Below are 69,371 nucleotides of genomic sequence, written 5' to 3'. Positions count from 1 at the left end.
ACTCTCGTATTTTCCATTACATACGATAGATGTATGTTTATGCTTCGCTGCTGCTCCATTGGGACTAACTATGATTCAAACTCGACATTATGTACATGTCCAGTGAATGCAAGTTAGGTACGAGACATACATACAAGCATAATACAATATTAACAATACTAAATGCGAATACATCTTGAACCAATGAACATCATATGTTATAGATCATGGCATGAAATCATCTAGGTTGTCATCCCAGTTGACAGATGGTGGTGCTGCAGGTGGTGTAGTATGGCTCGACGAACCTCTTGTCTTTCCCTTTCTCTCTTTTCTGGATCTACGTTCATGTACAGGGGGAGGAACATCATGTGTTGGAGGCCATGGTTTGGGGGGCATAAAGTCATCCATCGTCATCCCAGTTAACACAAGTTGGTGCTTGAGGTGCTGCAGCATGACTTGACGAACCTCTTCCCTTTCCCTTTCTCTCTTTTCTGGATCTAGGTTCATGTACAGGGGAAGGAACATCATGTGTTGGAGGCCATGGTTTGGGGGGCATAAAATCATCCATGTCGTCATCCAAGTTAACACAACTTGGTGCTTGAGGTGCTGCAGCATGACTTGACGAACCTCCAGTCATCTGTTCTTGTGGAGGCCAAGTACTATCACCCGAAGATCTTCTCCACCTCCTTCGCCTAGTTTGCGGCATAAGTCCACCGAAGATATATACCAATTTACGGAAATTTGGTATCGATTTGTTAATCAACTCCGTGTCCTCGGGGTAATCCTAGCATATAATTAAACAACAATGTTACTGTTTCAAACATATGGATTCCAAATGACGGACGGGATTAGAACTGAATGAGAGTTACCTTAATGTGCATCTCATACACCTCTGGCCGCATCCATATCTTACAAGAACTTTGTAAGAATCCAATGATATTATGATGATTCGCTAATTCACATACTCTCATGTATATCTTCCGATGTTCTAGCAGGTGTCCCTTTACATCTTGCGTTGTAATACCTCGAAATAATGTGAAATCTTTAAACTCTACTACTTTGGAGAACACCATTTCTATCGTACCATCCGCTAACGGATCCAACATCTTACTGATAACAAGATGGGTCATGATATCAAGTACTCCCTCCGTATTGGTAAAAGAAGTCGTTTTAGATATATTTTGGGTCAAACATTGGGAATATAAATCATCAATAACTTTTAAATTGTTGAGTTTGCAAATATGAAAAATATATGAATAGATTTGTCTTGAAAAATACTTTCATAAAAGTATACATATCTCACTTTTCTATAAATATTTTTATAATAACAAGGGGTCAAAGTTATGTTTTGGGGACCGTGTCGTTGTCCTAAACGACTTCTTTTACCAGCACGGAGGGAGTATTATACTAGATTTTTCTTCGGTCCATGAAAATCCTCCACAATTGGAGGCAGTTATTGTCTTATGCTGCAATATCAATAAGGTACTGTCATAATTCTATTCTAATTCATAATTAATTTAAAAACAAGTCTGTAATAGTACTGAAATTGTAATACTAAACGAGTGTTCTAAAGCACCAAATCTAATTTAGCTAATCTGCTAATTAAATTAAATTGTTATACAATATCAACGGATTCATACGGAAGTTACCGGTAGATCACAAGTGTGCAATTCGGCAGAGCTTCGCCGCTTTTCTTCTCCTCACCCCTCTCTTTTTTTCTGAATTTTTGGTGCAATTTTTTGACTCAAATGAGAAGGGAATGGAGGTCATGGCTTATATATGGTGGGAGACCCCCTGTCGCCCCCTGGGGGGCCCTGTCGCCCCCTGGGGGGGGCCTGTCGTCCGGGGGGCGACAGGCCCCCCACCCCCGGCCAGGGATCTCTTTGCAAATTCAAAAAAAAATTACATTGAGGTCCTGTCGCCCGTTGCTTGGGCGACAGAACCCCTGGGCCGGGCGATCGGGATATATTTTTGAAATTTTTTGAAACGGACATATATTTTTGAATTTTTTTAAAAAATATATATAAAAGAAAAAGGCGCTTAACTGACAGGCTAAATCGGGCTGGACTTGGGCTCGGGCTAGGCTGTCCATTAATTTTCAATGAGAAAATAAATATTTCAATTATTTTCGATCCGGCATAATTCTTTTTGGGCCAACAAAATTTAGCGCAACTCCAGATCTAAATGACCGTTGTGCTCGAACCGGGTTAGCTCTTTTATGCTCAGGTTAGCCACTACTATTAGGGTTGAAATCGGTCTTCTCGTGCTGTTTACTTCCCAAAAAATTTCAAGATTCTCCGTCACATCAAATTTTTGGACACATACATGAAGCATTAAATGTAGTTTAAAAAATAACTAATTGCACAGTTTAGCTGGAAATGATGAGATGAATCTTTTGAGCCTAATTAGTACATAATTAAACACTAATTATCAAATAAAAACGAAAATACTACAATTGCCAAACTCAAAAAATTTCGCGAAAAACACGCCTCTGCCTCGTTTGCGAAACGAATCCCCCACCCCAACTCACACGCACAACCAGTGCGTGCTCCTGCCATCCCATCCCAATGTGCTTCTTGTTCATGGGAAGTGTACACATTTTGGTGCTTTAGTGTAGTGCTATAAATAAAGTTAAAAAAAAACTCATTCTACCGCCCTAAATATTTTTCTTTGTCCATTTAGTCTCTGCGTAAAAGTTTGGTTCAATTAACTTTCTGAAACCGTGTGAATTACCTGGAGGATCTTCAATCACAAAAGAGCAGTTTTTGGTACTAGAGAGGAACAATTAATCTGCCGAAGATGTCTTATAGCCGGTTTATGTCATTTGTACCAATGTGAATAAGAACAACAGTTGAAAAAAAAGGAAAGGAGCTCTCATAAAACACTCAGCCCCTACACATGCTTCCAAGCAAATAGAGTAGTGCTCTTTTGCATAGCTTCTTCAACGCTTATGCTGAAATCTTACCAAGTAAATGGTGAAAACGAAAAACGCATCACACAAGAAGCGCCCAAAAAGCATATGTTTTTAACTAGAGCTCTTTTATGGAAAGGACCAGTGGGTACTTTCAGGTAATTTTACCTTGATTTTTTTTCTAGCCGTTGAGCTATGGAAAATATTTATAAAAATTAAATTAAATCAGTATTCTGTTCCACTTTTTGGCACTTGGTCTCATATTTTGGAAGTACCAGGTACTTTACCCTAGGTACTTCTGGGTACTTCCTACCTCACCACCGTATGATTTTATCAGATGGACAGCTCCTATTTTTTCAATTATTGTAAAATTTCTCTTTTAACTATACTGGAGGAGCTCGAAAAAATAGCTTCATCGGCTTCTCCTCCCTCCTCATGCATTCATTTCACCAAGAGTTACCCATATATTGCCGGTCAAATATTTGTTCAAAGAGCTTAATGTTTACTTAGAAAGCTGCTCTACTAGAAAAGTAGAGCAGATCCATTTTGGTACGAGGCAAAGCCTGACGAAACAGGCGTGCAGAGAAAAAAAGGAACAGAGGACCTGGTTAACATAATAGCCAACCGATTATACGAGTGATTGTTAATGATGGCTCTAAATTAAATAACAATAGTATATAATCAGCAACTGGTTCTATTAGTCATGCTCTAAACAATTACAAAGTGCCCACGATGTCATTTGGAAGAGGTAAAGTTGAGCTTGAATAGGCGTTTCAAGTGATTGAGTACTTTATAGTACGTTTGACGAACAGGTTCATGATACGGTGTACTTGCACCAGCACCAGTCCACTTGCCCGTATAAATTACGGCAACTTGCCCGGCAACACTACTCAACTTGCTCACGAGTTCGAAGCAGAAACACTGCACTGCGTATCTGCACCCCTTGATCCTCTATGACAAGTTGCTCTTTAAGTAATCGACCGACACCAGCTCGAATTCGTTGAGATGCACAACCTGCTCCGGATCAAGAGAGAGTTCATGGACATGACGCCAATGAATCTGCAAGCCTGCAGCCTTTCACCGTAGTTTTCGCTCTGTCGGGTGTCGGCCCGCGCTGCCTCTGCATGCAAAGCTGAGCCAAGTCGTAGTTTTGCTCTCTTTTTTTAATTTACAAGTGGCACACAGTTCAATCATCGTTCATCAAGAACTTAAGAGAACTTAAAACGAGTAAGAAAAACCTGGAAGGACCCCGACTCGGCCCCGCGTTGTCTCCTCTCTAGGGTGACCCCAGCGGTGACCCATCCTCTGCCGTCGACACCCCTCTCTCTCAGCCTCCTCTCCACCTCGTTGCCACCAGAACAGGGCACCGGAAGCCCGTATGCTTGCTAGGAAGGCAGCGGCGGGACTTCTCCCATCGGCCGACGGCAGCGGCGGTTCGGGGTAGCAGATCTGGCATCCTAGGGACTGGATCCGGCACCCCAAGGCCGGATTTTCGCAGAGCGGCTGCCTGCGGCACACGCGTGGTAGGGCTATAGCCAGGGGCCGCGGTGGTGCAGAGTGACGACCGACGAGGCGGCCTGGCTGCTGCGGGCATGGCACGACGAGCCTGCGCCGGCGCGGCAAGCGGAGTGAAGGCGTCGGCTACTGTGGGCATGGCGACCTGGCAGTGAGGGTGGGGTGGTGGACTATGGCGCCATTGGTCCACCGTGCGGAGCTTGTGGTGCGGCATTTTCGAGGTCGACAGGACATCGGGGAGGCGAACAGTGGCAGCGAATGAGGAACAATGGCAGCACGGTGTGAGGAGCCTCGGCGGTGGCACTATCCCCGTGGGCCTCGCACACTACTACAAAAAACGAATTAGCAGTGACCTTTAAAAAAAGGCTATGAGGCGGGCAAGCCGGCGGTCGGGCCGCCAGCCGTACAACTGCCTCGATTAATAGATTAACTGAGACGGTCACCATAAGGAAACCGGCTCAATTAAACATGTATTAACTGAGGCGGTTTTGTTAAGATGACTGCCTCAGTTAAACAATTAATCGAGGCGGCACACGTAATGCAACCGCCTCGGATAATGACTATTAACTGAGCCGGTTTTCTTAAGTCTGCCCGCCTAGGATAATGGCCTTGTCGGTGGTTCAAGGTGTGCTGGGCTATGTGCTGTGCAGCGTCTAAGGATAGGATGCTTCGGGCAAAGGCCTTTGCCGACGATCTTGCTAGTGGTGATGACGGAGGCGTCCTAGGGCATCATTCTTCCTATTGGGGCATCATGTTGAAGCTCTATCTTAGTTGTACGGGGTTCTCTGGGTGAAAATCCTATCCAGTTCTCTGGATGAGCGTTGGCGGCGCCATTGGCGTCATCCCCTCCTTGGAGGCATCATCTCTAGAGACCCAACTCAGCTTGTGGCACTGCTGGTGACGACATTGATCATGGGAGGTTGCGGCCAGTGACGCTTTAAGGCGGACTACGGCGGGTGGTTCAGCATTGCTGGGCTACTCCGGCATGGTACAACGTCCGAATACGGCGCACATGACTTCTTTGGCTACTGCTTCAGTGGCGAAAGCTATTTGCGTGGGTGGAGCAACGAGGCGAAGTTGGCCGGCAGTGGGGTTGGGTGTTCGCTGGGGACCTTAGGATGCGGGGAAGCATTGCCATCCTTTCTGATGGCGACAATAGAAACGGATCCGTGACTTGAAGTACTGTGGCAGACGTGGCGAGCCCCCCTCCCACGTGCTGGTTTTTTCTTCGAGGTGACGAGAGCGAGGTGGAGTTCAATGGCAGGCATGGCGAGGCCCGGCCCCCACGCATTCGTGCTATTGTGGTGGTGACTACGAGCAGGATGCGAGAGGTCCGGATCCGGTGGTTTCACTCTATCAGGTGGAGTGTGGTGTTGCAGCGGCGAGACGGCGAAGGTTCCTACTTGGTGGTGGCCTTCTTGGTGCGGTGCGGCCTGGATTCCCTCGGGTCCCTGTCGGCATGGGGTCACATCGGGAGGTTTCCGCAACTACATGAGAGTGAAAATGTGGGTGAGCACGCGATAGGTCTTTCAATCATGATGCCGGGTTGAGTGGAATTGTTTTACCTGCATTGATGTCCTAATCCACTGGATGAGTTTAAGCTGTTTTTTAAATTTCTTTTCTTTTTCTACTTTTGGTCTTGTATTTTTCCTGCTAAATCAATAGAAACTCGTACTATTTTGTGATGTTCGTTTGTTCACCAAGTCGTGCTCTCCTGACTAAGCTTGTAAACCTACCCCGTTATTCCAAGTACAACTTTTTTTTTTGGCCTAAGTGACTCTTATTTCTCAAAATTCATGTATTGCTTTTCAGTTCTTGGATGATATTTTGTGGGTTCTTTTGGAGATAATATAATTGTGCCCCCACCATCGACATTATGCTTATGAGAAGACCCTTTAGCAAATCATTTTAGGCTATATTATCATTTGTTAGAAAGCCTATCTAAAGGAAAACGTATGGGCAAATGATGCCGAGCCACAAGATCGGTGATAGTCTACATCTACATCTATATCTATTTGTCAGTATCTCTGGACTAGGGTACCCCCTCTTGCTGTGTCAAGACTCGTGTAGTTATCCGTAACTACGCCCTAAACCGGACCCCTGGAGTCTGGCTCCATCTCACCAGACCAACGGTCCCGGACCCGCTACCCGCTTGGGATGGGTCCGGTGTCACCACGTGTCCTAGAGGTGTTGCTGTGTCTAGGCGAAAAGCCTCGTAGTTATCCTTGACTACGCGCTGACGGCCTGAGCAGCCAGGCCCTCGCGGCCCGAAGCCCTTCTCACCCGGTCATCGGCCCCGGACCCGTCCCTTGCTAGAGAAGGGTCCGGTGACACCACGTGTCCCGGAGAAGGGAGCGCTCAGCCAAGACAGCCGAGGGCCCCGGACCCCCCACGGGGTCCCGGACCCCCATATACTATCTGGACCCCTCAGCGTGGAGGGAACAGACACCCCGCCTGGGGGGGTCCGGAGCCGCCACGTATCCGCAGGCACAGGCACACGCACGGCTGTGAGGCTTCCTTGGGAACACTCGCCCACCTACCGCATTCAATGCGGGAGGCGTTAAGTGCGCTCTGCCACAGCAGAGCCCGAGGTGACTTTTGCCAGGCTGTACTGTTGATCGCGTGTTACCAAGGCGCACAGTGCAGCCGCTGGCGCCACCCACGCCATGCGCGTCAGTCTGCAACGCCAGTTAGACACGACAGCTCGGCGACGGAGTATCATAACACCTACGCGGTAGACCCAACAGTCTACGCCGCAACCTACACCGCCTCAACGGGCACCTTGCTGATGGGACAAGTGAAAATCCCCCTCGATCAGAGAGTCTACAGGGCGGTGAAGCATATCCGAGAAGAGATTCTCAGCCATTGTAGCACCATTAATGACTTTTTCGTGGTATACTATACATCCTCGTTGGGCCCACCTGTCGGGGACCAACGCCTGTGTACGCGTCTCCCCTGCACTATAAAAGGGAGACGCCCGTTAGAGAAGGTCAAGTCCAAAAAAGAGGATTGGGAGGTAGAGGATAGACTCATCCACAGACACGAGCAATACAACTCTCAGTGGACGTAGGGTATTACGCTCCGACGGCCCGAACCACTCTAAAATCTCCGAGTGTTCATGTGTTCTTGCTTGATGAGTAGATCTGACAAATTGCTCGCGTATCCCCGAGTAACCACCCTCTGGGATTAGGCGGGTGCATTCCGCCACCCGACTGTGGCCCTCCTCCTAGAGCCATGACACTATTACTAAAGCGAGTAAGGTTCCCACCTAAATTTTTGGTTTGGTTCGTCATGTGTTATTGACATGTGGGCCTTAGTCCATCCCATATGCGAGTTGGACTAGCCTTTCGTCAATTGGAATCCTAATTGGAACCTGGACAAATCAGAATCACAATCGAAACCCGGATAAATCAATCGGAATCCTAATCGGATTCCAGACAATCAATGTCTCGCATGTTCACAACATGGCCTGTGCACACGAAGAACGAGCACAAAGTTGGTGATATTATTTTATTCGTAATATTATGTAGATTTATTATAATACTCGTAGCAACGCACAAGCACTATGCTAGTTTATTTCTACGCAGGTAAGGTTTCCACCTAAATTTTTGGTTTGGTCCGTTTATATCATTGATAGTTGGGTCTTAGTCTATCCTGTATGCAAGTCGGATCAGCTCTCTGTCCACAACTCAATCATATAGATCCCTATAAATTAACATACGAGCAACTATACATATCGATACTTATACCAACTTTATCCGTACCAACCCACATGTATAATTACCTAAAATTAAAGCAAACATTTTTCAAGCATTGAGACTCTATCATTGATCGCGGCATTGGATCGCCTCGTTGGGAAATGTTAGCCACCAGATCAAAATGTTAGAAGGACGACCGCCTTGTAACTTGCTTCAATAACTTCCTCCTGGGTAAATTCAGTTGAACTATGCCTGCTACCCTTTCCGGCTTTCCTCGATCAAATTAACTACGAGAGGCCTAGGCACTTCCAGTTCCCCCAATTTCTTTAGCAGAAACGAGATGGCAGCATTAGGCCAATAATTGCATTGTTTTCTCCTACTGTCACGTGAGGTCTCTTGTGCAGATTTGTGTCCGGGTGCGCTGCTGCTAACCTACGTGACAAATTGTTAACGGTGCATTATTGGCGATTGTTTAACCGAGGCACCGCTCCCAAAGACATTCCCCGGCCCATCGACCACCTCTTTCAACAAAGTGATCAGTCTTTAATAATTTGTTAATCAGAGGTGTTAGGGCAAAAGGCTTGGCACAGGTGCATCTGACTAAAGTTCAGAGCTCTTTTGGCCACCTGCATGTTTGGTTGCCTGGCTTCTTCAGAGTTTTTACAGAATACTGGGGCTGCATTTTTTTCTACCTTTATTTGCACCTACTGGATATTGGGGCTAAACAATGCAAGTTGATATGCTTTGAAATTTCAGCATGGTTAGAGTATTGTGCCATTGGGAAACTTTTGGTGCTTTAGAAATAGCTAGCAGTAAAGTTTGACCAGTGAATAAGTACTGATGGTGCAGGACTGCAGGTCGGCAGCGGGTTTGATAAATGATACAGCTGTATTAGTTTACAGAGAGCTCCTAAGCAGGTCCTTTGAACATCAATTTGAAGCACTAATAAGTAACTTGAATGTATAAACTTGCATTGCCCCCTTAATTCTAGTTACTTATCCTCACTTGCGCAACCTGTAGCTAGGAGTGGTAAAGGGTCTTAATTTTAGCTTAGATAATCTAAGGGCCGGATTCTAAAAGAGCCGGCCTCTAATCTTAAATAAATTTGAGCTAAAAAATTTAGGGTTAAGTTGAATTGTGAAGAAAGCAATAGGGCCATGGCCCATTACCACCCTTGTAGGTGTGTTTCTTTCCCCCCACTGCCTGGATCCCTATTCCCTCATATTTGAGCATTGATGTTAAGGCTTTGTTTTACTCCTTAATATATGGATGGCTCTCATTTGACGCAAAAAAAGAAACAAAATCAGTCATGCAATGGATAGGTTTGGTGGAAAGGTAAAAATTAGAATTAGTGATTTACAATAACAGACTGGATCCACAAAATTAGATTTAGCAATTTAAGTTATAGTTGCTTAAAACTAAGGTGGTTAGAATTATTCATAAAAGAATTTAGATAACGATCAAATTCATAAAATGGGGCCTAAATGGTTGAAGAAGTCATGATCAACATCGTTGGGATCTCAGGGCTTGAGTGATCAAAGTGAAAAGGTTTGATCGCTTATATTGAAACAATAGTGCCATTTATATAGAGTGAAAACCACGATTTTATAGCTATATATTGTAGCGATACATTGGTGCTGCATCCGAGACCGTCTTACTACTATCATCTGAGGTGAACTTTTGCGAAGCATTTGAACTGCACACCAAGCGTAAAGAACACACACCATGCTTGCATGTTGTTTTCTGCATTTACTATCCAATCACACGAGAAATCATCTAGCAATCTCTATTTGTAGTTATTCGAATACATCATTCAATTTTTATTGTAGACGTGGAGCTATTTTAAATATGCAAAATTACAAACAAAAAAAAACTCGGCAACATAAGTATTTCATAAGGTTTTCAGTAAAGGGGGAACAACGTAACAATACATGCAAAACTAGCAAGCTAGTTTGCCTAACAAGCTGATAGATCGTACAAAGCCTTCTGGCATTATTTGTTGCAATGATCTCTCAGGATAAACCTACAATACTTGCCTATGGAAGGTCTCTAGATGAATGAACTTAATCTGATCCCTGCTGGTTTGGCAAAGGGAGGCAGCAAGCTTGAGGCAGCAACTGCATAACTTGCGGTAAAACACTACTAGAAAACGGGCCATCGGTCCAGGCCAAAGGTACCAGCTGCTGTTACAGCCGGTACCGATGGTCCATCGGTACCGGCTGCAACAGCAGCTGGTACCTTTGGTCTTGGACCAACCTAGTGGAGGACTATTGGCACCGGGTGGTGGTTCCAACCGGTTCCAATGCGTCAGCATAGGCACCGGTTTGAACCACCACCCTGTATTAAATGAAGGCGGCGCTATAGGCACCGGTTGATGTTAATAACCGGTTCCTAATGGTGATGAAACGTGGCAGCTGCCAGGAGCTCGGGCCTAAGGCACCGGTTGGTGCCTTGACCCGGTGCTATTGAAGAAAATTTAGCACCGGGTCATTGAAACCAACCGGTGCCTTTGGCCCGAGCCTATAAATACCACAGCCCCTCCCTCCCTCAAGCTGCCGTGAACTCACTGTTCATGTCAGGTGAGTGAGGTGAGGGGAGGGGAATTTTTGCTTTTTTTGAAAAAAAGGTTAGTTATTTTTCTTTATAACTTAGCAATTAATTTTTAGAAACAGTTATTACTTGATTTAATTTATACATGTGATAATTATTTTTATATGTAGCATCTTATTGTAGTTATATGCGTTATCAATTTATTTGATATTTGAATACTATCAAATTATTGTAGTTATATGCGTTATCAATTTATTTGATATTTGAATACTATCAAATTATTGTATTTATATGTTTTATTAATTTATTTGATAAGTGAATAGTATCTATTTATTATAGTTATATGCATTATCAATTATATAAATGTATTGTTATAAATTGGTAGTATGAATGAACTATTTGTATAGTACAATGATGTATATAAATGTATTGTGGACCTAGATGAGTCGGCAATGGATGTACATGGCCGACCGGCGTTCAAAGGAGTTCATGGATGGCGTGCATGAATTCATAGAAGCGGCCGAGAAACACAAGTATGGCGGTTTCATTCGTTGTGCATGCAAATTCTGTAAGAATGAGAAGGATTACTCATCATCAAGAACCATCCATAGTCACTTGTTCAATAGTGGTTTCATGCCGAACTACTATGTTTGGACCAAGCATGGCGAAAGAGGAATTGTGCTGGATAATAATGTAGAAGAAGACAGGATTCCTGACTTTGCAGCCAATTATAATTCCTTTTTCAATGACACTACAATGGGTGAGCCTGAAGAAGATACTGAAGGATATGTTGTAGAAGATGATCTTGGTCAGATGCTGCGCGAAGCTGAGGAAGGTTGCGAAACAGAAAAGGAATCGAGAGATCTGAAGCGTATGTTGGAGGACTACAGAACATTGTTGTACCCTGATTGCAAACAAGACCAAAAGAAGTTGGGTACCATATTGGAATTATTGCAATGGAATGCATCAAATGGTTTGTCTGACAAGGAATTCGAGGAGTTGCTGAAACTTATAAAAAACTTACTCCCTGAGGGTAACACCTTGCCGGAGACAACATACGAGGCAAAAAAAAGTTGTTTGTCCTTTAGGATTGGAGGCACAGAAGATACATGCTTGTCCTAATGACTGCATCCTATATCGAGGTGAGTATGAAAATTTGGATTCATGCTCTGTATGCAACGCATGCCGGTATAAGATCCCTCGAGATGATCCAGGCGACGTTGAGGGGCTGCGTGTCAAGAAGAGGGTGCCTGCCAAGGTGATGTGGTATTTTCCTCTAATACCACGTCTAAAACGTTTGTTCATGAACAAAACGAATGCTAAATTGATGCGATGGCACAAAGAAGAACGTAAGCAAGACAATATGTTGAGACACCCCGCTGATGGGTCGCAGTGGAGAAAAGTGGACAGAACATTCCCAATATTTGCAAATGATGCGAGGAATATAAGATTCGGCTTAAGTACGGACGGCATGAATCCTTTCGGTGAGCAGAGCAGTGGCCATAGAACCTGGCCTGTGACACTCTGTATATACAACATTCCTCCCTGGTTGTGTATGAAGCGGAAATTCATTATGATGCCGGTGCTTATCCCCGGCCCGAAGCAACCCGGTAACGATATAGATGTGTATCTGAAACCACTGATTGAGGATCTTCTATTGTTATGGAAAGAGGAGGGTGCTCGTATGTGGGATGCGCATGCAGAGGATCATTTTAACCTTCGAGCATTGCTTTTCGTAACCACCAACGATTGGCCAGCACTAAGTAACCTCTCTAGACAATCCAATAAGGGTTATAGGGCATGCACCCATTGTTTAGAACAAACCGACAGCATGTACCTCAAGCACTGTAGGAAGATCGTGTATATGGGTCATCATCGATTTCTTCCGATCAAGCACCCATTAAGGAGGAGGCATGCTCACTATGATGGAAAGGCAGATCATCGTACCAAGCCTAGGCACCGTTGTGGGAAAATGGTGTTTGAAATGGTCAAAGATATAAAAGTAGTATTCGGAAAAGGACCCAGCAGCAAATCAGTGCAGAGTAATGACGGACGTGCACCTATGTGGAAGAAGAAGAGTATTTTTTGGGAGTTACCTTATTGGGAAGTTTTAGATGTCCGCCACACAATTGATGTGATGCACCTAACAAAAAAATCTTTGTGTGAACCTTCTAGGTTTCCTTGGTGTCTACGGTAAGGCAAAGGATACATTGGAAGCGCGGCAAGATCTTCAACGTATGAAACAACGGGCCGCCCTACATCCAGAAAAAAGGGATAAAGGACGTCATTATCTAGGTCCTGCGTGCTACACTCTTAGTAAGGAAGAGAAGCAAAGTATATTTGACTGTTTGAACAGTATCAAGGTCCCATCAGGCTACTCTTCGAATATAAAGAGGCTACTGAACTTGAAAGAGAAAAAATTCGCACACGTAAAGTCCCATGACTGTCACGTGTTGATGACGCAATTGATTCCAGTTGCACTTAGAGGTATTCTACCAACTAATGTTCGAGCAACAATCATAAAGCTATGCGCCTTTCTCAACACAATTTCTCAGAAGGCAATCGATCCATCGAGTTTAAGCAGGCTACAAGAGGATGTTGTCCAAAGTTTAGTCAGTCTTGAAATGATATTTCCTCCATCATTCTTCAATATTATGACACATCTTCTAGTTCACCTTGTCAAAAAGATTGGTATTCTCGGTCCTGTTTTTCTTCAAAATATGTTCCCTTTTGAACGATACTTTGCAGTCCTAAAGAAATACGTTCGTCATCGGGCTCGTCCAGAAGGAAGCATTGCGAAGGGTTACGTCACAGAGGAGGTCATTAAGTTTTGTGTTGACTATGTGGAAGAACTCTGCCCAATTGGGATTCCAGTATCACGTCATGAGGGGCGGCTGATTGGAAAGGGCACACTTGGAAGAAAATCAGTAAATGCCACGTTGAGCAAAGCACATCTCACAGTTCTGCAACAATCAGCCTTGGTGGCTCCATACATGGAGGAGCACATGCAAATTGTGCGAAGCATATACCCTTTGAAGTCTGAGACACGGATTACAAAATATCATAACGATACATTCGCCACCTGGTTGCAGAAGGAAGTCATGGCTAACGATCAAATTCATGAGCAGCTAGATTGGCTGGCCAGGGGTCCAGCAAATTCAATCTTAATGTACCAAGGATATGAAATTAATGGTTACATATTTTATACAAGAACCCAAGATAACAAGAGCACCAATCAAAATAGTGGTGTCCGTATAGATACCACCGACTCTAGTGGCCAAATGAACTCATATTTTGGTTACATTGAAGAGATCTGGGAACTCGACTATGGGCCGTTGAAAATACCTCTATTTCGTTGTCAATGGGTTAAACTCACAGGAAAAGGTGTTGATATCGACAAGTACGGGATGACAACGGTAGACCTGAAAGAGCTTGGCTATCGAGACGAACCATTCGTCCTAGCTAAAGATGTCACTCAAGTTTTCTATGTGCAGGACATGTCTAGGAAACCGTGAAAGGACAAATCCAGGAATAAATCAAGTTTTGTAGGTGCCGGAGATGAGCCAAAGTGCCATATTGTTCTGGCAGGAAAAAGGAAAATTGTGGGAGTCGACGACGTCACAGATGAAGAAGAATACAATAAGGTTGAAGATATGACTCCGTTCGCAGTGGAGGTTGACACAAGTATTCTTTTAGTCGAAGAGGAGGCTCCGTACGCACGTCATGATCATAATGAAGGGACGATTGTAAAGCGAACCATCGTTAATATTCCCTTAGTTAAATGATTATGTCTTGTAATATTTTCTCTGAACATTATTAGATTTCTTATGCAATGAATTGATTTATTGGACAATTAAATGATTTATTATGCAATTATTTGATTTATTATGCAATTAAAATAATTAGTTATGCACCTAAATGATTTATTATGTAGCAATTAAAATTATGGTGCATTTAAATGATTTATTATACAATTATTTGATTTATTATGATTTATTATGCAATAGAGCTCCGGTCTACCTCCACCCGAATAGAGCTCGTGGGGAGCTTCCCCACGCCCTCCTCATCCTCTCCGACCCCTTTCCCCTCTCTTTCCGGCGCCGCATTGCCGGGGCGCAGCTGCACCGCCGCGGTTGGCGTCCCACCGTGCCGCACGCACATCGCGGGCTGCCCCTATGCGGGGCTGCACGCCGCCGCCGCGTGCCCCGAAGCCACCTTGCCTCCCTGGCCGCGGGCGCGCGCCGCCCGGCCCTGCGCTGGCCGGAACGCCGCCGCCGCCGTGCCATGGCGTGCGCGAGCTGGGGCTGGGCTGGGCCTCTCACTGACCGGTGGGGCCCAGCTGTCAGCCCCTGTTTAGGGTTTAGGGTTTTCCAAAATTGTTTAATTCGGCTGAGATTTTGTAAAATGCATAACAAATCACAGAAAAATGGTAAAAATACAAAATCAACTTTGTTAGTTTAGTTGCATCTAGATCTTCGAAGGAAAAATACTCGTGCATGTTAGATGTCAGTGCTATATGTGTTAATTTAGTTGTAGATATAGTGTTGTCATTATTATATATTGACTAGAATTTAATTATAGAGATATTTTTATAATTTAATTATAGATAGTATATAAATAGATGTAAGTGACCCACATGTAATCTTGTTTTAGCCATATCTATAATTTAATTATAGATAGTATATAAATAGATGTAAGTGACCCACATATAATTTAATTATAGATAGTATATAAATAGATATAGTGTTGCCATTATTATATATTGACTAGAATTTAATTATAGAGATATTTTAATTACTATGGTATATTTAATTGTTTAGATTTAATCTTGAATCTACAATTTTCCTTATTAAATTCATAACTGCTATTTTATACTAAGTTCTAAAATTGTTCTCCTTATGAGCTTTGAGACATGAGCTCTATAAAGTGTAGTTAGCTTTAGATAATTTTTTTCTAAACCCATTAATGGACTTTACCTCATGCTTTTAAAATATTAAAGAGAGAATTTAGTTACAAGTGTACAATTTAGTTATTAGAGAGAATTTCTATTATTAGTCTTATGTATAGTGTACAATGTTTTCATTATTTATAGTGTATAATTTAGTTATTAGAGAGACTTTATTTAATCATGTATTTAAATAGAGAGTGAATAATGCTTGTATTTATGTATTTATCATGTATTTCTGTAACTCATGTATTTATCATGTAACTCGTGTATTTCTGTAACTCATGTATTTATGTATTATGAATTCTTCATACTTAATTATGAAATCAAACACGATGCTCTCTCCTTCTTAACGACTTCTTAACGGCGATCGGTCTCTCGCTAACTCTCGTTGTCTCATTGTCCCCGACGCTCTCTCGCTGTCTCCCCACCGACGCTCTCTCGCTGTCTCCTCACCGACGCTCGGTCTCTCGCTCACACACACACACACCACCGAGCATGCGCTTTTGCTAAAGAGACCCTGAGTTTCTTCAAAATTAACCCGCAGTCCTTCTAGTTCAAAAGAAATTTCAGAGATGCCCTTTCTAGATTTTTCTTGCAAATAAGTCCCTAGAATCTTGTTTTAGCCATATATTTCACATTTTGACTCCGATTTTAGCGATTCTTGCGCTCACGCGATCCTTGCATCGTGCATCTGTTAGATCCGAGCCGAACCAGAGCCGCCCCGGCGTTTTTGCTAAAGAGACCCTGAGTTTCTTCAAAATTAACCCGCAGTCCTTCCTAGTTCAAAAGAAATTTCAGAGATGCCCTTTCTAGATTTTTCTTGCAAATAAGTCCCTAGAATCTTGTTTTAGCCATATATTTCACATTTTGACTCCGATTTTAGCGATTCTTGCGCTCACGTGATCCTTGCATCGTGCATCTGTTAGATCCGAGCCGAACCAGAGCCGCCCCGGCACTTTTGCTAAAGAGACCCTGAGTTTCTTCAAAATTAACCCGCAATCCTTCCTAGTTCAAAAGAAATTCCAGAGAGGCCCTTTCTAGATTTCTCTTGCAAATAAGTCCCTAGAATCTTGTTTTAGCCATATCTTTCACATTTTGACTCCGATTTTAGCGATTCTTGCGCTCACGCGATCCTTGCATCGTGCATCGTGCATGTAACTCATGTATTTATCATGTAACTCGTGTATTTCTGTAACTCATGGACACATACTCTAACACATTTTTACGGTTTCAGCTAAGGATGGACCCCTTCCGTGATGACGAGGTCGCCAAGCAATACATGTTGGACGCAATAAACGAAAATACGAGGGCCAACACCACCCAGCCAATCGCTGAAGAAGATGCTCGGATAGCTGATTCGTTCCTGAATATGTCTGGAGATGCCGATGAAGAAGATGATGACTTTGCGCCGCCGCCCAATCAACAACAGCATGTTCCAGTACGAATCTTAAAACTATATGCATGGTGACTTCAGTAGATTAGTTTTGTGATTAACATATTTTTTCTGTAATTTAGTCGACCTCCGCATCTAGTTCGTTGAGCCAGTCAAAAGGGAGACGTCGGCCAACCAAGAAAATGGAGGGAAGACAGGTCATCACAGAAGTGGACGCAGTGGGCTGTCCAAGTGCTCCAGAGGCTGCAAGCACAAAATTTGTCAACCAATGTGAGGTTATTGTTCGGGCAAGAATTCCAATCACCACAAGACTATGGAAAACGAGCATATCCGAAGAACAGCAACACGCCGTGCCTGCACATCAGAAGGAAATGCTATGGGCAGAACTCAAGGATATGTTCACTCTTCCTGGAGGAGTTGACCAAGAACTTGTGAAGAAATGTGCCTTGAAAAAGATGGCCCTTGCCTTTGCAACTTTCAAGAAGAAGTTGTACATCAATTACATCAAGAAGGATAAGGAGCCGAACTGGGACGATCTTCCTCAGGTTAAACCATACTAGGAGGAGTTCAAACAATACAAACTATCAAAGGAAGCCCAAGAAAAATCCGAACAGGCCAAGGTGAATGCAGCAAATAAGAAGTACAGCCACCACCTTGGGGCGCCGGGTACAAGAAGTCAATATAAAAATGGCAGAAGATGGAGCAGGACCTTTTGGATAGAGGCATCAGGCCGACGACTTGGGATTGGCCGGATAGATCCAAGTGGTGGTTATTTGCTAATGGCGTGACACTAAACCAGTTGGATGGAAATTTGGTCGTGCCCGAGCATATGCAAGAAGTGTCCCGCGATCTAGTCGCTGCAATAGATGAGACCCAACAAGGAACATTCCATCCTCAAAGGGAGAATGATGAGCTGACAAGGGCATTAAAAAATCCGGAACACCCTGGACGAGCCCGCGGCATCGGCGTGGTCCCATGGAAAGTTGCTTTGGCCGGATATTCCTCTTACAAGCCTCACCGAAAGAGCAAAGCCGAACAGGAAGAGAAACTTCGTGCCATGCAAGAAGAGATGACAAGGAATGTTGCGTCCTTGGAATCTCATATGGACGCCAGGGTCAATAAGGCAGTGCAGCTAGCTCTGAGCCAAAGGGGCACTGCTGGGTCGCACCCGGATGTTGTGATAAGCCCGGTCTCTCAGCAACGCAGCAGCTGTGCATCCACAGCGGCGCCCGACGTACAAGCGGAACAGCAACCCCAGATTGAGCCAACGTCGGTAGATGACCAGAGGTATCCAGTGGACAATGTCACCATGCCGACACCGTGCGAGCTTCATGTGCGAGCAAGAAATATATCCATTCATGTCGCATACGGGTCAGCCCTGCCCCTGAATCCTTCTACTACAATTCATGGAAGGCCGATACCCCCTGGCTACACCTCCGTCACAGTCGAGCAGATAGTTGGAAACAATGAGGATCTTGAGCTCGACTTCGTTGGAGGGGATGGACAGAAGACATTGGGAGCCGCACTGCATGGGGTCGTTCTATGGCGCAAGGCCGACATCAAACTTACTGCAAGCACAACGGCTCCCGTGCAGACCGATCGCCCGTCTCCAAGGTCTCCCTCACCGCCGTCCCCACAACCACCTCCTTCCCCACCGTCTCCGCCGGCGCAAAGGGCCACGAGTACTCCAACTCCTCCTGACCCAGAAAAAGGAAAGAAAAAGACAGCATCCGACCTCCCAGCGGCTGGACCCTCAAAGAAGAAGCAGAAAACGGTCGAAAGAAAATTAACCTATGAGAAAACTGCTGAGGAGTTGGAAGAGGAGACTGCTCAATATATAAAAGAACAATTGAAGCCTAAAGTCCCCCCGCCGAGGGAAAAGGTACCTCTAGAACTAGGGAAAAAGCTTCTCGCAAACCTAGACAACCCACCAAAACCAAAAAGCTTACCCTCGGACTATGATCGTACTCTGACAAAAGCACACAAGGTGAGAAATCTGAAGAAAAAATGTGGCAAGACCATTCCTCAGCTTGGCACACAACAAAAAGGACTCGAGCCCCTCCGGGTGCCAGGGTTGCCACTCCTACACCCGACGGACGTACAACTCCAGGCGGACCTACAGGTCGCGATATTTCTTTCTGAAACTGGATAAACGCTAGAGGAGGCAACGAGGCAAGTGGAGGCGGAAATCCCTGTCGCTCCCGTTCTTACTCCATTCCAGCATGGAAAACCTTTTGTCATTGAGGAAGATGAGAAAAGTCTAGACACGCATATGTTCAATTTGCATAGATGGTACCTGCGAATGTCGAAGGACCATGGGAAAATGTTTGGAGTCAAGTATCGTGACCATGATTTCTTCCGCGGGGGGGAGGACTTCTGGGTGTACTTCGAAAATTTATATCACATTTACCATCGACAAGCCCTCGACGCCTCTATCATCACCATTTGGGTTTTGTAAGTATCACTTATCTCTACATTAATATTTTTTTGTTAACAAGAACATAATTATATGTGTGCATTATAAAATTTCTATTGTATCGTTTAGACAGGAGACCCAAAGAAGCCGAAAACATGGATGGCACCATCAGATCGGCTTCATGTCTCCTTTGCTAGTCAACTAGAAAGTGCTCAACGAAAATTACAAGAAAACGTGCCAAAACATGTACGATTCGTTGACTAGGAAAAATTACAAATCCTATATATTCATACTATACAACTTTGGGTAAGCCTTGGTTGACTCAATCCTCTATTATATTACTAAATAAATACTAAGTCGTCTAATGCATGTATGTATATATCCTATCTATATCTGCAGTTATCATTGAATTTTACTCATACTTTCCGTAGAGACCGGCAATCTTATAGTCTTTGACTTAATGAGAAATCTAAAGTCCGAAATCCAACATATCATAGACCCCTTGAACAGGTAAGTTCAGTTTGCACAATCAAATCTTTTTTCTGTTAATAACAATTTCTGAATATCAAACTTAACTTTGAACGCAGGGTTTGGAAAAAAATTGTGAAAAATAACAAAGGACGTGGTCAATGGAGGCCCAAACTGAACGTTAACATGGATTATCTGGTATGTTAATTCATAAAAATTTGTCTAGTTAAGTATATAATCCCAAATTGTTCTAAATTGAGTAATTTATTTGTTTCTCCTTAAGTGTGCGAGACAACAACAAGAAACTGATTGGTGCGGGTACTACGTATGCAACTACTTGCACATCATGACTCTATGCGGGAAAGTTACTGATGAAGACACGAGAGTACGTCCAAACCGTTCACTAGTATATTTTCATAATTGTACTAACGCACATGATGTTAATCATTTTTTTCTAAATGATAGATGTCTCAAATGGGGATGAATGTTACTCTACTGATCGGATCAACGCCGTGTGCGAGCAGCTCGCTGGATTCATTTTGAACGAGATCTTGGATCCTAGAGGCGAGTTCTACCACGACGGTCACATCAATAGAGGACTTCTATCTACCTCCTGAGGGCCGGGGACCAGTAGTTGGACTACAAACATGACTTGTACATTTGTAAATATTTTTAAATATTATGTCTTGATGTTTGTAAATTTATAAATATATTAGTTCATCTAATTAGCTTAATTATATGCTCGCATTTCACTTTTAGTTAGTTTCAAATATTCTCTGAAAACGAACACGAACGACCAATTAACGTATAGTACTGTAGAACTTGAGTGCGTTTAGCAATTATAAAAGAATAAACAGTAATAAATATAACAAATAAAACTAGATTTGAGGAAAAAAAAGGAAAAGGTCATTGGTACCGGTTGGAAAGACCAACCGGTACCAAAGGGGCTGCCACCTTGCGTCAGCGTGACAGCCTCTTTGGTACCGGTTGGACTTTCCAACCGGTACCAATGGGTCTCTAAGGCACCGGGTTAAATACCCGGTGTCCTAAGGCGAGGCCATTGGTCTCGGTTGGCGGGAACCGGTTGGAAAACCGGTGCCTAAGGCCATTTCCAACCGGTTCCTATGGCTCGTTTTCTAGTAGTGAAATCATCAGCACAACTATGGTCCAACCTGCAGCAAATAAATCATGGTGGTCAAGAAAATGCACTCTCTCGGGTATACATTAAGAACAGCATGCAAGTCCCGATAAATGTTCTCAGGCATGACCGCATGACTACATAGTCATATAGACTCCTTGCATGATTTCAACTAACCCATGGGAGTCCATGAGCATATATGTTTCTCAGAGGAAGAAGCATAGATTAGATGGTTATCGTTACCTATAGTTAGTTGCTTCAATATGAAATAACAATTAAGTATATACTTTGGAGCAAGTAAGATGAGTACTTTATAGTGCATGGATGCTGAACTCAGATACTGCATAAATCTTTACCAATACATCATGTATCAGAGAAGCTCCACATTAACGTAAGGTCATTATAACAGTGTCCCTCTAGTGCATATCATATCATATAGGAATTCATCCTATCACATCTTTTATGCATCATACGAGGTATGTAGGAGTGGTCAGTGATAACATGTCGAGGTCTCACAACCATTGCCATCACACATTATTCTGGGAACAACATTTATGGCTATTTTTCAGCAGCATATTGTTTAGTATGTATAGCTTACTTAATCAAAACTTAGTAATGCACTTCAGTAATTCCTCAAAGATATCATATAGAGCAAATGCCGATGCTCAAGAATTTTGAAAACTTAAGTAACAAAATGGCTTAGAAAGAGGCACTGCAATCATGGACAGCAAGGTGTTGTCAAAATGATGTCTTACTTAAAAAACCTCCCTGCGAATGACAGTTTTGTTTCCCTGTGAAACATTCCCTAGTTTTGACTTTTGACAGTACAGAGTTTCCAAGGTGAACAGGCCAAGAATAGATGATAAACTACGTGCCAAATCACTCCAAAAAGTTTTCATGACAATTGGATGTTTTATTTGTTTATAGGTTTTCAAGAAATCTTACAAGTTTATCGCAAGTTATGCAGTTGCCGCCTCTAGTTTGCTGCCCCCAGATGCAAAACCTACAAATAACAGATAGAGATTAGTTTGATGATATATCAACTATTGCTCAGAAGAAATAATAACTACTTTCTATGTTATCACTACCGTGAAGTGTTCATATTTTAGTGGCAGCTTATAATTAACCTTATGTAGGGATTTCAACAGATCCAGAGTCCATATATCTGAGATGCACCAAAGGCAGAAGCAATAAGATGAAGGGGCATTTGTTTTCTTACCCCTACTTGACGTGTAATTGTGATTTTTCCTTCATTTTTTTTAACTTAGTGATTTTGCCCTTTCTATTCACAATTCAATCAGGGGCAACTGCGCAAAGACTAAGGGCAAAATCTCAATGACTTGTGAAAAATAAAGGGCAAAATCACAAAGTTATAAAAATGAAGAAAAAAAATAAGGGCAAAACGACAATAGCACTTCAAAGCAGGGGTAAGAACACCAAAAAACCTAAGATAAAAGATGTGTAGATGATTCATCAAACTATAATAACAGATCAAGCATGATGCGATCAAGCCATAACAATATCTATGCTGACTCCTGTATACATGTTCTACAAGGATCAAAAGTTCAAAACATTGAAGTCCAACAGAGAAAGAATGAGATCTAGATGAACACAAAGGTGTTTTATGTATACAGTCCCTTATTGTACCATGATATCAAGGAAACCAGCATAATCTTCAGAAAGCAAAGCTGAAATATTCACAGGCAAGCCTGACCAGATCATAGTGCTAACTATATATGCGACGCATGACAAAATTAGAAAAAGATTCAATATTTATCTTACACAATTGGTTTAGTTAGTTACCTGGCTGTATAGATCAGATCTTGAATTTCATGCCATAGCATGGAGCTGACTTCTGCACAGCACAGCTTGAAGAAGGGGAAACAGGAACACAGCAGTGCTGGTCCAAAGAGGGGAGTGAGGCCGAGTCTACTTTTATAGCCGAAGGGCAGGGATAAGGCCACAAGAAGAGTCAGTGGTGCAAGGGAGGCCAAACAAGTCAGAAAGATAATTAAGCCGTGATTGTAAATTGGATTGATGGCAACCTGGCAAACAATATCACTTCACATTTGGGGACAAGGAGAAACTCCCACTTGCGTGGAACAGCTTCATGTTGCTTGGACGCCTCCCTGTTTAAAATGAGTATATAATATATTTTAATTCACATTGGACTTGGATGCAAAAAAATCTGTAATTGCCTTAAAAAAATCATCACAAACAGGTGCTGACAGACAGATGAGCAGCTCTTTCTCAATCTATTTTTGTGCATGAAGCTTCTAAAGTATGGTCTGGTTCATGGTCTTGCATGTGCACATAATTACAAAAAAATCCAGTGAGACTTAATACCTTCTTGTTTTTGGTTTTGTTGATGGACCTCTATTTGAGTGCATGGTAGAATGCAGATTGCAGTTATCTCAAGACATCCATTAGCCACCCATCCTGTGTTTTTTTTTTTTGAAGGGCCAACGGAGGGGGAGTGGATCCCCAACCTGATTCATTTTCATTAATTTAGTGGCCCTTGAACGGCCAGATAGTCAAGGTTTACATTTTTGTATCAGTTTACATTACCAAAGACAGCAAGGAACACCAAAGATCTCCAAGATGCCGTTCAGCACGCAGCAGACGGCAGCTCCACATTTTCGCATCGAGGTCTTCTAAGGAAATATAGCGACATTGTTTCTATCTGAGTATAGCGTCATCTCCAAGTTCTATTTGATTTCCTTATACTCAGATAATCAGATCTTTGTTCCTATTATTTGCTTAGAAGACTAAAACATATATTAATATACCTGGCAGAACATCTTAGGATTGTACGAGATAACAAAAACAGAGATGAACTGGCAAATATTTCCTATGAATTTTCAGTTACTAACCTTCAGAAAGTTGAATCATGCATAATTTTGTTCTTCATCAAGTTGTGGTCTAATTCAATGCATCGAGCAATGGCCAGTGTTCTGAGTACTTCTTTACTTTGGCAGAAAGGCAGGTAGATATATCACTGATAATCAGCCGAGCAAACTGAGATGGCAACAGCAACAAGCTATTATAATTTTCTCCATCCACGTCACTCTCCTGATGCAAATGTACAAGGCATCTGTGTTGATAGGGGGAGGCTAAATTGATTGTTTGAATTTTTTATGGTGCATTATTGGTGATGTGAGAGAGTGTTTGGCACTCCCAAGACATTCCCTGTCCTCACCTTTATTTAACAAAGGAGGGGAGCTTTTTGACAATTTGTTAATCAAAGGCTTAACTTTAGGGTAATGCAGAGTACTAGCAAGTGGGTGATTACTACACATAGTTGAAAGTTTCTCCTAATTTGGAAATGAGATGAGCTTGCTAAGCTTCTTCAGAATTTTCCGAGCAATGCATCACCTTTATTTCTACAGACACCACCTAACTGGGCTAAGCTAGTAAACTACACATTTTAGGACGGTCTTTTCAGAGCAGACTTTCGGGATGAATTAACAGAACCAACCAGGTTTTGCTGGATAAATTAAATCACTAGAAACCCACCCTCACATCCCTTTATTTCTGGTAAGATGTGGTGGTGGTGTATAGTAATATCTGCACCTCTAGACCAGTGAAGTAGGGAACTGCAGGGGAGGTTACAACTGGGGCAGGTTGCGAGAAAAGCAACAGCTAATGCACCAACAATGCTGTCCTTATACTCAACTGGTGGTCAGCACCTAAACGATAATTCCTTATCGTCCCTGTGCCATCATTCAACGTGCAAAATAGAGATAAAGTTAAGGGGAGCATCTTCATGTGCTCAGTTCCTGCAGCCGGCCTCAGCACTGTATCAGCTGTGCCTTTTCTTGTCGGCAATGCATCTCACGAGATGGGCAGAAATACAGATCAAATGGGAACCAAAAATGGAGAGATTAAAGTAGACAAAATGTCAGAGGGTTACGAACCCTACATTGATCTGTCGGCACCGAGACACACAGCAGGGCTGCATGCCCTACAGGTGCAGCTGCCTCCAGGACGGATCGGCAAGCACCTCGCGGCGGGCGCCGGCTGACTGACTCCGTGCCCTTGTCGGCTGGTCCAACCCACCAGTCGTCCTCGTGAACGTTTCGTCGAACATGTGGTGTGCGTGGTGGTTGACGGTTCTTGATCAGACCTCAGGCGACAGCCGAGAGGGATACCTTCCGAGTGGGTTAGGGTTTACGCTCCTCCATCTGCAGAAGTGCAAAGGCTGCTTTGCCCGCCTCAATCGATCTCGGCCGCCGGAGCGCCACCGCCAGCAGCAGTTCAGCACCGACGGCGTCTGTACCGCTGGTCCGTCCAATATGCTACGGCCATTCTTGTTCGTTTCGTCCCTTGTAGGCTCCGTCGTTTGGTCCTACGGGCCCACTGTTTCCTCTGCTAGCCCAGACATGGCGAGCATTTGCCGAGGCCGGCCCGGCTTCTAGAGAACGTTGCCTTATTCTCCACCTCACGGGCCTTAGGCCTGGCCCGTGAGAAGAAAGGACGTTCTCTAGATAGAAGAGGGAGGAGGAGGCTGTCTAAACCCCAGGCCTAATTGTAGATTGAGCCCAGCCCGTATTTTCGCTATCTGCAATTTAGGATGGCCGGAAAGAGGCCAAAGTGGGCATCCAAAGCGAATTGACAGGTTAAGGAGGTACAGCCCACGGTGGACGTCCCGCCGCCCAGGCTGCTCGAGTTAGGGTTCCAGAGGGAGCGACCGCCAGCGAGGAGTGGAAGGCGCCGAGGCGGGGGAGGCGCCGATGGGGAGATCGTCGCGTGGTCGGGGTGGTGGTTGAGACGACAATTAGGGTTGGAGTTTTGGGTTTTGGGATAGGGGTTTCCATGACCGGCGGCTATAGAGGGGGAGTTTGGGGGCACAGCAGCAGCCCTATGGTGGTGGCGGTTCAGCCGACGACTGTGGCAAGGCAACTTTAGCCAAATAGCAAAGATATACTCCCTCCGTCCCAAAATAAATGTAATTCTATGGTTCAAAATTTATCCCAATCCCTCCCCCTTTATTTTTTAATGAAAAACCGGGCTTCTAAAAAGCAGCCCACCACCTTCCTCAAAGTCTTCTTTATTTGGGAGGAAAAAGCCACAAAGAATGCAATTTTAACCTAGCAACCGCAAAAGACAAGAGTCTCCGGAAACTTCTCCTACAAAAGACAAGCCAATGTCTAGATGTTTCTTACAAAAGACAAGGAGCAATTTGGTAATATGCACCTAGCATTGGTTTATGTGTTCGATCCTAGAATTGCATTTATTTTGGGACGGAGGAAGTACTACATTAATTGGCAACCACAACCAAAACCACAGCTCCATATAGCACTGCCTCTACATGTTTACATTGACAGCAACAGTGAAATTGAAAACACATTCATACCAAAGGGTTGAGAAACTGTTTCTCCGAAACATTAGGCAAAACCTTCACGATCTGTTTATGCAAATATTTGCCTTTGATGCTGAACAGGTTTATATTATCAATGTTCATGAAGACGTGATCAAGTTCTAAACCCTCTTGTACTTCGATGCGGATCTACCATCTGGAATCTATTGCCAGAAGCATGAAAAATGAAACCTTGAGGTCTTATCACCCCAATAAGAAAACGCATGCTGTGAACTTACTTTATTTCAATTCAAAATAAATTATTAAATTGAAGCACAGCTGCCAATGCTATTAACAACCAGGTAGACCAGATTAATTTCCAGACAGATTCACGTATTTCCCAGGTCACTAATAAATTGTTGTGCCCTCCCTCATACTGCTATCTACCTTTCCCCGTGAAGATTTTTTTAAAATTTGTGTGCACCAAATTTCCTAATTATCATGCGGAGGACACAAGGTAATTCTTCATATGCATAAATCACATCACACAGGCACTCCTGGACAGCATTTCCCAATGCCAGACACCAACCCCACCCCAAAGCTTACAACAAGAGGCAAAGAGAATCACATCCCCTGATACAGCCATACTAACATATAAAGGCACAGCAGTTGCTAAATTCTAGACCAGAATTCACTCTCAAGTGCAAATATTTACACAAAAAGAGACAACAATACCACCAGATAATAACACGAGGAGCTAAATTGTATCATCAAATCCTGACAGCTGTTCAACAGCATAACAAATGTGCTCATCCAAGACCATACATGCTCACATCAACTGAAGGTCTGAAGCTAACATCAGCCATGGGGTTGGGGGATATAAGAGTAACAGCTGTTATAATAGTTCCGAGTGAAGTTGAATTCTCATTACAGCTTGATGTGCTTCACAATACTAGAAATGAAAGGACAGTAACATGCCAATACCTAAACCAGATGGATCAGATCAATTTCCACATATCTATGTTTTTTTTTGCAAGACTTCCACATATCTATGTATTTTCCAGGTAAGTAAGCACCATGGATAAAATTTATGAATGCCCTCTAATACTATCATCCTATGTTTCAAAAAACACTACGCGTGCGATCCTAAGCGGTTGTACTTTCTGCAGGCCACTAGAGTAATGCTATGTTAAATAGAGAAATATTGGTATATTAAGACATAGAATTTGACATTATCTTACAATCATAAACTTCCATTAAGGTAGTTTGCCTTTCTCCATCTTTAGTTTGTCCTACTTTCATACTTACATACATAGATCAAATCCTAAACCGCTCTACACAGAAAGACACCTAGGTGCTAGGTGAGGCAGTGTTACTCCGCATCGCGCCTACATCACCTTTTTTTTTCTAAACAGAGCTCAGCAGAAACTTGATGATGAACCTGGACAAATTCACAAACCATTATGTAAAGGACGTCAGGTAAGCCCTCATGCAACAATTGTCTGAAACTCTTTTGATCTTATCCCCACAGTAAGCCAATGAGCCAATCCCACCCCCACCGCTTACTAGTTTACTACAGAAATCAAAGTACATACCTAAATGCTGACACACTAATTAGTTTAGATGATGATGACACAACAATTGCCATGTTTAATAGGAATCACTTTGAAGTTCATAAATTCACGGAAACGGTGATGAAATTCCCAGCAAACCACAACAAGAGGAGCTGAATTGTATCATCAAATCCTCATAACTGTGCAACAGCATATCACATTTATTCAGCCAAGGCCAATACAGTGCCCAGATGAAGAACTGAAGCTAACAAGAGGTCAGGAAGGGTAAAAGGCATAACAGTTGCGTCGCGACAAGGGGACGACGGATCCTCACTACAACTTGTGCTTGTAGCGCGCGACCTCGGCGTCGTTGGGGAAGAATCCCATGAGGCGCCCGGCGGAGTTCTGGTACGCGTACATGAACCCTCCCATGACCCCGATGAGGCCGCCCGTCACCATCGACGGGCCCCGGATCCCCGGCTTGATCCCTGCACGACGAGCCCGGGTCTGAGCTTCCGATCGGGGTGAACTGGGAGAGGCAGGGTTCGGGGAGGGGAATCTAAGGATGGGGACGAACCGGAGAGGTAGCCGACGGTGACGGAGACGGCGGAGATGGTGGAGAGGCGCATGTAGTCGAGCGCGGAGAAGTTGCCGACCACCTTGGTGAAGGCCGGGTTCCGGTCCACCACCGGGTACTCCGGCTTCGTCGACGCGGTGATGTCCGTGTTCATCGCGAGCGCGGCGGCGGCGCGGATCCCTCCGGTGCGGGCTGCGGCGGCGGCAGATTTGGTCGCGAGGAGCTTGGATGTGTGTGTGAGCTGTGTGGCTTCCGGGGATGGGTCTTCTCAGTGGGGCAGTGGTGGTGGGCTCGGCCTTGTGAAGCCCATCGCCTAGGTGAGTATGGCTCGGCCCACTACAGAAAAGGGCCACGACGATAAATAACTGGGCTGAGCCCACTTTTACAGCCCATCGCCTAGGTGACTATGACTCGGCCCATATGTTATTCTGGCCATCCGACACAGAGTCCACGACCGTATAAACTGGGCTGGGCCCACCTTTCACAGCCATCCTTGTTAATGACGTGGAACCGGCCCACACTGACATTGAGCCCGGCCCATGAATGGATCGTCGGAGTTTCCAAAGCCACCCTCGCCTCGCTTTCTCCGCCCTCGCTGGAGTCGCCTCACTCCCTCCCCTTATACCCAAGCAGCCAAGCCCCGTCCCCTCCCCGCCTCCGCCTCCGACCTCGAGCACTCCTCTCCAATGGCGACGGCCCCGGCACCCCTCTCGCTCTCCGCCTCCACCGTGCCCGCGCGCCTCCGCGCCGCGGCGGTGCCGGCGGGCGCGCGCGGCAGGCAGCCGCGGCGCGGGCGGATGGTGGTGCGCGCCAAGATCCGGGAGATCTTCATGCCGGCGCTCAGCTCCACCATGACGGAGGGCAAGATCGTCTCCTGGTCCGCCGCCGAGGGCGACCGCGTCAACAAGGGCGACGCCGTCGTCGTCGTCGAGTCCGACAAGGCCGACATGGACGTCGAGACCTTCCACGACGGCATCGTGGCGGCGGTCCTCGTCCAGGCCGGGGAGTCCGCGCCGGTGGGGGCGCCCATCGCGCTGCTCGCGGAGTCCGAGGAGGAGGTGCCCCTTGCCCTCGCCAAGGCCAAGGAGCTCTCCAACGGGCAGCCGCAGCAGGCGGCGCCTGCTCCGGCGGAGGATGACGCCGCGACGCCGCCCCCGCCCCCGACACCGGCGGCTGCTCCGGCGCCGGTGGCTGCGGGGACAAAGGGCATTGCCAGCCCGCATGCTAAGAAGCTCGCGAAGCAGCACAGGGTGGACCTTGCCAAGGTGACCGGCACCGGGCCGTACGGTAGAATTACGCCGGAAGATATTGAGGCAGCCGCCGGAATTCAGCCGAAGCCAAAGCCTGCGGCTGTTGCTGCTGCATCAGCACCTGTGGCTGCGCCTTCAGCGGCTGCAGTGCCTCAAGCAGCAGTGCTACCGCCTGTGCCTGGCGCGACTGTTGTTCCATTCACTACCATGCAAGCCGCGGTGAGCAAGAACATGGTGGAGAGCTTGGCGGTGCCCACATTCCGCGTCGGGTACCCAATTGTAACCGATAAGCTCGATGAGCTGTATGAAAAGGTGAGGATTCATAGCAGTGCTTGACTGTCCGTGATGCTCTTCTGTTTTTTTGGCCTGCATGCTGATAATCGGATTCTTTGAAAATCTTTTTAGGTTAAGCCAAAGGGAGTAACAATGACAGTGCTGCTGGCAAAGGCTGCGGCCATGGCGCTTGCTCAGCACCCTGTTGTCAACGCTAGCTGCAGGGATGGAAAGAGCTTTACTTACAACAGTAACATCAACATCGCAGTGGCTGTGGCAATTGACGGTGGCCTTATTACACCTGTCCTGCAGGATGCTGACAAGGTATATATTGTTCTTATTGTAAATTTGATTTCATCTAGGAATTGTAGCAAGCAAGGTAACCATTCAGCTTATGAATTCGTACACTGCAGCTGGATATCTATTTGCTCTCGCAAAATTGGAAAGATCTAGTCAAAAAGGCACGCACGAAACAACTCCAGCCAAATGAGTACAGCTCTGGTATGGAACTCACGCTATTGTTTATTGTATTATATTGCCTTTGTAGCCCTTGTGATGTTCACGAACATCGTGCATTTGTGCTTACATGAAGATTTCATGGTCTGCAGGGACATTTACACTGTCCAACCTGGGTATGTTTGGTGTAGATAGATTTGATGCAATTCTTCCACCTGGCCAGGTAGGCTTATTCTAGTTGCTGCCTAGCTAATATCAAATTGTGTTCTCTTTGCTTTACTGATGTACGATAACTAATGCATGTGTTTATATGAATGCAGGGAGCTATTATGGCTGTTGGAGCCTCGAAACCTACAGTTGTGGCTGATAAAGATGGTTTCTTTAGTGTCAAGAGCAAAATGCTGGTTAGTTGTGCATCTGAATTTTTTAGACATCTGTTGTTCATGTAATGTTTTTAGTGAAAGCTAGAGCTACATCCTAAGGGTTTTTTCATGAACTGTAGATGTACATGATCGTCATGGACTTTGTCATATACATCATGTAGAGAGCATTACATAGTTGGATGCCATGAGTTGACTCAAGATGATAGGTGTGAGATAGTATTGAGTGTATGGCATGGTTATTGCTATAATCACTAGATTCATTGATTATGTCTATCTATTTACAGGCCGAAGTTGAGTTTTTGGCACAGAAAATATGTAATTCATCGGTAGCAAGCACCAAAGTTACACCTCATCAAAGTCTAGGTTATTTATGGGTGATATTTTTGTGCAGAGCTATCACTAGTGCTTCCAGTTAGGAACTCTTCGGTTGGTTGCCGCATTTTTGGCATAATTGTAGGATTGTTTGCCATATTTGGCCAGAAATTGTAGCTAGGGTATAGTGGGCATAGAGTAAGAAAGTACTGAATCAAGTCTGGCAGAAAACCAGGTGTCAAACTAGGGCAACCCAAGTTCAGCAAATGTGTATTTAACTAAGTTGTTTCAATATTTTCTTTCCAGGTCAATGTCACTGCTGATCACAGGACTGTATATGGTGCTGATTTGGCAGCATTCCTGCAGACTTTTGCAAAGATTATTGAGGATCCTGAGAGCTTAACTTTGTAAGATATCTTGAAGAGTTATGATGTTACTCCTATGTCCTAATGTCCTACCTATGTGCCCATCAGTAGTCTGATTTCAGTTGGAGTTCTATTGCTGATCTCCAATTTTTGTATCTTCGATCCTTCAGTGGGATGTTGTTGTTTGTTCTTGTGTTTTATTTCGCAATATTTGGATCTTGTTGGAGAGATTATACTGTTGATACCGTGGAAATTTTGGAGAGCAATAAATTATAAACTGTAGAATAGTTTGGTAACTGTGATTTGCCTTTGTTCTGCATATTTTGCACCCATATAATGATTTATATCCCTGTTTCACTTATCTGCTGGAAAGTACATTTTATTAAATTTACAGGATGATACAACCTGACCTTCTCTTAATATATATAGGGAAAAAACATAACTGCATTTGCTTCAATCCTTATTATTTAAAATATAAAATATTATCAATTTAGACCAGCATGTAAATTGATCTGGACCAATTTGAAGTGTAATGGCATACTGCCTTTGCAGTTTGAAATTTGTCCAGCTTATTTGCAAAACTTACATAGTATATGTTTGCAGATCACAAATGGCTATACATCCAAGACATATAAGCTGTTAGGAGTAAGTGTTAGGTTGTGAGTATATTTAACAAACTGAAAACCATGAAATCCAATCCAACACGATTCTTAATTTCTATTACAACTCTGCACATGTACATACTCTCCATAGTTGATACCAACCCAGCAACCCATCTCTAGCTAATAACTATACACGCAGCCACACAAATAGGTTGATTTGTTAACGTTAAGCTGGCTAATCTGAAGTCTGATCATCAAAGTATTACCTGAGTGGAAGGACTACGTTCAGATGTAGGATGTGCTTTGAACCTCTCATCTCTCGGCACACCCTATCTAGCAAACCAAGAAAATCTCTCATGATGACAAATATGTGGAGGAGGTTGGACTCATTCTTGCCAACCTCTCCGTGATAATACTCTGTGAGTTCTCTGACCTGCTGTAGGACCTCGGCTTCAGCGATTTTGAGTTCCTGCATTGTATTATCTGCATAAATTTGGAACAATTTCATGCAATGCAGGAAGTTCTGGTTCCTGTCATTGTAGGTAAGGTCCTTTCCGATGAGCCTGCTTAGTTGAGCAAATCCTTGTGAAAGATTGGAGATTGAGCTTTTTAAGGTATCCAGATCTATGCTTGCTACCTTCTTGACATTGGCAAGCTCATTACTCAACTCAGAGACAAATTTTGTACCCATTTCCAAATACTCTTCTTGCCCTATTGGTGTGGCATTACATGGTCCAGGTGTCCCACCAATCTTATCTGAAGCCTTTAATCCTTGTGATCGTACCATCTCTTGGACAACAAAATGGAGGAGGGTTGTCTTTCCATCAACTCCACGTATATCTGACAGTTTCAGCAGTGTGTCGAGTCTAAAAGCACTTGCATCTCCTCTTATTGTTCCAACATTCATTCTGTTTCCTGTCTTGAGTACTGCTTCAAGTAATCTTAAGAATAATTTACTGGATCTTAGTTCACTGCAGGCTTCCTAGTAAACACAGAAATAGTTGCAGCTTCAATAGAATTTTCCTATTTTCTAATTAATCGAAATGGCTCCACTTACTTTAATCAATGTGAAGGACATTCTGAGATGGGCAACTTCATCATCAAAAGTTTCCTTGTACAGCATCGCCTCGATTCTTGAAAATGCCATTGGTATTGTCAGTAGCACCTTGACAAAGTTCTCTGCTGGATCCAATATGCTGATGCCCCCATTATAATCCATTAGTTTTTTCTCTTCTTCCTCGGATGGTTTCATCTTGACCAGAGCTTCCAGTTGTTGCACAGATAATCCAGTACCTGTGATAGTCAAAACAAGACAGTAGGTTCATCTGGCCATCATTAACTTGGTAAATTTGAATCCAAATTTCATGGAGATATACCTTCTGTTATAGAACTGCAGACTTGTTCAGTGCTCGCATTTAAGGTCTTCAACAATATGGTAGTGTTTTGAAGTTTGTGGTGCTCAATAACATGTTTGCTGGTAGAAGTCTTGTTCGTGGCGTCTTCATTTTTTGCTGGGCCTTGAAAGTTGTATGCAAACAAGGACTTGATCATCTGCTCATCAAATCTGCATAACCATGTTACTGTAAGAATGCAACAATAGGAACTGCAATGACAATCTAGTAATGAGAGTACTAAAATTGCCTTACTCGAACTCAAAGGAACTTGACTGAATGTCATTCCACACCATGGAGCGGTTCGGAGCTGCTCTTACTTTGTCCCAGTGCAAAGGCTTCAACCTTGGAAGGGGCAATCCATCTTTGCCAACCTGTACCTGAATCGGTAATGGAGGTGGGGGTGGAGGCTGGCCAGAGTTCTGCCCTTTAAGACTTGAAGATGGTTTGTTTGGCGGTGGAGGGGGTGGCGGTGATTTCGGAGGGGGCGGTGGCAATTTCAGTACATTTGTTGCACTGGATGGTTTGAAGTCGGCCCCTTCAGCTGAACTCCTTGAGGTCTCCTTAGAATCCCAATTGAATTTTTCATTTGACACACTAAATGTTGTGCTTGTTTTGAAGGGTGTGGTCTCTGTAGCATTGCAAGTAGCTCTGTATCCTGAGGATGAATTCATGAGCTGAATTGAGTTGTCCTGCTCTCCTCGTGGAGATTCAGGATGTGCCATGGATCCAGAAGTGTTGGCTGTTTCTGCAGTTTCTTGATTGCGATCAGAAGCTGTTGAAATTGGAGTCGTTGGAGAGAATCGAGATCTAAAATCTGGTGATAGTGATTGATATGATGAACCGGATGGTGAATCATCTCTGCGTGGAGAAGATGGAGGATCTGTGGCAGTTTTGTCGCAGATTTGCAGTGGCGACTCTTCAATGGAGCCACCTGACGAGCGAGAACAGGGTACTGAATGGAAAGAATCAGCCTCGTCAGACTGCAAGTCGACGTTGGTTTTCACAGTATAGTCGCTCACGGTTAACTCTGCACTTTTTGTGGGAGTGGTAAGAACGGATAAGCTCTTACATTCTGAAGATTCTTTGAGGGTTGGATAGTCCATCTGACACTGGACAGCAGAACTCAGGAACAGCAGATCTGGGCTAGGATGGGAACTGACCTTCATGGTAGCACAAGGCGACCTGTGAGCTCTCGATCCACGTAACGACAGCTTGAATGGCTTCTTCTGAAGCTTCCTTGATCTCCTGATTGAGACTGCGGCAATGGCGACCACGAGAACAAGCAGGCACGCCCCAACCACGGACAGAGCGATGATGGCGGCTTTCGGGAGCCTGGTGTGGCCTCCGCCGCCCAGTCTGCGCGCCACGCTTCTCACCGGAGCAACGTGGCTGCGGTTTCTGAATGGCGCCCTGCTATGACTCGTGTGGGGAAAAGGAGCTGGAGCTGGTGCTGCTCTTGCTTCATGAGCCAGTGTTGTAGGTGCCGGAGCCGGAGCTGGAGCCGAAGCAGCAGAACTCTTGTGATGCCTCCGGTGTCGTGGCCGACGGTGCTCTAAGCCCACCAGCATCCTGAACCTGGAGCCGAGACCGGAACCAACATCGCCGGTCACCGCAACGACGACACAGGCATCGCCGCGCGCATTGCTCCCCAGACGGAGCGCCCCATCCAGGACCTGGAAGTTGAGCAGGAGGAGCACGAGGGAGGCCGAGAGGAGGAGCAAGACGCACTTCATCGCCAAGCCCATCTTTTCTCGCTACCGATCATGGACCGGCGAAAGAGGTGGAGAGAGGCTCCTCGCCGTGCCGACGAGGTCCCAATGGCCGTGACAAAAGAAAAGGAACAGGAGTACAGGACGGGACACGGGAGTGAGATGAGAATGGGGGATGTACGTGTGCCCGCCTGCCCGGACACACTTGCTGTCCAGGCCGGGAGCCCAGCTTCTGCCGGCGAGTGAATGGGTTCGTTGGCTTCTCAGCGCTGCACTGCTGCCCATCCACCTCTGCTGGCTTTAACGCCACTCCAAGAAACGGCCGGAGTTACCATGCATGGCTGGTGCCTGCCGAGGCTGAGCAGAACGGCAGCTGCGCCCCGGGCTCGACGGCTATGGTTTGGTGGGCAGTGGGCACCAGTTCTTGGTGAGGACTCGCATCGCCGCCACCGCCGCCGCCGTGACAGAAGCGATAGCTCGTGGCGCTGATTGCGCAAATGATCATTCCTGTTGTTCTCGCGGTATCAAGGTCAGTACCGAATCCGTTATCAGACACTTCGTTCTCTTCAGTTAATCTCTTGGTTCGTTCTCTTCGCACTTACGTTGTCAGAGGTCACCTTGCTGGTCTGGATGCCTTGGAAGGCTGGGCACCGAGCATGTGCAGGTCCAGGATCAGAAACCTTGCCGTTGCGTCGCGGTCCTCCTCACTACCGCGTTCCTCAGACTACCAGTCCCTACGATCTTTCTCCATCCAATAGAGATAGTTGGGCGTTCAGTAGCCGAGTAAGCTTGCTGGTTGCGCTGTTGGTTCCGCTGTGGCGCGCACTGTGCTCTAAGGTAAAAAGGGCGTGCACTTTCGCCACCGGTAGCGATGTAGCAGGACCAAGGAGAAGGCACGGGCGAACCACCGAGCTCGTGACCATTGTATCCCATCAGGCAAACACTGGGAGGCGTCAAAGTTTGCACTACTCCCTCACACCAGTTGTAACATTCCGGATTTTTTCCGGAATATTAATAAGTCGAAAAATATAAATTTCAAAAAAAAGTTTGTGGTAGTGTCGTATTTTTATTGACTTAAGTAAGAATTCTCCCTTTCTAGAATCCTAGAAATTAAAATTTGGAACTAAAATTAAGGATCTTTTCTCGGCTCTACTTTTGCGCTGCACCGCCCCCACGGCAGCGGAGACCGCATCTGCAGCAGACGGGGGAGTAAGTCCACGGCACGGCTCGGTTTCATTCCACCAACCAAACCGATCCTGTCGCAGCCATGGCCGCGGCCCTCCCTCGCCGGTGGCAGCTCCTCCTGCTTGGCCTCGCCCTCGCCGTCCTGCTCGCAGCGGCCCCGGCGACCGAGGCGTGGACGGGGGAGATCCGCGGCCGCGTTGTCTGCGACGTCTGCGGCGACGCCGCCATCGGTCCCGAGGACCACGCCCTCGAAGGTCAGTTAGCCCCTAAACTACCTCATGTCCCCTCGTGCGGATATATCGATCGCCCTATGTTCCCGAGCTGGGTTTCCTGCGACCGCTCCAGCGGATATCGGGTTAACTGCTTCAGATTTCAATTCGCAAGGCTTTCGAAATATAAGCCTCTATCCGCGAATTTTTTCGATTTGGGAGATTTTTCTCAATTTCTCTCCTTTTCTTTTCGATTTCATTTTACAAGTCAAGTTAATGGACCAATTTGCTCCATCTTCTCCTGCTACCTCTCTCGCTCGTCTCTTCTTTATCGCCGGCGTCCTCCGCTCACTCACCGGCCACCAGCTCCACCGCATCAGCAGACTCCGTAGACCGCCGGAGCCGAACCTCCGACTACCCCTCCACGCAAGCCCCCGCCGCCGCCAGGATCCGCGCCCGTCCTCCCGCTGCCGACATCTCCCGCGCACTCGCAGCTAGCTGCAGCCCCCGCGGCGGCGCCCGGCCTCCAGGGACGACGGCATGGCTGCAGGTTGTGGTTCCCGAGCTGGGTTTCGTGCGACAGCGGATCTCGGGTTAACTGCTTCAGGATAACTGCAGTCCGGTCGCCCCTCCCGCCAGCACATCGGCTTCTGCTTCGGTTCTTCCCCGTCGGCCCGTCCACTTAAGACTCCAGCAGCCGCCCTCCCTTCAGCCGGCCGTCCTCAAGGGCGGCATCCCCGTGGCGGCGGACGCGACGCACGGGCGCACAGCCGGCTGGCGGCGGCTGCACACACAAGCTCATGGGGCGGTGCCGCGCAAGCTGTGGGTGGCGTGGCCAAGGCCAAGGCGCCATGGCCCAGGAAGGCGGCCTACCCGCGTGCGCAAAGCCGCTTAGGGGCGCGACGAGGCTGCAGCCGCCGCCGGCCGAGTGCGTCCGAGCCTTCGAGGATGCGGAGACGACAACCTTTCACCTTTTAGGCGGAGGACGACTGGACGATGCCCCTGCGGAGGGGTGCTGCAGAGCCACATTTAGTGCGTAGGGCAACGGGCCATCAAACACCTAGGCATCGGCCCATTAATCACCTCCGAGAAAACAGCCTTTCACATTTGCTTTCTTGATTAAGAAAATAAATAGGACAGTTGGGAATTAAACGGACCATCCTCGTTCCGGCCGTTTCGTCCCGGGATATCGTTCCGAATTAATATGGAACACGTTACCACGTTCCAAAATCATCGTTCCATAGAGGTATACCCCCTTTGTTTCAAGATTTTGAAAATCAGCGAACCATGTTCCTCGTTCCCGTTCCCCGTCCCCATCGTCCCGGGAACTTGGTGACTAAGGGTAGGAAACCTCGGGAGGATTTACAGTCTCTACTATTAAGGAATTGGTGTCAAGAAATTAAATCGGGTTATTAGCGAATGGGGCATAAGTTTGTCGATGCTTAATTGTTGTGTCAATTTGTTGTCTGACATGCTAGGCCCCTTGTTTTAGCCAGTGAGGAGTATAGATGTGTAAAGTGGTGCATGCTTACTTGATACCTCACAATTTCATCAAGCTTGTTTGTGCTAAAGCAAATTAGTAGCTAGGACTGCAAGTAGTAGTGGAACTCTAATCATGCTGCGAGTAAGTAGTGGCGCTCTATGTTTTAATATCCCTTTGTTCACTCTTGCGCCTTCATTAGTAACCACAGATTAGAACATAGATATTCTGATATAAACCAAATATTACAGCTGGGTGGTGAAGCTTGGTGGATGGTTGAATATATCATGCATGTAATAGACTTATTGGAGAGACTATCTGGGAAATTTTTAGAAGCTTTAAGGACCTTTTGTAGAAAATAATGCTCCAGCTTCCAGCAAATTGCCTAATATTAGTTTGTTAGTTTTAAACCAAATCATATTCTGTAGTAAACAATTATAGTGAGCTAGTTGCAGCGCCTAATTGCCAATCAAGTCATAAAACTGGATGTTGGATTGAGTCTAAACCACAACGATGATGCCATCTCTTCATAGTGGCAAATATGCATTTTCTGGATGGTCTGCTAGAGAATATCTTTGGGCTTGGTATCATGCTCTTTATCAGGCATTTCCTTGTTTCACTACTCAGCACACTTGGTATCATATCTCCACTTAGTGTACAGTAGTGAAAGTACATGAGATTATTATCTTTATCACTGTAATATGATTGTGCAGTGGAAATCAGAGTGGGGAAAGCTAGGCTTATACCACTGTCTGTAGTACATTTGGGTCAGCCTTATTGTTGGCATCGTTATTGTCAATATGTGCCAAAAGAAACTTTTGTTGCGCTGAAGTATCATATTGTCCAATCTTGTGAATTGGTTATGTAAGTATGAATGGAAATTTAGAATCACATGTTGTCTAGCTAAACTGTTAATGCAAAAATACCATACTGACAAATTGTTACGAAATGCATGGATAAACTTTAATCTCGTATATCTTCGAATTCTCAAGTAAACTAACTCTGGTCGGATAGCCTGGTCGTGTCTGTAGCATTTTACACGTACAATCCAGCATCCGACTGTCATATATATGACCAAGTCATATGTGACACTTACATGCACAGTAGCAGCTCGTTTCTGGTCATACGCCCTGGTTGGATGCCCTGGTTGTGTCTAGCATTTTCCTAAAATTAATTGCCTTTTGGATTAGGGTATCATATACTGTTTTTGTTAAGAGGGTGGACTACTGAGAATGGCACCAAACAATATGCAAGAATGGCACCAAACAATATGCAACATTCAGGTTCACATCTTTTTCCTTTTAATATAAAAGGAACTCATGGATACACTGCAACTCAGTATATAAGTTTTGTAAAAAGGGTGGCTACTGAGAATCAGCACCGAACACTACACTGTACAACATCCAGGCTACATCTTTAGTTAGCTTCTTCTGCTGTCAGTTAACACTAGAATGTTAGCTTTGGTTTGCCATGAGTAAAAGCAAATTTCTATAAGATGTCAAAAGATAGACTACATATTTTGAAAATAAGAACTGGAAGTGTCAAGTCCTATTAATGTGAATGTTGGGTCAAACTTTTCCATTGCTCTGGTCCACCCTTCAGTCCTTTCTGGATGAGAAAAGAAATATCTCCCAATGGAGTCATGTACTCATGTTTAGTTTATGTGAGCATCACGCAAGCCATAAAGTATGTTTCAGTATTTATTCCATTGTACTTTCTTAATTCTGTGTTCAATATGTGCAGTTGAAAGTGCTCTATGATCTTTATTCTCGTCTTCGTGTTTGTCTCTCATATAGGAGCTGAGGTTGCTGTACTCTGCATCACAAAATCTGGCGAGGTTATCAACTACCAAGCCTTCACAAACTCCAAGGGCACGTACACCGTTGCAGAGACGATGCCAGAGAGCGACCGGTGGGGGTCATGTTTGGCAAGACCCATCAGCAGCTTTCACCAGCACTGCACTCGGAGGGGCGACACTCACTCTGGGGTGAAGTTCACTTACAGCAAGCCTTCAGGAAACTCACACACCGTCAAAACTTTCCTTTACAAGCCCGCCAACGCCCCGCTGTATTGTAGTTAAACAGTCCCACCACATTTGGTTGGAAAGCAAAAGATGGGAACATGCACGAAGGATATGTTCCTTGGCAACATATATAAAGGTATAAACATGGTTTGGGTTGTAAGTGGGAGTTTTCAGATGTGAATGCAAATGTGTTGTCTCTTACCGCCTGATCGCCTGTACTTGCAAAGAGACAGATGTATGCTTCATGTGCGGGCTGGCTCATGACACTGCGCCGGCAACGCCGCGCCTTGGTTTCTAATTTATAGTTACTTAAGGAATTAGGAATCGTTCTATAAATTATACAGAATTGTATATGGTAGTATTTATGCGGTCACGATGCAGGTGGAGTGGGTTGTGGGCAGCCGCAAACCCACGAATGATGTCGCTAATTAATTTTGACAGAATTGTATTTATGCGGTCACGATGCAGGTGGAGCGGGTTGTGGGCAGCCGCAAACCCACGAATGATGTCGCTAATTAATTTTGTGGGTATGCGACTGACCGCAAACTATGACAAGGTGGACATCAAAAGAATTTGTGGCCTTCGCGGTGGACCTGCAAAGTCATGCGACTATGACAAGGTGGACATCAAGAATTTGTGGCCTTTGTGGTGGACCTGCAAAGCCCGCATGGCGCAGACGTCTCGGCTTGCATGCTGCTGAAGTGCACGACGCTTGCATGCTGCTAGAAGCAAGCACTTGTATAGCACGGTGATTAAAACAAATAGGATAAATACAATAAAAAATGACAATAACATTGTGGATAGAGATCACTGCATTACTGCACTACAGACAACGAATCGATCGCACCAATAGCTTAATTCAAAATAGAACATTCGATTCACACCTTCATCACTAATTGGCTCTGCGGTCACCACATGACCATTCACTGGAATGCCAAGAATGTATGAAACATCACGAAGTGATGGTGCCATTTCAAATCCCATGAAATGTGCAGTATTTATCTCATTGTTCCATCTCTCGCAAAAGGATGTAAGCAAAGATCGATCAATGGTAAACCCAGTGGTAAGTGCAAGATGTCCAAGACCACTAGCATTAACAAGCTGTTGCTGCTGATCAGTCAGAACCCATTCCTTTAGCTTTCAAGTCTGCTGGCTTGGAAGCAGAACACCGTACCGCTACAAAATTTAGAGCACCTCAGTTTGTAACTTGTTTAATATGCCTAAGTAATGAAGGGAGTAAGGAATGAGAAAGAGACGTACTGGCCTGCAACCCAATCCCCTTTCTCTCAGGCAGTGGTGAGCTAGCGTTGCTGGTAGCAGCAGCACGCAAGTCGGCGGCGGGTAACGGCTGGCGGACCGCACGCGAAACCCAGCCCGAGCAGAGGGCCGGCGGCCAGATAGCGCCAGCTGCGCCCTCAACTCCTGAGGCAGCTGCGGCCCCGGCGCACAGGCGCGCCCGCATCTCGCCGCCTACACGCGATACCGCCCTGCGGCCGCACGCGAGGCGCTGTCCCGCTGCGCACCGGTGGCCGTGGCCTGCCGCAGCACAAAGCGTCGTGCTGCATCTCGCCCTCGCCGCTGCCGCGCGATGTTGCCCTGCAGCCGCATGCGAGGAGCCGCCCCGCCGCAGCACGAAGCGCTGCCCCTTGTCTCGCAAAGGAGAAGAGGAGGGGGATGACGAGATGAGGCGGCGCCAGGCAGGCAGCTGCGTAGCCGGCCGGCCGCATGCGACGGCGATAGGATAAGGCGGCACGTACGCAGGCAGGCAGCTGCGTGCCCTGCGCGGCCAGGCCATCGCAAGGGCCGCAAGCTCCAGGCTGCTGCCAGCCAGACGATCGGCATCGCAGGGCCCGAGATTTTTGGGCCGACGTGTCCGGGCTGCTCCCGCGCCTCCCCCGTCCCGTTTGTTACTTTAGATGAGGACAAGAACGCTGCCGTAACCATCGAGTCCACTGCCCGGTGCCGACTCCTCGTCAAGGTCAAAGTGCCAAGCTGCATGCGCATGCTAATGCAGTAATGCTTATACCCAGCAGGTGCAGCAACAACGGACTAACCGGGACTCCTCGACTGATACCACTACTCATCAGTCATCACTCCGCTTAGGCTACCCGCACCGGCAATCTGTAAATGCTACTGGAGTACCATTTTACAGTAAATTGGCCTGCAGCGGTACCCTCCAAGCGATGCGCAATCCTAAAGGGAGCTTGCGTTTACACTGTTTCTAGTGGGGTAGAGGGCCTCCTCTATCTACCATCGTGGCGCCTAGCGAGGTCCCCCACCCACCCAGCCGCCGCTCCGTCCGCCCGGGCCGCCGCCGGCGGCTGCCCCGGTTACTCGCCGCGCCACCGTCCGCGCTCGCCCGCAGCGCCGCCGTCCGTGCCCGCCGCCGTCCACACCTGCCGCGCTCGCCGCCGTCCGTGGCCGTCACGCCCGCCGCCGTCCGCGGCCGCCACGGCAGCAAGGAGCTCGCCCGCGCGCGTGGGGGACGAGGACCGCCGCGCCCCCGCCGTCCAGCCCGCCGGCCGTCCGCCCTCCGTGCTCGCCGGCCGCCTCCGTGCGCGTTGGGGACTGCCGCCGGGGGGTCGGCGCCGGCCCACCCCAAATCGAGGCAGGAGGAGGTCAAGGGAGGCCGGAGGAGCGCCTCACGCACCTTGCCGGGGGAGGGAGGAGGCCGCTCGCCGCTAGAACGAGCAGGGCCGCCCCGCGCGTCGCGCCCTCCGCCTTTGTCCGCCGTGCGCCTTTTGCCCACTAGGAGAGAATTTCGATGACTAGGTAGAAATATTCGTTTTAGAGGATGAAAATAGAGGACCACGAGTGTGGATAGCGTTAGAGCAGAAACGCGCACGTCCACGCGAGCAAAAGAGTTTCTCTTTTTTTTAGGGTTGGGGGTGGGTGGGTGGGTTGGGTTGGGTGGAGGGGAGGGCTGAACGCCACGACCGCGCACGTCCACGCGAGCAAAAGAGTTTCTCTTTTTTTTAGGGTTGGGGGTGGGTGGGTGGGTTGGGTTGGGTGGAGGGGAGGGCTGAACGCCACGACCGCGCACGTCCACGCGAGCAAAAGAGTTTCTCTTTTTTTTAGGGTTGGGGGTGGGTGGGTGGGTTGGGTTGGGTGGAGGGGAGGGCTGAACGCCACGACCGATGACGGAGCTCCACTTCTGAAGATCAAAGATCCCACGCCGGGACGAAGCTAGAGAAGAGAGGTAGACGCTTCATAGTATATATAATATGATATTAAAATTAATTTAGTAAAAATCTAGAAGTGATAAAGGATCGTAGATGTGTCCACACCCAGCGGCGGAACCAGAAAATTTTTGAAGGGGGGGCCAAGAGGCTAAGCCAACATATGGCCATGGCGGCGGCCGGTGGCGTTACTGCGACGTATGTACGTCTTCAGTTCGGCTGAGGCGTCCGTTAGTTTGTTATACCATTGCAAAAACGATTCAGAGTCTATGTGCCATGTCTGCGGCTAGGGGCGAAGCTACCTCTAAAATTATCATGGTGCAACCGTTAAAGACCATAAAAAAATTAACAATACATGGTAAATGCAAGTCTAGCTAGTGCTAAATTTTTCATTACCCTGGTGCATCGGTACCAGGCAAACTGTACGTAGCGTTAACCCTGGCTGCGCCGCTGCGGCTCCTCCTAAAATAGCTCTGGTACAGTTTTTTGATGAAGTAGAAACTGAAGTTGTGTTAAAAAATTGTTTCCTAAAACGGCTTCAGTCGCCTAGTATCATGGTAGCCGCGAGAAGCCACAATTTTTTGCTCGCAGGCAAAGCCGTTTTATGGCTTTATTCACGGCTCCCATGATAAAATCATTTTGAAAATGATATTTTGATAGAGCTTTCATCAAAAGTCGGTGAGGAAGCTATGCAAAACAGACTACTTTTTGCTTGTAGTTATTGCCTCTTAGACTATGTACTTGATTTTAATTGAAAATACAACGTGAGCTACTAGATATTGAATTTGTTGTAGAATCACTTATCTAATTATTTGTTATATACTGCAAAAAAGAGGGAGGTTCAAATTTTTTTTTCAGCCTTAGGGGGGGCCGTGGCCCCTGCTAGCCCCCCCTGGTTCCGCCGTTGCGTACTGTCAAAATTTGTGAGCTACCAACAAGTCTTCGACTATTTGCCTTCTGCTGTTGTGCTGTCAAACCTTCTGATGCAAGGTCCATTTTGTCCTAACAAACATGATTGCAGAGGGTAAGATGGTAGCATTAACAGCTAACACATGAAAACAAAAATGGGATACATGATAAAATGATACATGCCATACATTCATAGCTTTTCCATTCTTCCATTCTTTCTGGTAAGTTAAAAAAGAAAAAGAAAATTTTGATAGTTTTTTTAGGGAAAAGTTCAGTTTACATCGAACTATCACAAAACTCCAATTTTCAACCTTCAATTCAACTATAAAATAGGATAACGAGAGCCATCCAACTATTGAAACCTAACAAATTTAGCTTCTAAGGTGGTTTCAAAGATGATTTTATATTTTTAAAAAAATTGAAATTAGATTTAAAAAATTAAAACTAATTCATTTTAAGTTAGAAAATATCGAATGGATAAAGAATTTTTCTGAAAATGTGACATATATATTATTGATTTATTTGAATTTTATTTGTTTTAAAACAATAGGCATAACTAAAAGCAAATAAATACTAGGAACATGAGAAAATTGGATCCAAATAATTGAGAAATAGAGTGCCAGCAGATAGGTTACATTTTTAGAAAAATTTTGGTAGTAGTTTTATATTTTTTTTATTTTTCTAATTTAAAATAAATTACTCATAAATTTTTCAAAATTTGAATATTTTTAATTTATACAAAATGAAAAAAAATATTTTTGAACCACCTTAAGGCCAAACTTGTCCGGTTTCGACAGTTCGATAGCCTCCACTATCGATTTTGTAGTTAAAAGTTAGAAATCAAACTTTTGTGATAGTTAACTAGATTTTTTTTTTCTTCGCTACCATCGTGAGCATCCATGGACAAGGACAATGGACAGCAGAATCAAAAGGGATATGGCGGCTATCTGCTTCAGTAGTTCAGTGCTTCGAACAGTGCGCCTATGACATGCCATTTCGCTTCATCTTTAGCTGACTGTGTGTGCTTACAGCGTTCCAACTTCTTTTTTTTAGATAAATACAGCGTTCCAACTTCCAACTACAAGTCTACAAGGAGCAGTAAAGCCTAGAGACCACTGCCACTGGCGCTAGATTACCGGGACGGCACCAGCAACCCGGCATGAGCCACGGTGACGTGGGACCTAAAAGCAAGCGGGCAACGCCACGCCGGTCCGGAGTCCCGGACGCAGACGGTCCCGGTCTAGGGAGGCTGTGCGTGTCCTGCCTGCCCTGGCGGGCTGCGGCCACTCTCCTTCAGCGCTGCTGGCCGCCGCCGCCCTCCGGCGGCTGGTCTCCTCCGCCGCCTCCGGCATCGACCTCCTTGATCTCCAGTATCTCCACACGGCGGTTGGTCCTCTTGCGCAGCTTGATGGCCACGTCCTGCGGCACGAAGGCGCCGCAGACGCTCACCCGGTGCCGCTTCCGGTCGATCAGGTGGCTCTCCAGTTCTGGAAGCAGAGGCACAGAACCAGCATCAGTAACAAGTTACTCCTTCTGAATTTTCCTGATCAAGAAGAGGAAGCATGGTTCTGCCCCCCTTTGGTTGATTTTTCTTTTCCTGCTGACCTTGCATGTGGAGGAGCGCCCTCCTGATCCTCTGGTAGCACCCGTTGCAGTCGATGTTCATCCTCACCGTCATGCAGTAGAACTGCACCCAACATCACAAACACCAGTCATTCACTCCCAGGACCGTCGGCCACCATGGTGATCAGCAGTTACCTTGCCGCTCATCAATCTCCCAGCTGCTCAACCACGGCCGATGGCGGCGGCGGCGATCGACCTGGCCTCGCCGGCGATGGAGGTGGTCCTGAAGGTCCCCGACCCAAAGAGGTTGGTTTGCAAGGGCAGTGAGCGAGTGGGAAGGCAGCTGGGGCTAAGGGGATTTGAATTGATACCTAGCTTTCGTCGAGGCAACCATCAAGCATCCTCTCCTCGACGAGAAGAATCAGATTCTGACCCATCCACGCAGGTGCCTGCCTGCCTGCCTGCCTTGCACGTATGAGCATGCCTGTCCTTTTCTGACCCCTTGGCCTTTCCTCCCACCCGAAGCCGGCTGCCGCTGCCGGCCTTGTGACGATGCTTTGGACTCTTGAGCACACCATAATCGGACAGCACGATCGGAATCTTGGAAACGCCGTGTGAATATCGACTATTAGACCGCCAGAGGAGGGCAACAAGAATGGCACCGGCGGGCGGCGGCAGTGCGAGTAGAGTAGGCTACCAACATCATCAGCAAAGCCAAACCTGTCAAACCTGCCGTTGCCATACAGAGCAGGATCAGAATCTTCACAGTTCACACCAACCAATTGCCGCTAATTTTCAACGATAGCACTGCCACCTGCTGCTACTCCACAAACACATTTCACAACCATTCGGTTGCACAGATAGAATCAGGCTGTGACAACAGAATTCAAGTATTCAACAAGTACCCAAACAGGTAAAAACAGAACCGAACCATTTTGTGATATTTCTTTCAGTACAGTACAGGATTCAGAACCACAACATTATGTGAGAAGCACCACAGCTACAAGACTGGAAGAGCAAATTTAGCAGCAAAGGCTAGGGTTGTCAAAAACTGAAAGCTCTAAAACTGGAATCAAAACTCAGCTATTGCATGACGTTAACAAAGCCCCTATCACCCCTAGAAAATAATAGAGAACAGGAAAAACTTATCTAGGTCAGTCATACATACAAGCTGTATACTGGTCCTTTGGTGACATCTTCACATATAATTGATCAGAACAGACGAGCCTTCAAAACTCCAGAAACCTGGATCTGGGTGGCAAGGTAACCTGGGGATGCACAAAACCACATCTCGCCGAGGCTGGGGTAACTCCAGAAAGGAAGAAGCATAACATGTTAGCCTTCAAACAGTGTGAGTTAGATTTCATCTGGACATCACAAGATTGGGAACCTGCACAGGCACACACATAAAGCGCTGCTCTCCGCTGCTCTTGCATGTCTCCTCGTCAGGCACTGAATTAAGCTGACCAGAACTTCCACTAGGGCTGGAAGAGTCCATGTCTCCACTGCTGCTTCCGCTGCTAGTGTCTGACTGCCTTCTTGAGCCAGATCTTCTACTGCGCTTCCTTGGCCTCCACCTCAAGTTATCATGCTTCAAAACATTTGTAAGGTCAGCGAAGACACGTTTATTATCACATGATATCTTGCTGATGGAAGATTTTTCATCACGCCTCTCATCCAATCTAAGGCCCTCCTGTTGTGTTGTTTCTGGTTTTGGCGACGTATTGAAGTCTAGTGGAATTTGTTTCTGAATCAAATCTTCACTTTCAGAGTCTGCAGCGGAGGTCAGTTTGCTTGCGATGTCTTTTCTTCCCTTCAAAGGATTCCATTTGTTACCAACCCACTCAAGGGAATGCCTCAGCTCATCCTGGACAAATTCAGCTACTTGCTTTTCTCCTGTGGTACATAACATACAAAATGTAAGCTACTAGGCCTCAATATGCTAAAGTTGTGCTACTAATGTTTATGCGGAATAAAGAATGTCCATAACCATTGGGAGACGTTACCTGGAAAATAAACTTGCAGACGCCCATTATCTCCCTGCCGCAACACAATTCCCTCCCACCAACCACCATGCCACCACACATCAACAATGGCTCCAATATCAAAGCAAGAGCCCTTGCATTTTTCCACATGTTGTGGGCGAACCATTGGCCTTCCAAGGAAACGTATGCCAAGGTGATCAGGTTTAGCAACTCTTGTTAGCATAACCCACTCCTGCAGAGTCAAATTAGCTCAAAATTCAGTTCAAAAGTTCATTGCATGAATGAGTAAATAAAGTTGTAGAGAATTGAACATAACACACCTCCAAATTTCCAGTCTCATCCGCATCCTCAAGATCTAGGTAGCGCACCTTGATTTTATCATTATGCCTCTTCAGGATCAAGCATCTAAACCAACATCCCCTTATACCACTATCTTGAGATAGAACTTCCACGTGGCGACCAGGATACAAGTGTTTGTCACCCAAAAAACTAGATGTAGAAGCACCAGAACAAAGGAACTTCTGTGGATTCGTATCATCATTGAATGCACCGCGCTTCCTTTTCAGCCCTCCATCTGGGCTGGGCCCAAATTTGGGGACCTTGAAACAAACCTTCAGAGAGGATGTTGCATTGAACATGGTCCTAAGTACTTCCTGGCTCCAGTACCCTTGAAGTTGTGTGATGTCAAAAGGCTTGATTTCATCGTCATCAATCTGCCGGCGGCAAAAATAAGGTTGCCACAAGCTGTATCTGGTACTAGTCTTGAACTTCTCGTAGTGATGAGAGCTCAGGACTGCAGCCATTCCATCAATGCATTCTACATTGAGATCTTGACGACCAAGAGAAAGGAAAATCTCTCTGTCATCTACATCCATGGGCAACGGAGCACCAACCTCATCAACTTTGTCGAACCATCGCACCTTGACCATGTTGTATGAATTTGTATCCTCGTAGAGATCTTCCACATAAGCAATAAGTCTCTTCATCTCTTCACTCATGATGTATACAAAACTATGCACCTATAAGTATAGCAGGAATATATCAACTAAAGTTCAGACTTAAAGGATGAAGTTACATGAACAAATATCAATGCCAGATCTCCGTCTACTTTCAACTTTCTATAATGCCAAAAGGTTCCCTAATATCATCCCATAAGAATAATTAGAAGAATAAAACCATTTGTCACAAGTAAAAGAAGCATATCTTCAACAAAATCTATCCATTTCTATCTAACAGAACTGTCCATATAATAATCAGGACTGGCATTTTTTTCCAAGGAGTCAGTTTTATGTCTGACTTTCAGGAAAGGTTAGAAGTGTAATTGTTATACTTGACGAAGAGCAAAGAGCAGAGGTGACATACTCAAGGGATAAAAGAAAGATCATGAAAATTAACAGTGAGTGGGCATACCGAGATGGTGATTCCCCTACGGCAGAAAGATTTGTAGTGCTTCAAACGTTGTTGGCAATACCAAGCAGAACCCAGCCATGTGAAATCTTTCGAAATTTCCCTAGAAGAAACATCCTGAAGAGGCGTAAAAGAAAATGCATTAGAGAGAGAAAATTGCTAATGATGGTTCCCAGACAAAAGAAAGGCAAGATATTTTATTCCAAAACATTTTGATACCTTCGAAACAGTAACTTGAGTTCGGTTAATATCATTGTCCTCGTACGAATTTCCATTCCATCTATTAGACGTTGAATAACCAAAATTGCAACCTGCAAATTCAGCATTCACAATAAGAAAATCACCAAGAAAGACTTCAATTGAAACCACAATATAATGGAGAAACTCTGCACCAAGGCGAAGGCAGCACAGTAAACAAAACAAAGAATAATAAGGATGGAACCGAAGAAGGGAAAGAACGAACGATGAGAAGCACAAATTACCACATCAAACAGAACAAAACGTGGAAATCGCATTTACTTGTGAGAAACTTCTCAGTCAGGGATAATCCAAATCCTTTGTACAATTGCAAGACAACACTTCATTCTATAAAAACATAGCCCAAATCCACACATCATTTTCACCTACAATTTGTTGCTTTTCAGAGAAATGGAGAGCTTTTTTGCAGGAACGTTAGGGGTGTAGTTAAGTACATGTTATATGGAATTATGGATTGGTTGCATAGATGGCTCAGGGGAGGCCATACGAAGAAAGATCAAAGCGGCACCTGATTGAGTTTACATTCATGCTGCTGCTTCGTTTATCGCTATTCCCAAATGCCAAGGTTAAGCAATTGGACCAAAGGAAGCCAGCAGCTGCTTCCACTGGATCACACCTGTATTCTCCATAATCCTATGGAAAAGGAGAAGGTGTGAGTTTCACAGGCAAATCACTGAACATACCGTGCGAGATCATATTCACTTCTAGGAAGAACCCAAAAGCAACCAATTCCGCTTCGACTAAACAGAAAGTTACCGATAGCTAAGGAAACACACGGAAATTCCAACATTACAAGACGAAAAATATATAGTCCTGGATTTCCAAGAAGATTGAAGCGCACTAGTACCTCGGTAGCAAAGCAAGATTGGTGAAACATAAAGATCGCAGTGGAGTACAGAAATTGAGTAGATCTTCCCTCTTCCAAATAAAATTAGAAAGCAATCAATTCAAACCAAGACAAGAATGGCAACTTGGCCAGAAATAACAAGAGACGAAAGCAAGTTGCTATCTCGGAATCCCACAACAGCAGAATGGAGAGGTACGAGGAAGATGGCGGCTTTCCTTGCCAAATCAGGCTAGACACAGCAGGAAATGCACGTAAAGCATCCGTGTTCCCTAGCCGCCGCTATTTCAGAATCCCCAACAGCCGAATGAAAAAATACGAGTAAGAAGGCATCTCTTCTTGCCAAATAAGGCCAGACAGCAGGAAATGAAAGTAAAGCCCCTGCTTTGCCTAGCCACAACTCAATCAAGAGCAAAAATACGAGGAAGACGACGGTTTTCCTTGCCCAAATCAGCTAGACAGCGGAAAATGGAAGCGGATATAAACCATCCGCGTTCCTCAACCTAGAACCTAACCTCGTACAGACATCCGTCGCATAGAACCGCAGATCCGCTCAGCACAGCAGAAGATTGCAAAGCGTTCCTCCTTCGTCCGGCAGAACGGGCAAAATAGCCAGAAGAGACGCAGAGTCGTCGAGGCGCAGAAACTAGAGACGCGTCCAAATCCAAACGAACAAATCAACGGACGGCGAGCCAGGGGTCCTAGACGTGGCCCTCCACAAAAATAGGCCGACGAAACTCAAGAACTCAACATTCACGGTACGAAACACATCCCAACAGGCGGAGAAGCGGGCAGAAACACAAGAACCGCGTCTCTGCGCCTGGAATCCGAACAAAAACGGGCAAAACGCGCGAAATTTCAACGCAAAACGCAACGGGCAAAAGCCTCCTCCCTTCCGCAGGACCAAATCGAGCCAAAAACAGGTGAGACCCGCACTGAATCACCTGAGTTCACCGCCAAATCGGCCAAAATCACAGCCCGGGAGGGAAGTGGTATCTTACCGGAAACGAGTGAGGACAGCCAATCCACGACCTCCCGCCTGGACCGCCACCTCCTCGGGGCGCCGCCTTCCGCCCCCGCCGCCGAACCCGACCCAGCCGCCGGGGGCGACCGCGACGGCGACGGCGACGGCGCCACCGCGACCGCCCCAGCGGCGGCTGCGAGCGCGCGCAGGAACCGCCCCTGCACGGCGTACGACATGTGCCGCGGGCTCCGCTCCCGGCCCGCCACCGCCAGCTCCCTCGCGCCGCCCTCGCCGCGGAGGTAGTAGTGCACGAGGCGCCGGCCGCGGTCGCTGGACACCACCACCTCCTCCCACTGCGTCCACCGCCCCCTCGCCGACACCAGGCCCGCCGCCGCCGCCGCCGCCGCGTCGTCCATGGCCGCCGCCGCCGCCGCGGAACCCTAACCGAGAGAGAGCTCGCGTGTGGTGCGTATCGCGTCGCGTCGGGGTGAGGAGACCTCGCACGAGGGGGGGGGGTCAGATTTGGGGGAGAGAATAATGCGGGGTGGGGAAGGGCGAGGACGGGGAGGGATTTGGTCTTATTCGGGGGGAGGGAAGGAAAACGCAGCGACTCTGAACGGGAAAGTTTTTTAGGGGGTGTTTAGTAAGTGAAAAATTTTGGATCAAAGGTTGTTTTTTGCGGAAAGGGGCTCGAACTTTTGGATAATTCGTAAACTGAGTAGTTCGGTTTGGGGTTGCTTCAATTTTCTTTGCATTTTGCATGAAAACGAGGGGCTTTGACTTCGGATTTGCCTGTTTTATCCTGACAACCGAACCGAACTATCAGGCTGTATCTTTGGCTTGGGGTTGAGAACTTGAGGTGAATGCATTGAAACCTGATATAACCTAAATCTTATCAGCAAAGATTGTTACAAAAGCACAATTACCCTTTTTGAAAAAAAACTATTAATTAAATCTTTTGTGTAATAAAATGTCAAGTATTACAATTACCTTGTCAAAAAAGTACCTATGATTAAAAGTGATCCAGGTATAATAAATCTGTCCCATGTACTGTAGTTTGCAAGGTACAAACACTACGAACAAATTTCTAGAGTTTACCATTCGGCAACTTGAATTATAGATGAGTCCTTAGAAGATTGTTGTATCGGTTTCCTTGGAGTTGGAGATCAAAAGATTTGGCATGTAACTATTCGAGCTACATTTGAATACTAACTCTTTGAAGATTGAAGTTTATATATAACCAAAACATAACGCAAATCCCAATAAACCTTTTTCCATTTGCGACAAAAATCTCTGCATCTATGCAACGTTTTATGCGTTTTGACAATCTTTGTACACCATGAAGACTTTTTTTTAAGAACTACCCTGAAGACTTTTATCATTTGTCCCCCATGCGATCACTTGAATCGAGTCTACTAAAAGTTACACATTATGACATTATGTGTCATCCACACATGTGCATATGCTTAGTTGGGATGTGACATAGATGAAAGTCTTCTGTAGTGCTTTCGCGGGCTGTTGGCTAGTGGAGTTCACTCTCATTTTCTCAGCTAGGATCTTGTTTAGTTGCAAAATTCAAAATTCCAAAACTATCACACTGAAAGAGAATCTTACATGTATGAAGTATTAAATCTAGATAAAATAAAAAATAAATTGCGATACACTAAAATGCTACAGTACAGATGTGCTAATGATGAATTAATTAGTCTTAATAAATTTTTCTCGTAGTTTACACACGAGTTCTATAATTAGTTTTGTGATTAGTCTATATTTAATACTTTAAATGTGCAAAGATTACAGTTCAAAAATTTTACACCGGCAACTAAACAAGACCTAGGTGACGGGATCAGGATCAAGCCCTGCTTCCTTCGGCGAGTAATTCAAAGCGGGGAGGTTGCCTGCCTCTTCCCATCAAGTTCTTATAGACGAAAGTCTTCTGACACTATCGCTACAAAACGGCTTATAGTTCCAAAGGTTATCAAAGATTATATGTGATAACTAAGTATAGAGTTATCACAAAGGTTATCATTTATGGATTGAATATTTAAATATAGCACGACATCTCTAGCAATATTTTAGAACAGCTGGAGAGCAAAAGCTAGCTTAAAAAATATCTAATTCATCCGATTAGTTGAAAAGGAAATTATGAAAAAGATTGGGATACTAGTGAAAAAAGCAATTTAAATCTATAAGTTGCAACAAATAAACCGAATAAAATCACAATAAACATGCACGTGCAATCTACAAACACCACCCCCAACAGATATCTAATGTGATTACTAGAGAATTGCAGTGTCCACATTTTGCAATATTGTGCTCCAATTCATCGACATACATGCCAGCTTGGCTTCACCAAAATGGTTTGAAGGATAGCAAGGCCTCGAGCCATGGCCACCTTCAAGCTCGAAACATTTCATCTTCTCACATGAAGGATGATTTACCGTACTTTGGTCTTTTTATAATTTTTTCATATTTAGACTTCTGAACAAACAAATTGCATTTTTGAACTCAGAGGGTCGACGTCGAGGTGACACGTCTCAGCAGCATAACTCATGGCGGCGAGTTTTGCCCCAATTCTGCATGGTAATCGACGTGGAGGCAACGTGGCACCACGTCGGCGCCGTAGATTTTGACGCCAACCCTTATCGAAAAAATGGCTTATGAATTAATATAAGTAAAATTGCTCCGGCAAACTTACGAAAACTGAACCCTGGTTCAAGTCCTAGTTCTGCGGGTATTTTTTCTACTTTTTGTGCTTAATTCCTTTGCAGTTAAATAAATGCAAAAAATATTTTGCATAGCCAAAGGTTGAAACCTAGATGCTCCAGGATGGAGCTCAACGCCTTCACCATTTGAGGTAGAGCACGCAATTTTGATCTTCCCTGGAACAGTTCTACTTATATATTTCGCATGCCAAAAATATAAAGGGTAAAGCTTCGGCGCCGAGATCGGCGCCATAGGTCACAGTGCCGACCCCAAAAACGTAATTTATTTTTCCAGAAGCCTAAATATAAAATTGTATTATAGAAAGAACCAAAATGCAAAAAGTACGAGATGATAGGACCTTGGTCACCTCCACTTTAGAACATTTCACCTTTTCATCAATTCCGTTTTCTATTCACGCTCTAATTCCTTTGCATTGTGCAAGGAAAAAAACGGAAACAAAATAATGCCAACAAATGTTTAGAGCGAAAGAACTACTTCGTAAAAATCTAGTGGCGGTTTTGCGAGCACTCCGTTGACCTTGACTATGCCCTTGATTTGAAAATGCAGTCTCAACCTCATATTAGGATGAGAGAGAGAATGATAGGATGGGTGCTCCATGTTTACCCTCTGTTCATAGGACTCCAATGAGGTTAATATATGTTTCAGCAAACTCAATCAGGTCCCAATCTTCCACTGATTCATGAGAATGGTAATTTGTGGAGAAGAGAAAGGAAAGACATGGAAAAAGAAAATGGAAGATGAAATGTTTAACGAACTAACATGCATCAGGAGACCAAAACAATAAAGGTCCCAATCCTCCACTGATTCATGAGAGGGGTAATGTGTGGAGAAGAGAAAGGAAAGACATGGATAAAGAAAACGGAAGATGAGATGTTTAACGAACTAGGGAAGATGTACGTGCCTGTGGCACGTATTTAATTTTTTCTTCCATCAAGCAATGACGTTATTTATTTTCTTTCCAAAAACAATACACATCTTTCTTTTCCTTCCTAAAACAATGATATCAATTAATATCCTTCCAAAACCATCAAACAACAATGCCATTTATTTTTCTTCTAAAAATAATATACATCTTTTTTTTCTTCCATAAACAATGATGTCAATTATGAGTTAACACACGTCTTTCTTTTTCTTCCATAAACAATGATGTCAATTATTATCATTTCAAAAGAAAAAATGATGTGAATTATGGGTTAATGTGTGTGAAAAGGAAAGTAATATGTGTGTACAAAAGGTGTGTATAGAAAATTGTTGGTGTAAAAAGTAATAGAATTTTGGTGGAAAATATTGACGAAATCAATCTCCCCCTCCCTTTGGTCAAGCCTTTTGGCCTGACAAGTGGAGCCTTTGTAAGGGGTACGGTGAGCCTAATCTTGGTGAGAAACGTTTTCAATTGTTTCAACTTTTATAGTATAAATATAGACTAACATGCATGAGGAGACGGAAACAATAAGGGTTCCATGACATAAGCAAAGAGTATCTACAGCGGATTACTCATCCAAAAATTTTAAAATATTTTTTATTAATGGAAAGTGCTCCAGTAGATTAACAATTTCATCGCTAATACCAAATTTTTTTACTAATTACCAAAACATGCTTCCCTCTTGCTCAAATATAGGGGAATTTTTCCCTCTATCCTATTCTTAGATTAATCTGCTATAGCACTAGCTACTAGAAACATAAAAAATATTAATTTAGTGGTGGAGAGAGAAAATCTGTAGAGTACAAGAAGATGCTCTAATAGAACACTCTACTCCCTCCGTCCCAAAATACTAGTCATCCTGAGATTCAAAATTTATCCTAAAAAACAAATCACCCTACTATATTTAGAAAGTGCATGTGCATGCAAGAATCAATTAGTGCCAAATATGGATAATATATAGGGGCAAACATGGTCATTTTACCTTCTTATTAATTTGACATAGAATTCCTATGATGACTTGTTTTATGGGACGGGGGAGTAGGTGTTTTTCGTTAATCATGTATTGAGTGGTTGGATGATATATCGAGTACATACGTGGTGTGATTGGCACGTGTGTGGGTCATACTTACAATCACTCTGCTGATTTCAGGCCATAAACTCACATTACGATTATCACTCATCACTCGACATTTCAGCTTTATTTCCCCATCATTTGATTGCTATGCTCACCTGTTGGGTGATCCGTTTTTCATTCAATGGAGCTACAATCATCGTTACCGGATATAGGTAAGGGTAGTGGAGGGGGCTATCGGAGTCCAATTGGTATATATAGAAACATGGTATTTAGGATAGTGGTAGTAATTAGAGCCGGGACTTGGGCCGTGCCGTGCCGGCCCGGCCCGGCCCGGCCCTTTCGTACCTCGTGTCGTGTCAGGTTTAGATTTTTAGGCATGATCGGCACATAAGTCTATTATCAAGCTCAACACACGGTCCATGGCACGCCGGCACGCCTTCGTGCCGTGCCGGACCAAGCACGGCCCTCCGGATATTTGCAATTGGATTTATATGCATCGATATAGAAATATTATTATTGCAATTAGAAAACACATAAACTATCCATGGTATGAAAATTACATAATTTTCTTGAATGAATAATATTTTATTTCATGATTATTGTTAATTAGAAAGGAAGATTAACTATCATAATAAAACAAGGGGCTACGTAATGTCCGATGGGCTGTTTTCGTGCCGTGCCGGCCCAAACACGGCCCAAAATGCGGGTCGTGCCATATAGCCCGTCGTGCTGAAATTCTAGGCACGACACGACCCTCGTGTTCGTGTCGTGCCGGCACGGCCCAAAATATTTCGTGCCGTGCTGTGCTTTGGGCGTGCCAAATGATCGTGCTGCGGCCCACCAAAAAATGGCACGGCCCGCTCTAGTATTAATGGTAGTTAGTAGGTGCGTCAGCAGTGTGTTGTCTCGGCTGGCTAGTGCGGCGACTGGCGGAGGATGGCTTGTGGACAAACTATGCATGTAGCCTTATAGGTAACTAGGTAAGTGATGAACTAATCGATATTGTTTTGTGCGGTGCTCCGGCATGATAGAGGTGGTAAAACACTTTAAAATTTAATCTAGATAATTTAAAGGTTGAACTCTAAGAAGCATCGGTTCTAATTTTATTTTTTTATTTTAAAATGTAGATCGTTTTGGCTTTTTAGATTCAACATTTACGATATATCTAGATGTAATGGATATCTAAGTGAATAGCATAATCTATGAATCTAAAAAAATTGAAAAAAATATATATTTTAAAACAGAATGAGTATAATTTTGAGCTTAGAATATATAAGAACTAAGTAGGATTGTGAAGATCATTAGAACTATCATATATTACCACCCCTACGTATGTACCTTGGATAAAGAAGAACAGTTGGGAGAGCAGCATGGAAGAAGAACTGGAAGAAGGAAATGAAAGGGGCAAACAAGCTCGAACCCATCAATACCGATCGGTGACAACCAAAATCTACTATGTTTACTTAGCTTGTCAGTCACCAAGCCAGCAATATTTTTCTTTCACACCAAATCAGCACTAATCATTAGTCAGTCAACAATATTTTTTTTCATAATAAATCAACATCAGCTACCAGCCACAGCCAAGCGAACAGAGCGTGAGTATAGTAGCACCGACTAGAGAGGCTGGAACTTGATAGATTTCTCAAAAATCTAACGGTCGATTTTCTGCTGAATAAGAATTGAGACGAGTTCGTTCTAGTTTTTTTTTGAACCCAATCTGGCAGGCCGGTCCCGCTCGCAGTCACAGTGGAACAAGCGGTAAACTATTGCTCGCTCGACATCACCTTGCATTTGATGCCAAAAGGGAATCACAAGCAAATCCGCAAAGATCCGCTGCACCTGCACAGTTTCATCGTGTCCGAATTGCTCCGGATACACAGGTGACGATGTCACGCGATGACAGCCATCATTAGTTTTAAAAAAATCATACTACCACGCGAGTTAGCGGCGTGGCACGATCACCCGATTCGCCTCACCTTCACGCCGGCAATAAGCAGAGCGATTATTTTTCTTTTTTGCGAAGTGCATGAAGTAGATCGTCTACGCGTGGAGTGGAATCCACGGCCCCTGCTGCCATTTTTAGCCGTTGGTTGTCACAGACTCACAGTCTGCTACCAAGTTACAGCCGCGGGCTCACCACACCTTCGAAGCAAAGTTGCACAGCGCAGGGAATCCCGCTCCGCCCGCCCGCCCGCCCGCCGGCCGGCCGGATGGGCGGACCGTGCGCACTCGGGGACGGGGCAAAAGCGTAAAAACCATTTCGATTTTAGAATTATATAAATAAAATGTAAACGCAAAATGCCCGCACGACGAGAGGAAAAAGGGGGCGGGGCGCGCTCTGCTCGGCCCGGCCCGGCCCGGCCGGCGTCGTAATCATCACACCACCCGGCGACAAAGTCGCCGCCGTCGTAGCTGGATCCAGCTCACCCACCCCCGGCCGCCCACCGCCTTCCCATCCCATCCCATCCTCACAAAACAATTTAACGCTGCCCCGTCCCGTTTCCACGCGCGCCTCAGTCGCTGAGGGACACCGCCAGGTGGGCCTCGAGATCCCTGGGCCCTCTCGTCAGGTGGCGCGCCGGTAGAGGAGGCGGTGGGGGAGGGTGCGACGCGGTGGGGCCGGCGGGAGGAGCGAGCGAGGTGCAGTGTGGGGATGGATGCCTCCGGTCCGGTCCGGTCTGACCCGGCTCTTCCAGTCTTTCCTCTCGGGGGCTGCGAGAGAGCGCGACGCCGCGAGGGTTCGTTTGGTTGACTGGGTGGGCAGGTTCACCGCGCCGCACGTGACGTATTGAAGCATCGCCCCTCTGGTTCATCCCGGACGTCCGGCTCCCGATCCGACGGCCTCCAAGCTCGCAGTCGCAGAGACTTTGAGGTGCTGTACAGTGCACAGCGCAGTGCAGTGGGCCTGGCAACGTAACAGCGGTCGACGGCGGCTGGCGGGAAGCTGCCGCCGGGCCGGGCCGCACCGCATTGGCGTATTCCCTCGCGTTGAAATCAGGACCGGGCGTGGGCCAGCCTTTCGCCGAGAGCCCTGCGGCAGGCGTGTCACTGCTAAATTTGGAAAACGGATTGTAGATATCTGAATTATTTGATATTTATATTTGTTTAAATATCAATATGAATATTCGTATTCAAATTTAATGTCATAATAAAGTGGATACATCCGAATCCGATTTGCATTGATTTTCTCTAACTGATTCCACATTCGTATTCGACAATATCCGTATCCGTTTTCATTCAAATACTATTTTAAAAATTATATTTATTTCTCACCACCTATATTAATTTTATAATAAAGATATAATATAAAAATATTAAATTTACTTTTAAATATTTTTATTTTATCTCAAAATTCCTTCTATATTTTTATTTATATATAATAAAATTATTTATATGTTTATTGCAATATATTTTTATTTATTTATGTATTTATTTATTAACATATTTATTGATAAATAAATTATTTTTAACTAGATATCTTTATTATATTATTATACTTTATCTTGTACATGTATAATTATTTTATAATCTAAAACTACTAATAAAGAAAATAGCTAAACGTTAGCTCATATATCAAGTCAATATCCGAATTAGGATTCGAATTCGAAGCACCCGTTTTGTATTCGTATCCGAGAATATCCGATTCCGTATTCGTATTCGATTTAAAATGTGGTAAAAAATGCCATCCGAATCCGATTTCATACGAATCGGATCCGTTTCCATTCGTAGTCACTGCGCTGGGATGTCAATTTTACCCACGCTGCAGGTACCCGTGGGTATCAGATCCGAGTGGTGAAAATACCGGCATAAAATTTTATCCGTGGTACGGATACGAGTATAAAATTTTACCCGTGGATAAAGTACGGATAAAAATTCTTATCCGCGTTGGGTACCCAAAATATTATAAATGATCTAGTAAATTTATATCAATCTCAAATTTTATATCCTATATTTTTTGTTGATTGTATGAACATTATAGACTAATAATAAAGTTGTTTGAATTAATAGATGTGAAAATAACATTGATATTTTACTTATTATTTTTAGTTAAGTGAATGCATCATTGTTGCATTTTTAGATGAAATACATATCTAGAATTGACCGTATTTATTTACATACAAAGTACAAAATAGATGTTGACAATAAGGAAAAATGGTACAGGATGAACAGTTTAGTTCTCTATTTTACTAATGCTTTGCATTGGCTTGTATGGACGATAAATTCAAATCGTGCTAGTCTCTAAATCAAATGTTATGTTATTTATATTATCATTAATATATTCGTTGGTATCCTAAATCTAATCCATACCCAGTGAATATGGTATAAGTATAAAATTCTACTCACTAGGCTTTACAGATATAGGTATGATTTAGAGTTTCGAATATTGTCACCAACAGATATTTATTTTACCCACGTCATATCTGATTCCGTTGCCATCCCTAATCCGTTGCGGCGGGCTTCTCCTCCCTTTCGTCCGTCCCCGAGCCTCCACTTCTAGTCTAGTACTGAGGACGAGGGCACAATACTCCTGCTAATGGGGCGGGGCTTGATGGGTTTTTGAGCGGGTTTTAATATGAGTACTATTGGATGGGTGGAAACGGGTGACACTATAAAATGGAGACGGATTGTGGCGCTATGGTAGTAGATCGGCGTGTAAGTTGTATATCATCTTCCGTCGTGACTTCGGGTTGGGACGGGTTGGGATATTGGACCGACGAGTGGGTCGGAGCGGGTGGTAGTTAAGACTTTTGAAATATGAGTATGAGCGAATTTGGGACGGATTCAACTCCATTAGAAGAAGGTGCAGAGCACAGGGTGCATTGAACGAGCTCCATGTCCATCATCCGTCTCGAGACGGGCAATGCTCGATCGGCGGCGTAAACGGCCAGGGCGCCCGAGCAGGCCGGTCCACGCCCTACGCGATGGCGCCCATGTGGTGTGTCCGGCCTACTGCCGATTCATCCATACACTGGGATTTTCTTTCAAAAAATAAATCCATACACTGGACCGGGACGGACAAACCGGCCCGGGACCACAGGGAAACGAGAGTGAAGTCCGTGCATCGCCTGCTGCATTACTGCACTACGGTCCTGTTTGGCAGGGTTCCAGCAGCGGCTCCAAAGCCAGCTTCTCTACTGGAGCCCTCTCAAATGCATGCCTGGTTCCAGCTCCAGTAAAGAAATCCGTGATTTATGCTCTCTGGAGCGATTTGGTGGAGGAGGAGCCAAAAAACATACTCCGTGCGACTCCTCCGGCTCCTCCATCTCGGCTTCCTTTTTTGCCCCCGACAGTCGCAGACACCTCCACCGCCGGTCCGCGTCCTCTTGGCCGCGACTCGGGCTTGAGCACCTCCTTTGTGGGCAGCGGATCCATCGGGGAAGAGGAGGAAGAAGCTAGGGAGGGCATCGGGCGACCAGCGAGGCGGATGATGAGGCCGATGCTGGGCGAGGAGGCCGCTTGCTGCGAGCGTCAGCAGGCCAGAGGCTGTCGGTGCCGCCACGGACCTGCCTCGCGTCGGAGGCGGGGCCAGGCTCAACTGGCGGAGGTCTAAGGCCGAGGTGGGCGGTAGGCAGTGTTGCAGCTCAAGGCGGCCTGACCGTCTGAGGCTAGGGAGCAGCCAACCGAATGGATACGAACGGTGAATGGGATGGAGGAAGATAATAAAAAGAATAGGAAGAAAATAAAAAATAGAAAATATAAGGGTCATATGGATATTTTTCAGCACTATAAACAACCGAAGAAGCCGTTTTGCTAAATGTTTTGTAAAACGGCACCAGCTCCACTAGAAAAACCGATCCACTAGAAAAACTAGAGCCGGAGTTGTTATTAGAGGAGTCGGAGCTCTAACAAACATGCCCACATCGATGGCGGCTGAAAAAAGAAAGACTCCATCACTCGTGCAGTACAAGCGACCTTGACAGTTCACACCGACCCTACACATGCGTTTCCCTCGGCTGCAAGACGCTCGCCACCCACTCGTGATCGCCAACAATCATGAGGACTAGTGATTTGTGCGCGCCCATGCGCGCGTTGCCTTTCCTTAGTAGGGATAGAACTTTTAGTTAGCGTCCTGGATTTCTTAGATAATGTCTACTGAATGGAATTTTTCGGTTGATTAAATAATGCATATACATTCATATGAAATGGCTGCTCAATAGCATTGTTGTTATTGTTATTTTATCAATAACGTAACGGTATAACTCGATACACCTTTTGTTATATTGCCACTGTTTGTTGCACGAATTTGTTGATGCCGCCTTCGTCTGCCAGGTTCACAACCACAAAAGCTGCCATCTTTTTTCTTGGTTCTGCATCCATCTCTCTGTGAAATTAGAAATATAATGATTATGAACTAAAGGTAATCAGCCCCTTTAAATCAGCACAAATTAATGTGCATATGACCTAAATCTATGAAATCGTAACCGAAGATTACACTTAGAGCAAGGCTTATAATTCAGCCGGCTGCTGGCTAAATAGAAGTGCCATGTCATATATAGAAGTGCCATGTCATATACAGCCTATGATACAGCCAGCTCATATAATGACTTGACTATTAGATTGGCTGAGAGAAATTGTATTAAATACACATGCATTTAATGCTAATGGGAAAGGGAAGAAATTGTATTAAATACACATGCATTTAATGCTAATGGGAAAAGGAAGGGCAGGGAGACGCATGGGATTGGCAGTTGAAAAGAAAGCGGCGGCTTCTACGCCCACGCCCGGCTGGGAGCGAGTGTTTTTTCTCGGGCGCGATGAAACAGCCGGGCGAAGAGTAGAGCGCCCGCTCCGTCTCTCTCTTCATTTCTCTTTCTGCCAACAAGGACATTTTTTCTTACGTGGACTCTACCCAGCCGGCTTCGTTGGCTCATAATACTTGCTCTTATATCCTTTTTAGATTATCTGAATGTTGGGACGATGATCTGCATTAATCTAAACCTTGTAGCTCCCTCTAATTGTGCATATTAGTGTAACACTATAACATATTGAGGCAAACACTCTATTTGATTACTCCAAATCAAGAAAGCGACAGTGAACTCCTAAAAACATACCAAATGTTGTCACACGGTTATTGGTAGAACGGAGGGCCTTTTAGATTGACCAGTTTTATTCTTGTGCCCTTTTTAGATTGTCTCTCCCATGGAAAGTACCCACCTTGTGATTTGCAAATGTAATTATTAAAATTTAAAATAACATCTAAAGTTTCATTCTTGTCTATTCAATTTATTCATTTATACCACTGAATTAGATCAGGAAAGCAAGGTACTTGCAACAATTATTGTACATGACTTGAAATAATTAAATTAAGATGAAGAGTAATACGGTTCTAATATCATTATATTGCACAGAACAGTAAATATGATTACTATATTTGAAATCATAAATAATTTACAAGGCCTATGACTTTTCCCAACAATTAGAAATAGGGAAAACTGAGAATTTCCAGTTGCCCTGAACTGAATAAAAAGTCAAAATAAGAGTAATTATTAAGGTCTCCACGAATGTAGACCACACTGCATACCTCAAACTGTCCTGTAAGCAATTGAACTTGATTGCACTTCCACTGTCCTGTCTGAAGAAATCTATTGGAACCAATGACATTAAAAAGTAAACAAACAAACGAAGGGAGAGAGATAAATCATTATTTGGCAACACATCACAAGAAAAATTACAGTGCATACCTCAAACTCTGCCTCAAGTAACTGAACTCGATTGCACTTCGAGCCTCCTTATCTATAAACCTGCAGAAAACAACAGTATAAAAAAAATGAAATACAAAGAAACCACAACAAAATATCAATGCCCGAACTAAGCAAAACACACAACGAAATCAGCAGCAATGAGAGGAAAATTGATCACGAACCAAACAAACAGAGGTGGAGTACAGGCATTGGAAAAGTAATAAACAAAGCCAGCCAGAGAAAGCGAAACAGAGAGAGTCCTCTGTCTAACAGATCTGTTTAACAAAAAAACGAAGCAGAAACGCTGCTGCAACCCAATCCCCTTTCTCTCAGGCAGTGGTGAGCTAGCGTTGCTGGTAGCAGCAGCACGCAAGTCGGCGGCGGGTAACGGCTGGCGGACCGCACGCGAAACCCAGCCCGAGCAGAGGGCCGGCGGCCAGATAGCGCCAGCTGCGCCCTCAACTCCTGAGGCAGCTGCGGCCCCGGCGCACAGGCGCGCCCGCATCTCGCCGCCTACACGCGATACCGCCCTGCGGCCGCACGCGAGGCGCTGTCCCGCTGCGCACCGGTGGCCGTGGCCTGCCGCAGCACAAAGCGTCGTGCTGCATCTCGCCCTCGCCGCTGCCGCGCGATGTTGCCCTGCAGCCGCATGCGAGGAGCCGCCCCGCCGCAGCACGAAGCGCTGCCCCTTGTCTCGCAAAGGAGAAGAGGAGGGGGATGACGAGATGAGGCGGCGCCAGGCAGGCAACTGCGTAGCCGGCCGGCCGCATGCGACGGCGATAGGATAAGGCGGCACGTACGCAGGCAGGCAGCTGCGTGCCCTGCGCGGCCAGGCCATCGCAAGGGCCGCAAGCTCCAGGCTGCTGCCAGCCAGACGATCGGCATCGCAGGGCCCGAGATTTTTGGGCCGACGTGTCCGGGCTGCTCCCGCGCCTCCCCCGTCCCGTTTGTTACTTTAGATGAGGACAAGAACGCTGCCGTAACCATCGAGTCCACTGCCCGGTGCCGACTCCTCGTCAAGGTCAAAGTGCCAAGCTGCATGCGCATGCTAATGCAGTAATGCTTATACCCAGCAGGTGCAGCAACAACGGACTAACCGGGACTCCTCGACTGATACCACTACTCATCAGTCATCACTCCGCTTAGGCTACTCGCACCGGCAATCTGTAAATGCTACTGGAGTACCATTTTACAGTAAATTGGCCTGCAGCGGTACCCTCCAAGCGATGCGCAATCCTAAAGGGAGCTTGCGTTTACACTGTTTCTAGTGGGGTAGAGGGCCTCCTCTATCTACCATCGTGGCGCCTAGCGAGGTCCCCCACCCACCCAGCCGCCGCTCCGTCCGCCCGGGCCGCCGGCGGCGGCTGCCCCGGTTACTCGCCGCGCCACCGTCCGCGCTCGCCCGCAGCGCCGCCGTCCGTGCCCGCCGCCGTCCACACCTGCCGCGCTCGCCGCCGTCCGTGGCCGTCACGCCCGCCGCCGTCCGCGGCCGCCACGGCAGCAAGGAGCTCGCCCGCGCGCGTGGGGGACGAGGACCGCCGCGCCCCCGCCGTCCAGCCCGCCGGCCGTCCGCCCTCCGTGCTCGCCGGCCGCCTCCGTGCGCGTTGGGGACTGCCGCCGGGGGGTCGGCGCCGGCCCACCCCAAATCGAGGCAGGAGGAGGTCAAGGGAGGCCGGAGGAGCGCCTCACGCACCTTGCCGGGGGAGGGAGGAGGCCGCTCGCCGCTAGAACGAGCAGGGCCGCCCCGCGCGTCGCGCCCTCCGCCTTTGTCCGCCGTGCGCCTTTTGCCCACTAGGAGAGAATTTCGATGACTAGGTAGAAATATTCGTTTTAGAGGATGAAAATAGAGGACCACGAGTGTGGATAGCGTTAGAGCAGAAACGCGCACGTCCACGCGAGCAAAAGAGTTTCTCTTTTTTTTAGGGTTGGGGGTGGGTGGGTGGGTTGGGTTGGGTGGAGGGGAGGGCTGAACGCCACGACCGATGACGGAGCTCCACTTCTGAAGATCAAAGATCCCACGCCGGGACGAAGCTAGAGAAGAGAGGTAGACGCTTCATAGTATATATAATATGATATTAAAATTAATTTAGTAAAAATCTAGAAGTGATAAAGGATCGTAGATGTGTCCGCACCCGCAGGTCACTCTCAAGCTCCACCTCTGGTCCCACGCAAACATAAGAGCATCGCTAGGATCGGATGAGGTGGGACGGGATATTTCTTGGGTGCGACAGTATCAGGAGGTCACACTGTACTTGGAGCCACCGAGCGTCGAGAATAGACCGGTGCTTCTCGATGAGCTTTGTGGTATCCTCTTTTGAGAGTTTGTCATCGATGATGATGGGAGACTCTACATTATGGATTAAACTAAAATTTTCAGGTGATGTACTGTTGCACGCTGCACGCGTTCGTTCTATTTTTCATCAACCTCACATTTCATAGAATTGGTAACCCTTTGTCCAGGGGGAAGTTTGAGGGATAAGATGGTCACTGAAGCTGCAATTTTTTTAGTTTTGGGTCAGTTGGATCCATGCCACTGCAATTTCATGAAGTTGGATTTCATGTTGAAATCCATGCCATTGAGTGGCATGATTTTCAACGTGAAACCCAATTTCACGGAGTTGTGGTGGCATGAATCGAATTTTCCCATTTTTTTTAGTTTTGGGTCAGTTGGATCCATGCCACTATAATTTCATGAAGTGGTAGAGCTTCAGTGGTAGAGCTTTTGATTCGTTCACTTGCCCAAGGACGAGCGAGAACTAAGCATGTGGCGTTGTTGGCATAGGGTTACATGCCAAAAGTTTGCTTGATGTCTACGACATCAATCATTCGGGCTTGGAAGACTATACAACGAATATATCCAGAGAATATCACATGAAGAAAGTGGACAAAACAAAAAGAATGTAAACAGTAATTCTATTGTAGCCAGGACAGTTATTGAAGGCATGCGGCCATGACAATTATTGAAGACAGTAGTGTTGTCCACAATAGCTAGAACAACTATTGAAGGCAGCAAGGCCGTCCAGATGTTCAGGCACTTCCTTAAGCCAGAAGGTTCCTCCCGTCCATAAAAAGAGAAGCCAGACACACGCATTCAAGGGGGGGCTCAGAAGAGGAGAGATGATACCGACCACCGAGTACAGCGCATCGACACCACTCCACTTAATTAGTACCACCCCACTGCCATAGAAATAAGGGAGCCTGCTGTAATCCTTCGCTTGTAAGGTAATCTACAGCGTGTGTAAGTGCTTGTGGTTTCCCGAAAGGAAAAACTGTATGAAAGCTTGTTTATGGAAATGGAGCTATTTTTGCTTTGAAAGTCCCTGCTTTACTGTAGCCCGTTTATATGGGGAGAGTTTCTATGCTAGGGACCCTACAGGAGAAACCTCTACATTTAGTTACTCTTGTTTAGCCTTGGGAGAGGCGTTTGAGAGAGCCCTGTATCCGTAGAGAAATGTTCCCTTCGGGTGGAACTGCCTGGGGAGACAATAGAATCTCACCTCATATCACTATGGCTAGGGTGCTATTTGGGAAAGATTAGCTACTTCGGAAGCAAATCGCGACGCGTATGGTGAGTACCGAGTAGGACAAACACAACCAGCTGCACGCATGCCTGCTGAACCCTTGGCCTCGCAAGCCTGCCAAAGATCTTGAGAATCGCACGCATAACTATATTCCACTAATCACAACCATAACAATCACGCACTCGTTCCGCACACATCATCCATGCACGATCACCACCAAAGTAAGGTGCTCCACCCACCATACTAGTGTCTTAAATAGTAGAGAGTTTGGGTGCCTGATCCACTTCCTGGTGAATGCTCTTGCACTGTTCATATTCCGAATTTGAATAGTACCTCGTATTTTGAATAATGTCACGGATTTGAATAGTGTCAGTTGAATTCGAATAGTGCTATGAATAGTGGCTCAAGATTTGAAATTTGCGAGTTTGAAATTCTGAAAATTGATTAAGAATCTTTCCACCAAATATCTATAAATTTAAGCCCAGAGATCATATTGTCTTGGACGAAATACAAGAATGAATCTTAGATAATTTTTGGTTCAATATAATAATAAGAGAGATGATAGAGGTTATATGCTGGCAATATTAACTAGCTTAGCTGAATATTTTAATATGATCAACGGAAATATACAACCAAAAGTTCCACCTACCAATATAGAAAAGAAACCCATATATGTTATTTATAGGGGAAATACACCTAGAATTTATGCATCATTTGAACAAGTTATAGCTCAACAGATAGAAAAAGAAAAAGATGCAGGAGTATCATGGAAAAAAATATTTAGATATTGACCAATCTCTATCAAATGCAAGGAATATTTTGAGAATAAATTATTTATCATATGGAAAAAAATATTTAGACATTTTTTGCTGCGGCCAATATCTTGTATATGATAGAGCTTGGTCAATATCTAAATATTTATTCCCAAAATATTCCTTGTATATGATAGAGCTTGGTCAATATCTAAATATTTTTTCCATGATACTCCTCCATCTTTTTCTTTTTCTATCTGTTGAGCTATAACTTGTTCAAATGATACATAAATTTCAGGTGTTTTTTCCTATATATAATATATATGGGTTTCTTTTCTATATTTGTAGATGGATCTTTTCGTTGTATCTTTCCATTGATCATATTAAAATATTCAGCTGAGCTATTTAATATTGCTAGCATATAACCTCAATCATCTCTCTTATTATTATATTGAAACAAAAAATTATCTAAGATGCATTCTTGTATTTTGTCCAAGAAAATATGATCTCTGGGCTTAAATTTATAGGTATTTGGTGGAAAGATTCTTAATCTATTTTCTGAATTTCAAACTCGCAAATTTAAATCTCGAGTTACTATTCATAGCACTATTCAAATTCAACTGACACTATTTAAATTCATGGAACTATTCAAAATACGAGGTACTATTCAAATTTGGAATATGAACAGTGCGAAGAGCACTAACCAGGGAGTGGATCAGACACTAAAACTCTACTATTCAAGCCACTAGTATGGTGGGTGGAGCACCTTACGTTGGTGGTGATCGTGCGTGGATGGTGTGTGCGGAACGAGCACGTGATTGTTATAGTGGTGATTAGCGAAATATGGTTATACATGCGATTCTCAGGATTTTTGGCAGGCTTGCAAGACAAGGGTTCAGCAAGCGTGCGTGCAGCTGGTTGTGTCTGTCCTACTCGGTACTCACCATACGCGTAGCGAGTTTGCTTTAGAAGCAGCTAATCTTTCCCAAACAGCACCCTAGCAACAATGATATGAGGTGAGGTTCTACCATCTCCCTAGGCAGTTCCACCCAAAGGGAACACTTCTCTACGGACACAGGGCTCTCTTAGACACCTCTCCCTGGGCTAAACAAGAGCAACTCAACGCCAAAAGTTATACATGACAAAAGTTTGCTTGATGTCTGCGACATCAATCATTCGGGCGTGGAAGACTATACAACGAACGAATATATCCAGAGAATATCACGTGAAGAAAGTGGACAAAGCGGAAAGAATGTAAACAGTAATTCCATTGTAGTCTAATGTAGCCAGGACAATTATTGAAGGCACTAGCGTCGTCCAGGCGCTCAGGCGTTTCCTTAAGCCAGAAGGCTCCTCCTGTCTGCTTCCTTAAGCCAGAAGGCTCCTCCCATCCATAAAAGGAGAAGCCAGATGCACGGATTGAGGAGGTGGGAGTGGGGGGGGGGACTCAGAACAGGAGAGAAGACACCGACCATCGAATACAATAGCGCATCGACA

The 69,371-nt window shown here is 45.4% G+C and overlaps 7 protein-coding genes and 2 long non-coding RNA genes across 15 annotated transcripts in view; 3 read left to right on the top strand and 6 right to left on the bottom strand.

The window, feature by feature from the left end:
* Window positions 1-20,852: 20,852 nt before the first annotated feature.
* LOC120680151 lies at window positions 20,853-25,305 on the bottom strand. Of its 7 annotated transcripts, none has more exons than XM_039961770.1 (5): window positions 24,939-25,305; window positions 23,062-23,145; window positions 22,820-22,948; window positions 21,962-22,019; window positions 20,853-21,050 (listed from the first exon to the last, which is right to left on the bottom strand). In XM_039961770.1, coding segments are annotated over exons 1-5 (285 nt in total). In that variant the 5' UTR covers window positions 24,941-25,305; the 3' UTR covers window positions 20,853-21,038. The 7 variants fall into 7 exon arrangements, 6 of the variants coding, with proteins under 6 accessions (XP_039817704.1, XP_039817706.1, XP_039817700.1 ...); XM_039961772.1 differs by having other exon boundaries at window positions 22,820-22,945; XM_039961766.1 differs by having other exon boundaries at window positions 23,363-25,299.
* A 2,651-nt stretch (window positions 25,306-27,956) lies between these two features.
* On the bottom strand, window positions 27,957-28,714 carry LOC120679919 (NADH-ubiquinone oxidoreductase 20.9 kDa subunit-like). The gene is made up of 2 exons (XM_039961583.1): window positions 28,446-28,714; window positions 27,957-28,356 (listed from the first exon to the last, which is right to left on the bottom strand). Exons 1-2 carry the CDS (start codon window positions 28,597-28,599, stop codon window positions 28,202-28,204), a joined length of 309 nt encoding a protein of 102 aa, XP_039817517.1. The 5' UTR covers window positions 28,600-28,714; the 3' UTR covers window positions 27,957-28,201.
* Window positions 28,715-29,039: 325 nt separating this feature from the next.
* On the top strand, window positions 29,040-31,780 carry LOC120677768 (dihydrolipoyllysine-residue acetyltransferase component 4 of pyruvate dehydrogenase complex, chloroplastic-like). Its single transcript, XM_039958960.1, has 6 exons — window positions 29,040-30,007; window positions 30,101-30,292; window positions 30,382-30,469; window positions 30,577-30,647; window positions 30,745-30,828; window positions 31,426-31,780. The coding sequence occupies exons 1-6, from the start codon at window positions 29,132-29,134 to the stop codon at window positions 31,528-31,530; spliced, it is 1,416 nt and encodes a 471-aa protein (XP_039814894.1). The 5' UTR covers window positions 29,040-29,131; the 3' UTR covers window positions 31,531-31,780.
* Window positions 31,781-32,130: 350 nt separating this feature from the next.
* LOC120677767 (formin-like protein 9) lies at window positions 32,131-35,445 on the bottom strand. The gene is made up of 4 exons (XM_039958959.1): window positions 33,733-35,445; window positions 33,463-33,650; window positions 33,144-33,379; window positions 32,131-33,068 (listed from the first exon to the last, which is right to left on the bottom strand). The coding sequence occupies exons 1-4, from the start codon at window positions 35,223-35,225 to the stop codon at window positions 32,349-32,351; spliced, it is 2,637 nt and encodes an 878-aa protein (XP_039814893.1). The 5' UTR covers window positions 35,226-35,445; the 3' UTR covers window positions 32,131-32,348.
* An 896-nt stretch (window positions 35,446-36,341) lies between these two features.
* On the top strand, window positions 36,342-40,335 carry LOC120677769. The gene is made up of 2 exons (XM_039958961.1): window positions 36,342-36,628; window positions 39,860-40,335. The coding sequence occupies exons 1-2, from the start codon at window positions 36,457-36,459 to the stop codon at window positions 40,141-40,143; spliced, it is 456 nt and encodes a 151-aa protein (XP_039814895.1). The 5' UTR covers window positions 36,342-36,456; the 3' UTR covers window positions 40,144-40,335.
* Window positions 40,336-45,133: 4,798 nt separating this feature from the next.
* On the bottom strand, window positions 45,134-46,480 carry LOC120680155 (heavy metal-associated isoprenylated plant protein 26-like). Its single transcript, XM_039961776.1, has 4 exons — window positions 46,109-46,480; window positions 45,933-46,020; window positions 45,780-45,861; window positions 45,134-45,661 (listed from the first exon to the last, which is right to left on the bottom strand). The coding sequence occupies exons 2-4, from the start codon at window positions 45,942-45,944 to the stop codon at window positions 45,468-45,470; spliced, it is 288 nt and encodes a 95-aa protein (XP_039817710.1). The 5' UTR covers window positions 45,945-46,020; window positions 46,109-46,480; the 3' UTR covers window positions 45,134-45,467.
* A 171-nt stretch (window positions 46,481-46,651) lies between these two features.
* LOC120680154 lies at window positions 46,652-51,689 on the bottom strand. Its single transcript, XM_039961775.1, has 6 exons — window positions 51,233-51,689; window positions 49,349-49,440; window positions 49,133-49,246; window positions 48,043-48,741; window positions 47,744-47,954; window positions 46,652-47,633 (listed from the first exon to the last, which is right to left on the bottom strand). Exons 1-6 carry the CDS (start codon window positions 51,609-51,611, stop codon window positions 47,101-47,103), a joined length of 2,028 nt encoding a protein of 675 aa, XP_039817709.1. The 5' UTR covers window positions 51,612-51,689; the 3' UTR covers window positions 46,652-47,100.
* Window positions 51,690-62,022: 10,333 nt separating this feature from the next.
* On the bottom strand, window positions 62,023-64,355 carry LOC120679923. Its single transcript, XR_005677386.1, has 3 exons — window positions 63,602-64,355; window positions 63,442-63,502; window positions 62,023-62,241 (listed from the first exon to the last, which is right to left on the bottom strand). It is a non-coding gene; the product is annotated as an uncharacterized LOC120679923 (long non-coding RNA).
* A 2,286-nt stretch (window positions 64,356-66,641) lies between these two features.
* LOC120677235 overlaps window positions 66,642-69,371 on the top strand; it is a 2,967-nt gene continuing 237 nt past the window's right edge. The window contains exons 1-2 of the long non-coding RNA XR_005676230.1: window positions 66,642-66,823; window positions 69,151-69,371. The exon at window positions 69,151-69,371 is cut by the window's right edge and continues 237 nt beyond it. This is a non-coding gene — a long non-coding RNA (uncharacterized LOC120677235). The remainder of the gene's footprint in view (window positions 66,824-69,150) is intronic.

This window comes from Panicum virgatum, chromosome 6N (assembly GCF_016808335.1).
Source record: "Panicum virgatum strain AP13 chromosome 6N, P.virgatum_v5, whole genome shotgun sequence".
Classification (NCBI taxonomy): domain Eukaryota; kingdom Viridiplantae; phylum Streptophyta; class Magnoliopsida; order Poales; family Poaceae; genus Panicum; species Panicum virgatum.
Note: the sequence above shows the minus strand (reverse complement) of the source record. Positions and strands in the feature narration are given on the sequence as shown.

Coding starts and splice junctions, on each gene's coding strand:
- LOC120680151 (XM_039961766.1), bottom strand. CDS start 23,406: ATGCACTCAAATAGAGGTCCATCAACAAAACCAAAAACAAGAAG. Junction 23,146..23,362: donor ACAAAACCAAAAACAAGAAG/GTATTAAGTCTC, acceptor CATTTTAAACAG/GGAGGCGTCCAAGCAACATG. Junction 22,020..22,819: donor GATCTGATCTATACAGCCAG/GTAACTAACTAA, acceptor TGTTATTTGTAG/GTTTTGCATCTGGGGGCAGC.
- LOC120679919 (XM_039961583.1), bottom strand. CDS start 28,599: ATGAACACGGACATCACCGCGTCGACGAAGCCGGAGTACCCGGTGGTG. Junction 28,357..28,445: donor CACCGTCGGCTACCTCTCCG/GTTCGTCCCCAT, acceptor CTCGTCGTGCAG/GGATCAAGCCGGGGATCCGG.
- LOC120677768 (XM_039958960.1), top strand. CDS start 29,132: ATGGCGACGGCCCCGGCACCCCTCTCGCTCTCCGCCTCCACCGTGCCC. Junction 30,293..30,381: donor TCCTGCAGGATGCTGACAAG/GTATATATTGTT, acceptor CGTACACTGCAG/CTGGATATCTATTTGCTCTC. Junction 30,648..30,744: donor CAATTCTTCCACCTGGCCAG/GTAGGCTTATTC, acceptor ATATGAATGCAG/GGAGCTATTATGGCTGTTGG.
- LOC120677767 (XM_039958959.1), bottom strand. CDS start 35,225: ATGGGCTTGGCGATGAAGTGCGTCTTGCTCCTCCTCTCGGCCTCCCTC. Junction 33,380..33,462: donor CTGCAGTTCTATAACAGAAG/GTATATCTCCAT, acceptor TGACTATCACAG/GTACTGGATTATCTGTGCAA. Junction 33,069..33,143: donor TGTCCTTCACATTGATTAAA/GTAAGTGGAGCC, acceptor TGTGTTTACTAG/GAAGCCTGCAGTGAACTAAG.
- LOC120677769 (XM_039958961.1), top strand. CDS start 36,457: ATGGCCGCGGCCCTCCCTCGCCGGTGGCAGCTCCTCCTGCTTGGCCTC. Junction 36,629..39,859: donor CGAGGACCACGCCCTCGAAG/GTCAGTTAGCCC, acceptor TCTCTCATATAG/GAGCTGAGGTTGCTGTACTC.
- LOC120680155 (XM_039961776.1), bottom strand. Junction 45,662..45,779: donor GGCGCTCCTCCACATGCAAG/GTCAGCAGGAAA, acceptor CTCTGCTTCCAG/AACTGGAGAGCCACCTGATC.
- LOC120680154 (XM_039961775.1), bottom strand. CDS start 51,611: ATGGACGACGCGGCGGCGGCGGCGGCGGCGGGCCTGGTGTCGGCGAGG. Junction 49,441..51,232: donor GCTGTCCTCACTCGTTTCCG/GTAAGATACCAC, acceptor CTGAATTTGCAG/GTTGCAATTTTGGTTATTCA. Junction 47,955..48,042: donor ATGAGACTGGAAATTTGGAG/GTGTGTTATGTT, acceptor TTGACTCTGCAG/GAGTGGGTTATGCTAACAAG.